The sequence below is a fragment of the Pistacia vera genome, unplaced genomic scaffold (genome assembly GCF_008641045.1).
Source record: "Pistacia vera cultivar Batoury unplaced genomic scaffold, PisVer_v2 Contig459, whole genome shotgun sequence".
NCBI classification, from domain to species: domain Eukaryota; kingdom Viridiplantae; phylum Streptophyta; class Magnoliopsida; order Sapindales; family Anacardiaceae; genus Pistacia; species Pistacia vera.
This window is the reverse complement of record NW_022196289.1, coordinates 690,554-762,642: the sequence shown is the minus strand read 5'-3', so window position 1 is coordinate 762,642 and position 72,089 is coordinate 690,554. Positions and strand designations below refer to the sequence as shown.

General features: G+C 35.4%; 4 protein-coding genes and 2 pseudogenes across 6 annotated transcripts in view; 1 reads left to right on the top strand and 5 right to left on the bottom strand.

Annotated features, from left to right (window-relative positions):
* LOC116144841 (inactive protein kinase SELMODRAFT_444075) overlaps window positions 1-1,360 on the top strand; it is a 5,542-nt gene extending 4,182 nt beyond the window's left edge. For both annotated transcript variants that reach the window (XM_031430267.1, XM_031430266.1), the window contains exons 7-10: window positions 52-128; window positions 214-361; window positions 595-744; window positions 858-1,360. In XM_031430267.1, coding sequence (XP_031286127.1) covers window positions 52-128; window positions 214-361; window positions 595-744; window positions 858-1,106 — 624 coding nt within the window. In that variant the 3' untranslated portion in view covers window positions 1,107-1,360. The remainder of the gene's footprint in view (window positions 1-51; window positions 129-213; window positions 362-594; window positions 745-857) is intronic.
* A 12,396-nt stretch (window positions 1,361-13,756) lies between these two features.
* Window positions 13,757-18,160, bottom strand: LOC116144856 (annotated as a pseudogene).
* Window positions 18,161-39,969: 21,809 nt separating this feature from the next.
* LOC116144855 (exopolygalacturonase-like) lies at window positions 39,970-41,459 on the bottom strand. The gene is made up of 4 exons (XM_031430279.1): window positions 41,331-41,459; window positions 40,941-41,243; window positions 40,328-40,843; window positions 39,970-40,227 (listed from the first exon to the last, which is right to left on the bottom strand). The coding sequence occupies exons 1-4, from the start codon at window positions 41,457-41,459 to the stop codon at window positions 39,970-39,972; spliced, it is 1,206 nt and encodes a 401-aa protein (XP_031286139.1).
* A 10,123-nt stretch (window positions 41,460-51,582) lies between these two features.
* LOC116144854 lies at window positions 51,583-52,875 on the bottom strand (annotated as a pseudogene).
* A 1,904-nt stretch (window positions 52,876-54,779) lies between these two features.
* LOC116144890 (protein WHI4-like) lies at window positions 54,780-58,309 on the bottom strand. 2 transcript variants are annotated; one of them, XM_031430306.1, is made up of 10 exons: window positions 57,851-58,309; window positions 57,293-57,355; window positions 56,731-56,812; window positions 56,558-56,632; window positions 56,392-56,470; window positions 56,200-56,242; window positions 55,671-55,780; window positions 55,423-55,492; window positions 55,131-55,213; window positions 54,780-54,999 (listed from the first exon to the last, which is right to left on the bottom strand). In XM_031430306.1, exons 1-10 carry the CDS (start codon window positions 58,100-58,102, stop codon window positions 54,969-54,971), a joined length of 888 nt encoding a protein of 295 aa, XP_031286166.1. In that variant the 5' UTR covers window positions 58,103-58,309; the 3' UTR covers window positions 54,780-54,968. The 2 variants fall into 2 exon arrangements, with proteins under 2 accessions (XP_031286166.1, XP_031286167.1); XM_031430307.1 differs by having other exon boundaries at window positions 55,671-55,774.
* Window positions 58,310-60,893: 2,584 nt separating this feature from the next.
* LOC116144886 (PRA1 family protein F3-like) lies at window positions 60,894-61,953 on the bottom strand. Its single transcript, XM_031430303.1, has one exon. It carries the CDS (start codon window positions 61,800-61,802, stop codon window positions 61,227-61,229), a length of 576 nt encoding a protein of 191 aa, XP_031286163.1. The 5' UTR covers window positions 61,803-61,953; the 3' UTR covers window positions 60,894-61,226.
* Between the last annotated feature and the right edge of the window lie 10,136 nt (window positions 61,954-72,089).

Here is a 72,089-nt window from a genome sequence, read left to right as displayed (position 1 = left end):
CGAAATTTAGGTGTTGTGGGCTTAATTTAGCATTTGCATTTGTTTTTCTAGGTTGGGGATTTTGGCCTGGCAAGGTGGCAGCCTGATGGGGACACGGGTGTGGAAACAAGAGTAATCGGAACATTTGGGTAAATCTTGAACATCAGCTTTTGCTTTTAACTTCTACCTTCTCCATGCAATTACATAATTCAATAAGGTTCTTGTGTACTGTAGGTATTTGGCACCAGAATATGCTCAAAGTGGCCAAATCACAGAAAAAGCTGATGTCTATTCCTTTGGGGTGGTGTTAGTTGAGCTTGTTACTGGACGTAAAGCAGTGGACCTTAACCGACCTAAGGGCCAGCAATGTCTCACTGAATGGGTATGTTTTGAAGCATTCTTTTTCTCATCTGTTTACCAATTATTAGCTTTAGCCTGTTCAAATACTGTAATTTATGGTATCTGTGAGGTACATGGTGTCGTTTAATATATGACAAACACTTGCTAGAACTAATAGATGGTAAAATCGTCTACATTCTTTTATTATTTTGTCAGGATTTTAGTTCTTTGGTTTGTTACCCTTAATTCGTTGCTTATGAATTTTGATTGGAACAGGCACGTCCACTGTTGGAAGTATATGCTATAGACGAACTGGTTGACCCTCAGCTAGGGAATTGCTATTCGGAACAAGAAGTCTATTGTATGCTTCATGCAGCATCTTTATGCATAAGACGGGATCCACATTCCAGGCCCCGCATGTCACAGGTAATAAGAAATTTCAATTGAAAGCAGTCAAATTTGTTTTACATATCATGTCTTATTACTTATCAACAAAATTCAGTCCCTTTGCTTACTGTTTCATATTCATTTGGTAAAAGGTGCTTCGCATATTAGAAGGAGACATGGTCATGGATGCAAATTATATGTCAACACCTGGATTCGATGTTGGCAGCCGAAGTGGTCGAATATGGACAGATCAGCAGCAGCAACAACAACTACCTTATAGTGGTCCCTTGTTAAATGAGGCTCTGGAAAGCTTCAGTGGGAAGCTCTCTCTTGATTCACTGAAGCCATCTTTCTGGGAAAGGGAAAAGACCAGAAGGACTTCATGTGGAGTTGATTTGTAAAGAGCTTTACTCCCCTCATCAACATGCATCTTACTTAATATGTCATTTTGTATTCCTTTCTTCCTTTTTTTCTCTTTATTTTTGTCCAACGCCCATTTAAGATTTTGCTTGTGAATAACAGTAGTAGCAGGGAAATTAGGAATAGTAAGGTTTTGTAATTCTTTGGTAAATGGAGGAAAAACTCATTGTATGATGTTCTAACTCTATGCCTTTTGTCCAAATCAATGAAAAGCCTTCTCAGAATTTCGCCCTAACTCGCGCTCTCTTGTATGTTTTAAGTATCATATACTACCAACAATAACTCTACATATTTCGAGTTTACATGGCTTGATTTACGACACAATTCTGTAAAACATCATTATATGTCATTAAAAATGTCATACTGTAATGTAATCATGGCGATTCCTATGTTTTGAATGGTGGGGGACCAAAAGACGGTTCATGGGTGTATAGATAGTTACAGGCAGACAGTTATTTTGAATCTTTTTAGAGAGGGGGCAAGAAGCAGCAAAAGATAATCTGAGAATTGTCTTACCTGGAGAAGAATACAAAGTAAGAGATGGAACTCTGCAACTAATTTAATGAGAGAGTTGGGGAGGGCAGGCCTGTTATCCTGGCTGTCACCTTTTTGAATTTCAAATTGTTAGGACATGTCAAGACAGACTTATCTTAACCAGGGACTGTGAGTCTCCCATTGATGACACACAGCCTGAGATTTTCAGAAACACAGGTGATCATCAAGAAACGTGGTCATTTATTGCAGTATTTCTTGGCAATTTGACATTAATTCATTTCTTATTCACATCAGGCAACAACTTTTTCTGTTGCCTTAATTGTCCATCCTGATCCCGATCCTGAAGGGTCAGAGCTTTTGGAGATTTTTGCTAAATATTTACCATCTTCTAATCATTCATATATATATAGTATTCCTTTTTTAAAGAATTACATCTGCGTTTGTTTTATTTTTTAGAATAATATTCTATAATAGAATACTATTTAATCAAATAAGATGTGATTATGAGAATGTGTTGTGGAAAATATTTAAATTGTTTTAACCCTTATATTTGTTAATTTAACTAAACACCTCTCATAATAAAAGTTTATAAATTAACAAAAACACCGTCACCCACCTAACTATTATTGGTAGACAAACACCATCGTCGAACGGAAGTCGTCGGAATGATACACAATTGACTAGATCTAGCTGGAAACAGCCAAATCTATAGCCAATGATCTAGCTGTTGACAATTGTCATGTCTTGACAATCTAGCTGACGGCCAAGATATGGCTATCAACAACTGTCAAGATCCACCATAGCTGTTGTCAACGACTAGATCCATACACAATCGATCAGATCTAATCGATTGTGCACTATTCTGACGACTTTCTACCGCCGTTCGACGATAGTGACCAACAATAGTTGGATGACTAAGGATATTTTTGTTAATTTATAAACTTTTATTGAGAAAAATAATTGTTAAATGTTTTAAATTGAATAAATTATGATGAAATTTTGAGTTGAATAAAAAAATAATTATTTCATTGAATTGGATAGGATATCGTTTAAAAAGTAAAACGAATGCAGCCAATTGTTATTAAAAAACAAAAAAATTATCTTGAGATGAGACAAACATACTTCATCAGTTTCATTTCAATGTAAATCGTAATACATGAGATGTAAAATACATCAAAATCTAACGACAAGAAGAAAATTACTTTTAATTTAAAAATATAATTCTTTACAATTTGAAGATTTTCATCTCATTCTTCAAATTTGAAGAAGACATAATCACAGGGCTCATGTAGTCATGTGCATTAAACATTCGAACATCAATCCGGTTAAATAAGAACTCCACAGGATAAAGAAAATTGTCTGCTTCACTCTCGTAGAATCCCTGCATTTTGGACCTTGCACATCTATAGAGACAGTATAGATTATAGAATACATAATGAAAAATAAGTCTAAATCTAGTGGCAACAGTGAAAAGAACACGATGAAGTCCAACTATGTAAAGAAAGACTTTAAACTAGTACTGGAAGTTGTACAATAATAATTGTCGAGTTTGAAATATTTAGTTACCGAGATCTGATTATGAGTTATTAAATAGTAAAATGAATAAAATTGGCCATACCATTCACATGTTTCTAGCGATTCACATGGCATCATCAAATGATACAAGTATAAATGAATCATATATAAGAAACTCTTCCATCCTTTCGCAATCTTGTTGTAGTGGTAACCAAACCTCTAATCAAGTCTACCAATGGTCATAGATAAGAAATTCTGTTCACAAGCGCAAAAGATATTTTGGAGCTTGCTATAAACACAAATAAAATGAACATAAACAAGCTTTTATCAGAATTTGTTTGGAGCTGTTCATTAACAGTTCAGTTTACAGCTACTCAAACTACTCGGGATTGGACACAGAAGTCTATTCCTTCATTCTGTTATGTTAGTGGTCATCCTGGAAACATTGATAATATATGGTCCTACTTATTAAGCATCTATTATAATATCAAAATCGATGTGTATAACTTCCAGAATATGTAAACAATACCTCAAAATCAGCAAATGCAACAGGCATTCCACCATTAACACACATTTTGAGCAACTGAATCCAGTATATCTGGAAAAAATATAAAATTAGTAAAGCCATTAGGTTTCCAGCCAAACAATTCGTTAGACTGTTGACAAAGACAACATGAATACAGATGTCATTAGAGAACAAAGCAGGAACACTCTATTTGATCATGGAAAAAATTCAACCAAACAGACACATAAGGATACAAATGACAACCTTCAAAAGTATGGTTGATCACCACCTTCAAAAGTATTTTCAAACGGCTCCTGGCACAACCAATAGAAAAGATAGCAGATTAAGAAACACCTCTGTTCTGAGTTGATTCAATAGCACTCTCCACAATGATGATATAACCTTTCTGAGTGATCACTCAAACAATTTGCATTACAGAAAAAATAATCTGAAGTAAAGAAATTTAAAGAACTTATTCACTCTCTCAATAGCTTTATGATAAACTATGAGTTAATACTGCCACCGTACTGGCTAGAGAACTATCAGTTATACCAATTAGATTCTTATTCGAGTTGAAAACAATATACGCAAGGAGCTATCCTATATTAACATTCAAAGCAACATAGATTTTTAGCCTCATTTTTACAACAATACTGTTGTTAGTTTCTGTGCTTTTAACAAATACATAGAGCATTCCCAGATGAAATAAACGTTTTTCCACATACTGATAAATGTAACAAATGCTCTACTTCAAAACCTGTCTTGCCTTTCTGATAAGTGAAATGAAGAGTTATCAGGAACAACTGTTGTCTCACTGCACATTACAAGACACGAACACAAACTTAGCAATGCACGAAAAGAGTCACCGGAAACTTAACGAAAGTTTCAATTTTTCTCACGAAACAAGCAGAAAGCTGAAATTTTTGCGGTCTAAATAAAGCAGGAAAAAGGATCGGAGTTACCTGGTTGACCCGGCTCCTGTACTTGAGGTGGTAAGAATTGAAGCCACGTTAACGGCGAATGAGGATGTGAGCATTGACGCCGTCCGGATTCCCGACCTGAAAAGCGTGTCGTCCCGTCTTCTTGCTGTTGCCGGAGATGATAATAAACATGGAGTAAGGATCGTACGGCGGATGTGCCATTTTGATCAACAACCAGCTCGATTGCTTCTAGAGATTTCGAGATGATCGGCAAAGACGAGAATCTTGACAACAGAGTAACGCCCCCATTATTACTAAGGGAACGCCTTCCTGTTAAAGGATTCGTTTTTTTTTTTATGGTTGATGATGGTAACGGAAACGTCTTCAGTATAACGGCGACACTAAGGCCCCGTTTGGTTTGGTATTTTACACTTTTGAGAATAGTTTTATGAAAAAAGTTGGTTGAGTTGAATTGAGTTGTATTTAATAGTTTTCTGAAAAAAGTGTTTGCATTTAAAAATGTTGTTTATTTATTATAATTTCTTGTGGGGTCAGTAGGTCACTTTGGTTTCACTTTGGCATCTGTGCGCCTGCGCCTAGTGTTGTGTATTACCTTTATGAACTCTCACGTCACTCATGCCATCAGTAAGTTAGCTGAATGCAGGGGTATTTTTGGTTGTATCTGGATCTGAAAGAAACTAGAAACGTAGCAACGATTGTTGACGGCAGGATGGAGAAAGTGTTCTATGGGTTTGGGCTGAATCTGAAACTTTGTTGTATGATGTGAAATTTTCAGTGAAGAAGGAGAAGAAGAAAAATGGGTGCTTTGTGCTTGGTTGATGGACTGAGAGAGGGGAAGGGATTCACGGCTTTGCTTTGGTGGAGAATAGTGGAGTAGATGAAGAGAAGAAGGAAATGAAAAGCTCAGTAGCAATTAGGCGAGAAGGAGGAAAAGTTATTTCAGTGTGTTTTGTGCTTGGTTGATGGACTGAGCGAGAGGAAGTCACGGGTGTGTGCAGTAAATAAAAAGAAGAAGATGCATTAAAGATGTCAGTTGTTGTTGGGCGAAATAATAGCGAAAAATTCATAAACGGTTAAAAAAATGCTGAGTAATATTGAGAATCTTTTGATGGATATGTGAATAAAACGTAACTTTTACTGTCATCTTTATTGAGAAAAGCATTGATAGTTTTTAAAAAACTGAATCAAACGGAGCCTAAATTTTGTTAAACCAACGTCTGTTAACTTACGGTAGAATTAAACGTTCGTTAATAACTGTAGAGTTAAAATGCCGTTAATTAACTGTAGAATTAAATGTTAATCAACTTATGTTACTTAACGGTAGAACCAAATGTCCGTTTAACTGTAGAATTAATTTCTTTTAAGTAACGGCACCAAAAACGTCCGTTTTTAACAGCAAATAAACGTAATGTTATTTGAGGCGAGACTAACGTCCATTATTTGACAGCAAAATTAACGACTATTCATTAATGCTAACAGTAGAATTTTGGGAGCTGCAAAGTTAAAATAAATTTTGACAAACATACCAAGTAACAGATGAATTCTGCAACTATTAATCGAACGAGTTAGGGCAGACCCCTATCTTGGCTGAAACTTGCTTTAGTTTCAAATTATTAGACATAACGAGACATACTTAAGCAAGATCGACAATGAATCTCCCATCCATGACATAGCCTGAGATATTACGAACATGTTGATCATCAAGAAATATGGTAATTTATGTAGTTGTGACTCACTCCCTTCTTTCCTAGAATCTCCACATTTTGGACCTTGCATATCTAGAAATACAGTATAGAATATATAATTAAAATCAGTCTAAATTCGGTGACAACACTGGAAAAATACATGATGAAGTCTAACTATGTAAAGAGCAACTCTAGAACTAGTAATTAATAAATACTAATTAACCAATCTATAAATGGTTTATCCACTAAGCCAGTAACAGGATCATATAATACACAATTCCACTCTTTAACACAAAGCTGTATGTTGATCAGAGAAGGAGTTGCTCCCATTTGATAGTAGGAATCTTTCAATCCATCTACAATCTTAGTCTAATGGTAACCAAAACTTTTAATCAAGTTGTCAAATGGTCATAGATCACAAACTTTTTTTACAAGCCCAAAAATTACGTTGGAACCCGTTCTAAACATAAAGAAATGAGCATAATCAGGGCTTTTGTTAAAACATAGCACTCTTGATGTATGGAAACCTCAAAATCAGCAACATAGCAGACGAAAAACACCTCTGTTCCGAGTTGATTAAAAGCAGTCTCCACATTGATGATATGGAAACCTTCATGTTACTCATTAAAACAATTTCCTCATACTATAAGTTCGAAATTTAAAGGACTTCTGGCTTAGTATTTTACTCTCTCAATAATTTATTATCTGTTAATATGCCACCACCACACTGACGAGAACTGTAAGTTGATAGAGATCTCAAAGTGAAAAATACAAACAAGAGTTATCCTATATTACATGAAAGCAACAAGATAGATTTTTTGCCTCACTCTATAGCATATTATTGTTAGTTTTTGTGCTCTCAACAAATACATAGAACATTCCCAGTGAAACAAACGTTTCTCCACAGATTGATAAGTGATTTCCCTTACATTACAAATGCAACAGAGTTGTTGTGAACAACTGCTGTCACATTGCACATTACCAGACACGAATGCAAAGTTGGTATGCATGAAAAGATCACTGTAACCTAATTAACTACTTGGTGCGCTAGTACCCGACATTGCAAAGTTCAAAAACTCAACTCGTAAATTTATAACCGTGCTTTCTAAAAGCTTCAAACCAGGCCTGGTTACCAAGTCACCTCTTGTGCAGATCAGTGTCACTCTGGAGATGCTTCATCTGTGTCACTGTCTCCTGCACTGAGAAATGTGCCAATGACACGACCCGTCCTGACCCCCGTTATCCCATAGTCCTCAGGTGCACCATGAGACTCAGGTAGCGAGACTGCCATGTGGGAAAACTATGAATCTGTTTTTGAATTGAAACACATAAAACTCTCCCAACTATACATTATAAACATTCCTTTTTTGTTTATCACAAACCAATATAACATCCTTTGCAAATAAACAAAACATAAAAAAAATACAACTACGTCTTTTACAAAATAAAACATATGGTATCAGATTTTTCCACATCTTTTTCAAATCCAAACATGAAATATATGCATAATGAAGAAACATAACTTGCAGTGGAAAATAAAACACAACTGTGGCTCACTGAAGAAATGAAGTCGTGTAGCTCAACCTTGAGTGGGATACACTCCTCTACACATCTCCTTTTTGACTTGGTTGGGGGAAGAAAACATTTAAAACGGGGGTGAACTAGAAATACTCAGTGAGTGGGGAATTGAGAAAACATTTTAGTAAGCATAAAAACATTCATACATATAGAATCTTGTTTCTACGAATATGTAATGAATTTAAATTATCTCTCTTGTAAAACTTCTCCCTAAAAATTTTATGGTTAACAAATTAATACTCATGTTTCTCCTAAAATATCATTTCTAAAAACATTTCATATACGGATAACATTAGCATTTATAAATTCCCAATACATGATATATATCCAAACATCTCTCATCACATGTGAAACTCTCATCCAACTAGTACCCAAGGGTAAAACCATCCAACTTGACAAGATCTAATATCACATGGGTTGACCACTAAATCCATCCTGCTAGGCGGAATCAAACACGCTCAAGCCTTTGACCCAGGAAACATGCATTCTTGCTAGCACAATCAAATCTGCTAGGTGAATCATACATAGCTTGACCTTTGACCCACTCGAGCCAGCCCAATCAAATCTTGCTAGGCAAAACATGCACTACTTGAGCCTTCGACCCACTCGGGCAGCAAATCAAATCCTGCTAGGGAATCATACACCGCTTAAGCCTTACCCACGCGGTTGGCACAATCAAATCTTGCCTGGCGGAATCTTACCACGCTTAGGCCTTTGACCCATTGAGGTCGACAATATAACAAATCATACGCATTACAAAGTCAATAAATATCGTGAGGGGGATAGTACTATATATGGTGGTTTGAAAACTACTATCTCATATCATACTTTCAACTCACCATTTTTCATAATCTCATGCTTTTATTCTAATGAAAACGTATACCATCCATTAAATCATAATGCATATAAAGCTAGTTATATATAAGTTTTCAATGATTTCATATAACAGATTACCCAGTTTTCGTATTATCAACAATAAATTTTGTATTAAACACGTTGCTATAATGAAAATCAAAGGATTAACCAAATAAACATTAATCATGCTTATTAAGTAACTTTTACTAAATAAAAGTTAGGGTTTTTGGATTTTCGACTCACAACACGTGAAGCTTGCCCCAAATGATGAAAGCCCTCAAAACAATTGATTCTCCTTCTCCTAATGGAGCCATTTCAAAAAATTAGCTGAAACCCCAAAATAGAGAAATAGTGCAAAGATGAAGATTTACCACAATTAATAATTTACCGCGAAAGAATAGATGCCAATATCCATTTCCTAACGATTTTCCGCCAATCCACATTTTTTCCTTCCTTTCCTTTTTTTTTTTTTTTTTTTTTCTCTTCATTCTCCCTTACACATAGCATTTCTATTACATTTTAACCCCAATTTAGTCCATTAATAGTCCCAAGGATTGAATCTTTGCAGTGACACCCCAAAAAACTTTTAAACTTCATTAACCCTCTTTTTCTTCCATTCCAAGCAAAACTCAACTCTACTCAAACTACCAACATAAAAATCTCCCTTCCATCCAACCATAAAATCATACAGAACACCACATCAACTTCATAACCCTAGTGATTGAATTTTCTACACTTCCACAATTGCAAAAACAACTCAAAGGTACATATTAGGGGTGATAGGTCCAGGTTTCCTGGAATTTTTGGTGGAACCAGAATTAGAACCGATCGGTTCTTGAAATTAGGAACCAGAACCTGAACTAACCATTTTCGGTTTCTCAATAGCTGAATCAGAACCTGTTTGGGTATGGGTACCTTGGATAATTTATTGGTCCCTATTACTTTACAAAATGACAAAACACCTGTAAAATTTACAATACACCCCCATCTGTTTGATATTCTATGACAGTATAGCTTCTTCCTTATTAATTAATTTCATATTCAAACATTTTAATAATAGTCTAAGACTATATATAAAAATTATTCATGGCTTCTTCATATCCAAAATCTAAAAGTTTCAATATATATAGTCTATGACAACAATCAATTATTCCGCTTCTTCATACCAAAATCCAAATGTTCCAATTCCAAGTTCCAAATTCTAAGTTCTAACATTACAAAGTAACAAACTAAACTAACATAAAATTGAAATCCATCTATGATTTGAGAAATTCTTCTTGGTTTACGTTTTGAAAAATTTCTTTTATCAGTAATTTTCTAAATTTTTTAGAATTGTAAAAGCTTAAATGTCAATCCAAAGTGTTTCAGAATTGTTTTCATTATCTTTTTTTGTTTTTTTTTGTTTTTTTTTTTGGTTTTTTGTTCTACATTTCTACAATCTACAATTCAATGAAGCAAATTACATATATAAGGAGAAAACTTAACACATAGCATGCCTTACTTTATATTAAATTGGAAATATCAATTGTACGTCCGTCCCAAGGGAAAAAATGCATGTCATGTCCACGAGAAAATTTGTTTTCAGTTCAAACTTCCACAGAGCCACCATGGAGCAAACTGATAGGAACAATAATAAAATAAAACCCATTCCTGTGTGAGGTTTTCTTACTTAAACGGTATGGATATAAAACAGAATTTCCGTAGTTGGTCACTTTTAATGTTCAAACTAACTAAATATAGAAGTATTTCCCTATTTTTCTTTTTTATACATTATGAAGAAAAAAACTCATCACAAGAAAAAAGAAGGCCCGTAGTAGGGGTGAGCGGTTCCGGGTACCCTGCACTTTCCGGAGAACCGGAACCGCACAGCGCAGGTTCCCCAAAAAAGAAACTGGAACCAAACTGCACAATGCAGGTTCTTCAATTCAAGGAACCGGAACCTAAATGCAGGTTCCAGTTCCTTTCCCCGGTATCCTGTAAAAAATCAATTACCCCCCTATTAGTTTAAAAAATGATAAAAATACTTTAAAAGTTTACAAATACACCCCTAAAAAATTTTGATTATTCATTCATTTGTGTCCAATGTAACTCACAACCTGTGATCTCTAGGCAACACTTGAATCAATCAATTCACATAAATTTGTCAATCAAAACCAAACACAAACAATTATTCATTACAATTCGCATCAAATAACTTCACTAAAATCATTCAAGCATTACATTATATTATTAATTATAATGTAAGTTTAATTAATTAAGTGATCGTACTATATTAATGTTTATAAATACTTATAATTATTTAAGTAGTTATTTAACATAATGTAATGTTATAATCATTAAATTTCAATAATTCAATTAATTACTTATGTTTAATGTTTATAAATAATGTCATAATTAATTAAGTATCATTTATTTGTGTAATGTTATAATGATAAAGTGATCTTCATAATGTAAATTGTAATGTTTAATTAATTAAATAATATACTATTTAATTATAATGTAATATTATAATTAATTATTGTTAATCATTTAATTAGTATGTAATTTTTTTATAATAGAATGTTATAATTAATTAATAATTACTAAATTTATAATGTATGTTTATATTAATAAATTCTAATCATTTGTTTAAGTATTGTGTAATTTTAGTAAATTACTAAGGTTTAATAATAGTCATAATCAATTAAGTAATCATTTAATATTTTAATTATGTATGTTATATTAATTATATGATCATACTAAATGTATAATGTATATTAATATATTATAGGGATTAAAGAATCATACTATAAATCTATAATTTAATATTATAATTAATTAAATTTCTATCATTTAATTATTTAATGTTTATAATGGAATGTTATAATTGATTAAGTATCATATTATAAATATATAGGTAATGTTATGATTAATTAAATTTCTAATCATTTAATTAGATTTGTGCTAATGTTTAGTATAATTAGTATACTAATGTTTAATATAATTCATAACTCATAATCATTAAATAATTATTTAATTATGTAACGTTATAATTAATTATTGATCATACTATAATGTAATATATAGTGTGAATTAAGTATAGATTATAGTTATTAATGTATTATAATTAATTATTTTTAATCATTTAATTAAGTAATATAATATAAAATGTAGTAAATTACTAATGTTTATATGTAATGTTATAATTTAACTAATTAGTAATCATTAATTATGTAATACTATAATTATTAAGTGATATTATATATGTATGTAATAATGTTATAATTTAATAAGTAATTATTAACTAAATGTAATATTTATTAATAAATTTCTAAATATTTAATTAGTAATCTTTTTTATAATGTAATGTTATATTATGTTTATAATATAATGTCATATCAATTAATAATCATCTAATTATGTTATTATAATTAATTATGTAATCAACTAATCAATATAAATGAATATTAATGTTACAATAAATTAAGTAATCATACTAAAATCTTTAATATTAATTTATAAATTTTTTTATAATAGAATATTATATTAATTAAGTATCATTTAATTATAATGAATGTTCAATTAATTACGTATCGTACATAATTTATAATGTAATGTGTAATTAATTAAATTTCTATAATTTAATTAAGTATTATGCAAATTGCTAATGTTTAATAGTAAATTAGTAATTATTAATATTATAATAAATGTCATAATCATTAAGTAACCATTAATTTGTAATGCACTAATGAGTAATATTTAATTAATTATGTAATCAATTTAATGTAATGTTATAGTGAATTAAGTAATCATATTATAATCTTTAATGTATATTATAATAATTAAATTTTTAATCTTTAATTAAGTTTGTACTAATGTTTATAATGAAATGTTATAATTGATTAAGTAATTATACTAATCTATAATGTAATGCTATAATTAATTAAATTTCTAATTATTTAATTAAGTAATACACTAAATATATAACTTATAAGTCAATAATTAAGTAGAATCAATTAATGTATTCTATAATTATTATACTATAAATCATTAAGTAATGTTATAAAATTATAATTATTAGTAATCATTTAACTATAATGTAATGTTATAAACTTATAATTGATAGTAATAAATTTATTATGTTTATTAATCTATCAATTAATTAATTAATTGCTAATTTACTATAGATATACTTAGAACTTGATAATTGAAGTAATAACTAAATAATTATTATTCATCAAATATACTATTTCATTCAAAATATTTCTTTTATAACATTAAAAATTTAAAACACTTTTAATTGGATCATAATTCAAATTATTCACTTAATTAATGAAGTTTAATTATAATATATTAAAGTTTTTAATATGGTGTAATTTATATGTATAAATAAATTGTATTAGTATTTTTTAATTAGGTTATTCTAAAAATTTAATTTTTTTATATTTAAATTTTCTATATGTAAAAATAATAGAACCCCTCCATTATTCACATTTCACAAATATTTCATTGCAGTCCAGGTTCCAAAACAGTTTCAAACATTCCAAAACAGGTTCCAAACAGGTTTCAAACAGATTCCAAACAGGCGCCTTTTTAGTTCTTTTGCAGGTTCCGGTTTCCTCCACACATAAGATCAGAACCAGAACCGCCTGATGTTGGTTCCAAAAATTGGAACCGAACCCTACCCGTATAGTGCCGGTTCCGTTCCGATTTTAGTTCTGGTTCTATCTCCAAGTTCCGGTTCTACCCGCTACCCGTGCTCACCCCTAGCCCGTAGGTTTCTCATGCATTGTTAGATGTAATATGATTTCACAGGTTTGTTACCATTAAGGTTAAATTTAATAGGCTAGTTCACACAAATACACAAAAAAAAAAAAAAAAAAATAAAAAAAAAAAATAAAAAATATTCGGTGACCTGACAAGTTCACCAAGAGATAATTTTATTTAATTTAATTGCACATTGAAACTCGCAACAGTCATTTAGAGTAACAAGTACAATAATTCTAATTTCATAAATGAAGGAATACATGTTTGTAACTGTCTGATTCATGCATTGACATGAAAATGTTTAAGAGTGGCTATGCATTGTCTCCACATAGTTTCGAAATTAAATTAACTTTGCCTGTATGGGCCGCGTGGGGCTGCCACATGCTACGCGCTTTGTACGCCGATCGTCTTAGTCTAACATTACTACATTCTGATGTAATAGATCCTTCCTTTCCAATGTATTAAGGTCAATATTGTCAAGCTCCACACCTTGGCATGGTGAACCACACTACAGTCAAGCTTTACAGCAACTGGAGTTGCAGAAGTGCCTCGAATGTTCTTGAAGCTACGTTGTTGATCTTTACGCGCGATGGAAGCTGAAAAAACAGAACAAGCATTATGGAACTGATATGGTCAATGTCATGAGACTTGATAAACACAAAAGAAAGAAACAAGATTTTTTTTTTCTTATACCTTTGCATTGCAATCATTGTGTGGGCAGTAGGATTGATCAATGTTATAGGATTGCTGACATAACCATAGTAACATCCTCGAAATGCATGTTGGATGCAGAGCCTGCATAAGAAGCTGGCCAAGTTTTGATTCTCATACCATTGTCGGTATTAGTGAGAGTACAACCCTTGACGTGATTCCGACTACAGGTTCTTCTTTTTCATACTGTCCTAGACTTCCGACGCTGATGCCATGGCCAGGTCCGCATGTAACTGGTAATTGATACATTTTGAGCTCCACCACCGATGAAATGCAATCATCACCTGTTCCAATTTTTGAATCTATAATTTCAATTCCACTAGATCTTCCGATGTGGATGCCATCGGTGTTTTTGCTATCTCCGGGCGCGGTGACGGTAAAGCGACGAAAACTGAAGTTCTTGCAACCTAGGACGTTAACATGAAATTGTTTGCTATTTAGGGAAGTTACATCTTGGACCAACCCGTTAGTAATGAAGTCGAACCTCATATTTATGCACAGAATTGAAACAAGTTTTGTCAGTGCCACACTTATAACACACCTCTTTAATATGTTAGCAGATATATAAATTGGATAATAAACTTACAATGGGAAGCTGCTTGCAATAATCATTGCCACAGGCTCCCCAAGACGAGCCTCCTTGGCCATCGAAAATTCCACCACCCGACAATGTGAAGCCTTCAATTGTTGGAAAGTAACCCAACCGCCATCCTCTGTTTTTGCTAGCGCCCGATAGGGCCTTGAGGGTGCCTTGAACTTGAACCTCAATAGGAGCCTTGCAGGGACCTTCTAAGGTCACTGGACTTAATGAGAATATCCCCTTTGGAATCAACACTTTGCTTGGCGTAGCAGATGCACATGCTTTTTTCCATGTACTCATTAAAGCCTGAGACAAGAAACGTTATGTTATCAAGGAGATAACGAATAGAAATGTTATGCATCGTATTTTTTATTGCATTGGTGTATTACCGCATTGATATCTGGTCCATTGGCTTTTGCGCCATCTTTCGTCACATCGAAAATTGACTGAGCTCTAGTTGTTGATACAAATATACCAATAAAAAGGCAACTTTCGCTATGTCAATCGATTTCACCATGTTATCCTTTCTTCTTTTATTGTTGTTACTTCTTGCTATAGTCTTCTTCAATGAGTAATTATGAATCCCAGTTCTTAAGACCATATTTAAATGCATGAAGAAAGCTAATGCCACAAATTTATAACAAGTCATTAGCCAATTTTGTCCTCAGTTTGAAGAATGTTGTAACTTAATACGTTTATCTATTTTTAAGTTATTGGTTTCTTTATATGTTTCATATATGTTTGAGTAAGGATGTTGTTAATTATTGTAAGTTAATGACGTAACGTCTACGAATTATTCGTTTTTTAGCAAAATGAACAAATTAGTGGTCTTGCGTGTGGAACTACTTTTAGAAATAATTTTGGTCAAATGTATGTATTAGCTTCATGTCAACCGGTGTTACCAATATGAAATCTCCGAGTCGAGGCAGAAGTAGTGGTGGTGCTACTATAGACCAAGATAAGCATTACCATCTTTGATTTTTGAGAAATTCTTCTTGTTTACGTTTTGGAAAATTTCTTTATTCAACAAGATTTTGCAAATGCTTTAGAATTGTCAAGCTTAAATGTCAATCCAATGCTTCAGAGTTGTCTTCATCATCTTTATTTATTATTTATTTTTTGGTCTCTTCACAATTTTTACCAAATTTATAAAGCAAATTTCGGATATAAGGAGAAACTTAACGCTATAGCTGTCTTATTTCATATTAATATGGAAATATTAATTGTACGTTCGTCCCAAGGAAAAAAATGCATGTCATTTCATCGAAAAAATTTGTTTTCAGTTCAAAACTTCCACATAGTCACCCATGGAGGAAACTGACAGGAAAAACAATGAAAAAAAAAAAAAAACCGTATTCTTGCGTGAATTTTCTTGCTTAAACAGGGCATGGATAAAACAAATTTTCCCTGATGCTCATCTTTTAATGTTCAAATTAACTAATCATGGAAGTATGCCCATTATTTTCTTTCTATACATTACGATGGTACTGGAACTACAAAACAACGATATATTAGTTACAATGAATTCTCACATTCAATGTGGCAACACCGATTGATTATTAAAGAATAGGGCAAATGCAACAGCTGATCGTTAAAATCCCCACTCCAGCTTGTCTGCAAATAGCTGAACAACTCTTTTCAGCTGAAGACATTCTTCGCTTCAGCTTTTAAGTAGAGTGTTATCACTTCACATTATTTCTAACTAGTTCACTTTTACTTTCAGAATACACCCCCGAAATTATCGGTTTTCCCAAAACAACAGAAGTAAAAATTTTGTTGAGAAAAAATAACAATAATAATAAGAAAAAGAAGCAAATGAAGCAAACTGTTTCTAATCAAAATTCAGTTTCTTGGAAAACAACGTAAACTCAAAATTTTCTCGGGCAGAAAAAACAAAAAAAACAGAGCTTCATATGTTTCAATGAAATTGCTGACTTCTTGATGAATGTTTCAATTTTCTTGCTAAACAAGCATAAATTTGAAATGTTTTCATCTTACGGCAAAATAAAAATTATCATTCAAAACGACCTCTAGATACGCACATATGAAAAAGCATAATAAGATCAACACATATTCAATCTGATGGTAATGGAACACTAAAACGAACGATATATTGTAAACAATGAATTCACACATTCTATGCCTCCAATGTGGCAACAGCCGATTGATTATTGAAGAATATGGCAAATGCAACGCCGATTGTTAAAATCCCCACCCAGCTTGTCGGCAAATAGCTGAACAACTCGTTTTAGCTAAAGACATTCTTCGCCTCAGCTTTAAGTAGAGGGTTATCACTTCACAATTTTCAACCAGTTCACTTTTACCTTCAGAATACAACCCTAAAAATTTATCGGTTTCCCGAAAAAACCAAAAAGTGAAAATTTTGTTGAAAAAAAATAATAATAATAATAATAATAATAGATAATGTTGTAAATTCGTTTACCTAAGCCTAACCAAAATCAACATAATCAATCACTATCTTAAACAGAAACAAATCAACCACACAGTATTTACCATGGTTCACTTGTTCAAGATTGAACAAGCTACGTCCATGTTGAGCTCTAGAATAGGGAGGCTTTGTTGCACTAATATTGTTCACCAAAGATTACATACACCATCGATCTCCCCTTACACACTCTCACTGACAAAATTACACACTTCAACGTAGTGCCCGTAAATCACAACTCAAACTGAGAACTCTAAGCCTGATTCTCTACACCACAAAGAAACACACTCTGATGGATGATTAACCACTGATTTACACAAACACACAGAGAACCCTATGCTTGAACCCTAAAAGAAATATTTGGGGGAAGCTTCCAATTGAGAGAGACTGTCCCGAGAAGAGAGAGAGTGCAGCTTTTATAGGTTTGACCAACCTTCAGTTTTCAGCCGTTAGATTACTTGGAATCAATGATCAGAAATGCTGTAATTTATGACCAAACAGACAGCATATAGGCTTCACTTATACAATTTCCACCTTGAAGCCTTATTCTTTATCCAGACAACAATATACTTGTGCAGCAAGCTTCTCACACATTCCTTCTTAGCTCTATGAGATCAGTTGATGTGAAGGAGGTTCAAGTAGTGCTTGAACTTTGCAGGAGTTACAACTTTTGTTCCCATATCAGTTGGGTTCTCTTCAGTTGGTATTTTTAGCAGATTCACATTCCCTTTTGTGATTTGGTCTCGAAAGTGATACTTCACATCCACATCTTTGTCCTTTCATGTATACAGGGTTTTACTTAGATGAATGACACTTTGACTGTCAGAATACATAGTCACAAGTCCATCCATCAAACTTTCCTCTTTCAAGATTCCTTGTAACCATATTGCCTCTTTGAAGCTCAGTCACTGCCACATAGTCAACTTTTGTTGTGGATGTGCAACCAATGGTTGGAGTTGCGATTTCCACCTGATGCATTTTCCTCCTAAGGTAAGTAGTAGGTTGTAGTGGATTCCTTGAGTCTCGATCACCTGCAAAATCGAGTCCACATCCCCAACAAGATCAAGTGTTGACTTTCTTTTGCAAAAGTCTAATCCAACAAGCTTGTGCTGTAATGTTCTAAACCATTTTAATGCAACCCAGTGTTCTATTCCTGGATTTGACATAAACCTACTCAGTAATGATTGCAAAAGAAGATAAGGCCTTGTGCTTATCATGGAGTACACCAGTCCTGTGCACTTGAGTAGTGGATATTTTCCACTTTTATCCTTTCAACATCAGTTTTGGGGCACTGTAACTTACTCAACGCAAGTGTCTTGCTAAGGTTATGTTGACAGGTTTAACATCATTCATTCCAAACCAGGGTTAGTTTTTGCAGGTATGGTAGTTGGTGAAGTTTCAGTCTATTTGATTTTCTATTCCTATCATTCATCATCCCCAAAATCTTTTTTTGCAAACCCTAGATCTTTCATATCAAACTCGCACTCAGTTTGCTTTTAGTTCATCTGTGTGACTTAGATTGGCATATTAACAACATGTCTCTATGTGCAACAGTAAGTATATAGGCATGTTTTTATACAGGCAAAGTAAAAACATGTATCATACACTCTAAAAACCCAACTCCTACTATGAAGGAGTCAAACCCCTTGTACCACGGCCTAGGGGATTGTTTAAGTCCATAAATGGACTTTGCGTAGGCAAACATGTTTAGGCAGGTTCCTATCTTTAAACCCAATTGGTTGACACATATATATCTTTTCTTCCATTCACCCACAAAAAGTTGTTTTAACATCCAATTGTTCCAATTCTAAATCATAATGGGTCATATATGCTACATTAGCTTAATAGTCTTAAACTTAACTACAGGTGAGAATATTTTAGTAAAGTCAATACTTGCCCTTTGTGTGAAGCCCTTTGCCACTAGTCTGGCTTTAAATCTTGGAGATTTGAGCTTGTTTACCTTCCTTTAATTTGTAGAGTCATTTACAGTCTACAGTATCTGGTCAGTTGGTTTTGGGACCAAGGACCAGGCTTTGTTATTTTTAAGGACTTCATTTCCTCCTTCACGGCTTCCAGCCATTTGTCTCTGTCTTTGGAGCTGATGGCTTCTGGAAGGTTTCAGGTTCAGACCTTAGTACTCTACCCCAACAACAAGAGCAGTGTAGATTAAGTCAGCATAGCTATATCTGTTAGGGGCCTTATCTCCCTCCTAACTCTATCTCTTGCTAACTAATATTCTGCCAGGGTTTCATTCGGGGCTTCATCAATGTTTTTAGTCTGTTCCTTTTCTTTATCTTGGTTCCCATTGTTTGGCAGTGTGGGACTTGGTGGTTCAAAGGCTTCTGGTTTTTTTAGGATTTTCTGTCAGGCTTGCTAGCTCTACCTCAACCTGAGACTCTCAGTTTGATCAAGCTTTCATGATCAGTCCTTGGCTTACTTGTATGTCTAGAAAGCTTGCAAGGACACATGGTCTCATTAAAGACTACATCCCGACTGATTATAACCCTAACCCCTGGGGCATCTCTTTCCCCAACCTGTAGCCTTTGGTCCCTTCTTGATACCCTAAAAAAACACATTTAAGGGACCTAGGCTCTAACTTACCATCTCGTGTGTGTGCTATGCTGCACACCCAAACACCCTTGGTGGTTGAGATTTGGTCCCTTCCTGACCATTTCTCTTCTGGACACTTAAAGCCTATTGAACTTGGAGGCTTCTATTGATCAGTGGGCTAGAGTTAGGGCTTCTCCCAAGAACTTTTGGACAAACTAGCTAAATAGAAGGCACCTAACCCTTTCTAAGAGAGTTGTGTTCATCCTCTCTGCAACCCCATTCTGTTGTGGGTAGCCCTAATAGTCATGTGCCTTATGCCCCCTGATTGGTACAGTAAATATCGAATTCTAGGTTATAAACTCCAACCCATTATCTATCCTAAGTGCTTTGACTCTTTTGTCTAACTGGGTTTTACCAGGGTTTTCTAGCTTTGAACTTAGTCAGGCTTCGTCCTTAATCTTGAGAAGGAATACCCATACCTTCATACTGTAATCGTCAACAATGGAGGGGAAGTACATGTTCCCTCCATGTGCCTTGACCTTTTCTAGACCCCAAAGATTAGCATGCACATAGTTTGAGCAATTTGCGGCAAGGTCGTTCCTTTGTGGAAACCCTCCTATGTTTTTTTCCCAAGGACACATGTTTCACAAAATTTAAAGCAGACATAGGATCATTACCAAATAACCCTGTTGTTTCATTGCATTCATGCCATTTTGGCCTATGTGGCCCAATCTCAATGCCATTTCTCTGCAGCAGATACATTAGTGGAAAGTAAACATAATTAAGCACATCAGGATAGTATTGCCCACATAAGATATAAAACCATTCTTCTTACCACCCTTAATCAACACATTTCCATTTTTGTATACTCTAGGCAGCCATTTTGTGCTTTATAGACAAAAGATTCATCTAAGGTTCCAAGTGAAATTAGGTTACATTTAAGTTCGGGTAATACAACCCTATGGCAGAACCAACTCACCATTATTCAGCCTAATGGTTATGTCACCTATGCCTTAAACCTCACATGAGTGATTATTGCCCATGAATACTGTTTCTTGTTCCCCAATTTTAAGTCTTTGGAACCAATTTCTATTTGGACTAGTGGAAGGTACAGCCTAAGTCTAGCACCCACTCATTACTCCTAGATGTATTGGAAAGGTAAGTGCTTCAGATATCTCTATGTTACTACTTGTGCTCGCTAGATTGGTTTCAGTACTGGCCTGTTTGTTTTTTTAATCCATTCGTAACAATTTTTCTTAAGGTGCCCTGCTTTGTTACAAAAAAAAAAAAAAAAAAAAAAAAAAGACTTCCTAAATTCACCGTTAGGTATCCCATTCCCCTTACTAGTCTTTCTATTTTTAAGAGCCTACGTGTTTCTGGAGTTCTTTCCAGTTTCTTTTCCAGATTGTCCAGTATTGAATTTCCCTTTTACAACAGATTACTACCATTTTTTTTTGAATCTTTATTCTAATTCCCTAGATTTTAACTTAGAAACATCAAATCCACACTAGGTACGTTCCGCTATACTGTAGGCCATTCTTACAACTAGGTACTCTTCTGGTAGGGAATTTAACAGGATCATGGCTAGGCTCAAATCTCCTAGTTCTTGGTCTATCTTTTAGGATTGGGTCATTTTAGGAATTCATCCAAGTTTTCATCTAAAGTTTTGCTAGGTCCATTTTATAAGAAAACAGTGCACCTTTTAGGAAAGCTAAATTAGAGTAGACTTTGTTAGGAAACGACCGGTTGCGCACGGAAAACAAAAATTTACAACCATGGATCGTTCCTTAGACCCAAAATCAGGGCATAGAAAATTACAGTTTATATTTTTATAAGAATCTGCTGAAAAATAAATCCAAAGGTTTAGATTCATACCCACGTTTGGAGGCTCCACCAATGTTTGTCTCTGAACGTGTTTGCTACCGATCCAGTATAGGATCGAACCAAGAAGTCCACACGAAACAACCACCAAGAACCAAGGAGGGATTTGCTAGATCCTCCTTGGCCTTAAAAATCAAGAAGAACAAAAGAAAAGTTTGATTTTCAATCAAACAGTGAAAGTGGCGTGGGAGAGTGTATAGGGCTGCTGTGTTTCTTTTCTTTTCAAAAGGCAAATCAATTTTTTTTTTTTAATAAAACACACAACACTATTCTTTTTATAGGCAAACCAAGTTGCCCTATTCCCACATGGAATGGGCTTGGGCTCCAACCCAACACCCCATGTTGCCAAACACTCCGAAATTGGATATTTTATTTATTTCATCATTATTTCAATTAAAATCAATTAATATATATTAATATATATATTAACATTTAACATAATGAATTTATTTGAATATGTGCGAACACACATTCAACCGTAATTTCACTTATTTAATTTTAACAAATTAAATAAAAGCTACGACCTCAGCAATTTAATTGCACTGTGAATTACCAAAATACCCCTTCGCCCAAAAGACAAAAAAGCCCTTCTTTCTTCTTGTCTCTTAAATTATCTTCTATGTGTGTGACCCATAGGCTCCTCATCATACCGGTAGTGTATAGTATCGCGATTAACACCAATTAATCGTCTCACTAATACACAGACCAGATTGGCCCCTAGCAAGGCATCATGGCCACCCGATAGATTCGGATTCAGCAAAGTAGCTACCTTTCAACGATATGGTTCCTACAATATGACCTTCCATCATACGTTATCTCGACGAGACGAAGGCATAGAAATAGTGTCAACCTTCGGTTACTCTCGATATATATATTCAGTTTCTTGACCAATGACCCGTATTATAATCTGGATAGAGCAACAACTCAATCCCACTGTGGCCACAGTTTATGTGTCATTGCCATATACTGAATTGCGCCGTGAGATAACTTCTCCCTACCCGAGTGAGGAATCCTCTCATCACCATAGTCTTGAACACTCCTTAATACAGCCAATCACCACCGTACTGACAGCTCTGAATAGAACTGCGTTAGGCTGTGTCAATTGTACAATCGGTGTACAAGGCGCTCCGTGTCTCAAGTCTAAGGATCACATGCACCACCATTCATTAGAGGATTTGTTCATAGACACTGGGGTTACCATCCATATGGAATCCTCTGGTGGTTCAGTCCAGTGAACTTGTTGCGGTATATCCGCCTACACAGCACCCATGTGTTGCCCCAGTTGTCACCAACAACCTTGACAAGTGAATCAGTCACTGCCTTTCGCCAGGGTCGTTCAACACTATGATGCCTTACCGTATTATCTGTGCCCTTACTTCAGAATAATACTGGGCTACGGACGTTTCTAGAATGGCCACCATATGTGCTCATAGGGTTCTCACTATCAATTTGAAACACTTGATACCCTGTCCCGGTTCTACCATTCTAAGGACATATATCAATACATTTGCAATAATAATGATTTACGCGATATAGAATAAAATGCCTTTTATTATTGATTAATGAACATTATTACAAAGAGTCAATTCTACAATAATTGATTGGCTCTAGGGCATCTACTCAACAATCTCCCACTTGCACTATAGCCAATCATTCATGTATTTAATACCAAATGATTTCAAGTGCCTTTCATGCTTTTGTTGCACAGAGGCTTTGTCAGTGGATCTGCGAGATTGTCGTCAGTATGCACTTTACTAATCTGCACGTCTTTCCTCTCAACTATCTCTCAATGAGATGGAATCGTCTGAGTATGTGTTGAACTTCTGATGAGACCGTGGTTCCCTAACTTGAGCAATTGCTCCATGTTTTCACAACAGATGTCTATAGGATAACAATCGTAGAACCACACCAAGTTCAGTGACGAACTTCTTAATCAGACTGCCTCCTTGGCCGCATCTGATAATGCAATATACTCACGCCTCCATTGTAGAGTCTGCTACAGTGCTTTGCTTGGAGCTCTTCAGCTCACTGCACCCCATTGAACAAAACAAACCCTGATTGCAATCGATAATCATCTTTGTCCATTTGGAAACTAGCATCACTGTATCCTCTTAAGTGAGCTCATCTTCCCCTCCAAAACCAAGAACATATCCTTAGTCCTCTTCAAGTACTTAAGAATATTCTTGACAGCCATCCAGTGACGCTCACCTGGATCCGATTGATATCTACTACAAGTGCTCAAAGCACATGAGACATCAATCCGGTACATAGCATGGCATACATGATGGATCCAATTGCTGATGCATATGGGATCCCTTCATCCTATCTACTCATCTTGTGTTTTAGGACACAATTCCTTAGAGAGATAACCACTATGTGACATCGGAAGAAATCCTTTCTTGGATTCTTCCATACTGAATCGTTTAGTACTTTGTCAATATTGCACTCTGACTTAGGCCAGCAACCTACGCGATCTATCACGATAGATCTTTACCAAGGAGTAGGCTGCTTCCCCTAAGTCTTTCATGGAGAGCACTTGGATAACCAAGTCTTTACCGACTGCAAGTTCGGTATATCATTCCCGATCAGAAGTATGTCATCGACATACAACACTAGGAATACTACGGCGCTCCCACTCACTTTCTTGTAAACACAGGGCTCATCGTCGTTTTTGATAAAACCGAATTCTTTTACGCGCCTATCAAAATGAATGTTCCAGCTCCTTGAAGCTTCCTTGAGTCCATAGATGGATCTCTGCACCTTGATACCTTATTAGCTTGACTATCAAGAATGAAACCATCGGTTTGTCTATACACATCCTCTCAAGGTTTCCGTTCAGGAAAGCAGTTTTGACATCCATTTGCCAAATCTCATAGTCATGATATGCAGCAATTGCAAGCATAATCCGGATGGATTTAATCTGGCAACCGGCGAAAGGTTTCTTCATAGTCAATGCCATGAATTTGTTTGAAACCTTTGGCAACCAGCCGTGCTTTATAAGTATGCACATTGCCATCATGTCAGTCTTCTTCTTGAAGACCCATTTACACCCTATGGTTTTATCCCTTCAGGGGTTCCACCAGAGACCACACTTGATCCTGGTCTGGAGTCCATCTCAGATTTCATGGCTTCAAGCCATTTAACGGAATCTGGATCCGATATAGCGTCTTCGTAGGTTCTGGGTTCATCGTCTTGATAGACTAGTACGTCACCATGTTGAGTCATGAGATAACCGTATTCTCGGGCTCATGCGTACTCTCCCAGATCTACGGAGCTCCTGTGCACCTGAGGTGGTTCACTTTGATCCACAATTTGGGGAGTAACCTCCTCATGATGCTCAACCACTTCCTGTGGTACATTATCTGTCCTTCGTCTAGTATATCTTGTGGTTCTAGAACTTCATCGAGTTCTACTTTTCTCCCACTAGTACTTCTTAGAAAATGTTCCTTTTCTAGGAAGACACCGATTGAGCAACAAAGATTTTGCGCTCTTCTGGGTGGTAGAAATGGATCTTTGGTCTCCTTTGGATACCCCACAAATATACATTACAGGATTTTGGGCCCAGCTTGTTCGAAGTCAATTTCTTAACATAAGCTTCGCAACCCCAAATCCTTAATAAGACAGTTGGGTTTTCGCCCACTCCATAGCTCATATGAGTCTTATCTACACTTTGACGGCACATGGTTTAAAACGTGAGTCGCAGTCTCTAGGGCATAACCCCAAGAACGATGCAGGTAAATCACTAAAACTCATCATGGACCTAACCATGTCAAGTAAGGTCCTATTCCTCTTTCTGACACTCCATTGTGTTGTGGTGATAAGGAGGGGTGAGTTGTGATACTATCCCACATTCCTTCAGGTACTCAAAAAACCCCGAGCTTAAGTATTCACCTCCTCGATCCGACCGAAGAGCTTTAATACTTTTGCCCAACATATTCTATACTTCATTCCTGAATCCTTGAATTTATCAAGGCTTCAGATTTATGTCTCATAAGGTAGACATAACCATATCACTAAATCATCAGTAAATGTGTGAAGTATGAATATCCACCTCTGGCTTAACTGTTAGTGGACCACATACATCACTATGGATGACCTAACAGTTCAGTAGCCCTTCCACTTTGTCCTGTGAAAGGAGACTTGGTCATCTTGCCTAAAAGGCGACTCGCATACCTCAAATGACTGGAAGTCAAAAGGGGCCAAAACTCCATCCCTTTGAAGTTTTGCAATGCGAGTCTTATTAACATGACACAATCTACAATGCCAGAGATATGTTTGGTTTTGATCGCTATGTTTAGCTTTCTTGGTTTCAATATGAGAATATCTTTATTGTTTAAATCAAGAACATATTCCATTATATAACCTTGCAATTCCAAATAGAATCCATTCAACTAGGACAACAATCCATTATTATCTCAAAATGATACCCCATATTATCCAAACGGATACTGAAATAATATTTCTAGAAATAGAAGGTACGTGATAACAGTTATGTGTTCCAACATAAACCCGTAGGCAAAGATAAACAATATCCCTACACTATGCAAGCCACATTGCTCCATTTCCAACTCGTAGGTCCACCTCTCCCTTGGCGAGCACTCTACTCTGCCTTAGTCCCTGCACATCAGTACAATGTGAGTACCACATCCTGTGTCCATGACCAAGATGTTGAGGGAGAGAAGTTAATCTCAATCATGAAAGTACCTGAAGTCGTAGCCTCTGACTTCTTCTTGCTTGCGAGGAAAGCCTTGCAGTGTTTCCTCCAGTGGCCAGGCTTGCCACAAAAGAAGCAGACTACCTTGCCCTTTCCTATGCCATTCTCAGGACCAAGAGCAACCTGTCATTTAGGCTTGGGCTTGGGTTTGGCCTTAGCCTTACCCTTGCCGTTACCCTTTGCTTTACTGGCAGCAACCAATAAACAGCGTTGGACTTTTTCAAGTCCTGCTTGGCAGTCCTCAGCATGTTCAGAAGTTCTGACAAGGTTTCCTCCCGTTTTCATATGAATTCATTATGAACGAGCATAAGAGTCAGGCAAGGATTGCAAATAAATCCATTTGTAATTCTGCATCCAAGCCACTTCCCAAAGTCTCAAGCCTCTCTATGTGCTCGATCATCTTGAGCACATGAGGAAACCTTGGGCACCCTCACCAGACGACTCCCAAACAGTGCTTTCGACACCTTGTACCTCTCATGTCGAGCATTTGTTTCGTAAAGCTCTTTGAGGTGTAGATTATGGAAGAAGCATCCATATTCTCATGCTGCTTTTGAGCATAGTTGTCATCGATGCTAACATCAAGCATTGTACGCTATCAGCATCATCAAGGAACTTTTGATAAGTTTCCTTAACTTCCTGAGTGGCATCAGGATCAGGCTTAGCCATGTATGGCTTTTCAAGGATACCAATTTCTTTTCTGACTTAAGTATAATCCGAAGATTACGATACGTCTGAGAAATTGGATCCATCCAACCTGTTTCTTTTTCGATTATCGGTCGCAGTTCATAATGCCATTTTCGGTGAATCTACAATTGCAGAAAAGATAAAGTTATTATAAAGTTCGTTATTATTAATATGGTCTTTTATTAAACGATGCTCCCACTATTTTACTCATTCAATACCCTCACTATTAACTCGGGAAAGCCCGTTGGCTTTCCTAGTGGACCAGAGATCCCATCTTGCCCATTTCAAACCTTCACTTTGGCGAACAAGCCAAATAGTTTGATTAGGTAGACCAACAAACTTAATCCACACCATGATAGCTCCCAATCAACCTCAAATGTGAAAAAGCCAACAAGCCATCACACATTCAATGGCTCCAACCATTGTCCTCAAGTGTGATTCTCATTATCAGTAGAGTGACACTACATGTCACCACGTACACATAATATGTGTACTGCTCTACTTTGCCTATGCGCGTTTATCAACCTTCGCTTTGGCGAACAAGCAAAACCGTCATTTTAAGTCACCCTCCCCAGTAAGGAAAACTCCAATGAATTTTAACCTCCCACTGGTAAAGTGTACCCTTCGCTTTGGCAAACAAGGTTTCGACGAACATGTTTTGATTAAAACCATGGTGAGGGAAGGCATTCGTGACTTAATATACTTAATTGAGGGGTTTGTTATTTAATGTCTCATCAATTATTATCTTTGTTAAATGACATTGTTTGGCATGTTATTCAACATTCAACCTTAGCATGCTTCTTAACAAGAATTAAACGTGCCGGTACATGGCCTAACTAAAACCATCTCCTCGACCTAGAGGGATCGGTGGGTCACCTACGATCTTGTAACAAATATCTTAGTCTTCAAGTATGGTTGCCTCGTCCTTCGCTCCGTCTCCAGGTACATTACAAAACATCATTCTAATTTACAATAAATTAATATTAAACTAATTTTACATAACAATTTAGAAACCTCGATTTACATTCGGGGGGAATGAGATGAAAAGAATGTACATTAAGAGAAGAGAGAAGGCAGGACACGTAGGCCCTATTTAAATATTACAGCCATACATACCCAAATAATTTAAAACATTCACCCTTAGGTCTAAGGCTCTGTACCGCGCACCATGCATATATACAAACAAGTACAAAGCATACATTTAAAAATAATCAATTTTGAATTGGGTGGGTTTTATTAATTACCCTCTTAAATGTGCAGAATGTACATGGCTTTATAGGTTTTAAAAACTGCAGATTAGTCCCTTTGCAAAAAATACAGAATTGGAAAAGCTATAGCCTTCGCCCGCGGTGAGGTTTATCTTCGCTGCGCGAGGATTTACAGTATGCACTTCCCCGCTGCATACTTCGCCGCGGCGAAGTTTTTATCTTCGCCGCGGCGAAACTGTCTAGAGTCTCCTCGCCGCGGCGAAGCTAAAGCTTCGCTGCACGAAACATGGAAATCCCCAATTCGTACAGTTCGCGTTTTTGCAGTTTTTGTGTATAACACGAATCCAAACAAATCAAACGTGCATACGTTCAACCAGGATATTAACCACCAATATACTTCATCAACACATTATTAACCAGTTTATCATTTGAATCACTCATTCACATGGATTTACAGATTTTTCAGTTTTAACAAAATCTGGGTTTTTCATGCAGATTCATCAAGGCAGCATGTTATAACAAATACATGTAATAACCATTAATACCTGTAAATCTAGTACCCTAGGCTCTGATACCACTGTTAGGAAACGACCCAGTTGCGCAGCGGAAAACAAAATTTACAACCATGGATCGTTCCTTAGAACCCAAAATAGGGCATAGAAAATTACAGTTTATATTTTTATAAGAATCTGCAGAAATATAAATCCAAAGGTTTAGATTCATACCCACGTTTGGAGGCTCCACCAATGTTGTCTCTGAATGTGTTTGCTACCGATCCAAGTATAGGATTGAACCAAGAAGTCCACACGAAGACAACCACCAAGAACCAAAGAGGGATTTGCTAGATCCTCCTTGGCCTTAAGAAATCAAGAAAAACAAAGAAAAGTTTGATTTTCAATCAAACAGTGAAGTGGCGTGGGAGAGTGTATAAGGGGCTGCTGTGTTTTCTTTTTCTTTTCAAAAGGCAAAATCATTTTTTTTTTTTTTTTAATAAAAACCACAAACACTATTCTTTTTATAGGCAAACCAAGTTGCCCTATTCCCACATGGAATGGGCTTGGGCTCCAACCCAACACCCCATGTTGCCAAACACTCCCAATTGGATATTTTATTTATTTATATTATTTCAATTAAAAATCATATTATAATATTTAATATATATATTAACATTTAACAATAATGATAATTTATTTGAATATGTGCAACACACATTCAACCGTAATTTCACTTATTTATTTTAAAATTAAATAAAGGCTACGACCTCAGCAAATTTAATTGCACTGTGAAATTACCAAAATACCCCTTCGCCAAAAGACGAAAAAGCCCTTCTTTTCTGTTGGCTCTTAAATTATCTTCTATGTGTGTGCCCCCTAGGCTCCTCATCATACGGTAGTGTATAGTATCGCGATTAACACCAATTAATCGTCTCACTAATACACAGACCAAGATTGGCCCCTAGCAAGGCATCATGGCCACCCGATAATTCGGATTCAGCAAAGTAGCTACCTTTCAACGATATGGTTACCGTACAATATGATCTTTCCATCATACGTTATCTCGACAGACGAAGGCATAGAAATAGTGTCAACTTTCGGTTACTCTCGATATTATATATTCAGTTTCTTGACCAATGACCTGTATTATAATCTGGATGAGCAACAACTCAATCCCACTGTGGCCACAGTTTTAGTGTCATTGCCATATACTGAATTGCGCCGTGAGATAACTTCTCCCGTACCCGGGAGTGATGAATCCTCTATATCCACCATAGTCTGATACACTCCTTCATACAGCCAATCACCACCGTACTACCCTCTGAATAGAACTGCGTTAGGCTAGTGTCAAATTGTACCAATCGGTGTACAAGGCGCTCCGGTGATCTCAAGTCTAAGGATCACATGCACCACCATTCATTAGAGGATTTGTTCCATAACACTGGGGTTACCATCCATATGGAATCCTCGGTGGGTCAGTCCAGTGAACTTGCTACGTTATATCCGCCTACAACAAGCACCCAGGTGTTGCACCAGGTTGTCACCAACACACCTTGACAAGTGAGATCAGTCCCGGCTTTCGACAGGGTCGTTCAACACTATGATAGCCTTACCGTATTATCTGTGCCCTTACTTCGAATAATACTAGGGCTACGACGTTTCTAGAATGGCCACCATATGTGCTCATAGGGTTCTCACTATCAAGATTTGAAACACTTGATACCCTCGTCACGGTTCTACACCATTCTAAGGACATATATCAACATATTGCAATAATAATGATTTACGCGATATAGAATAAAATGCCTTTTATTATTGATTAATGAACATTATTACAAAGAGTCAATTCTACAATAATTGATTGGCTCTAGGGCATCTACTCAACACTTAAGAGCATATAAGATTCGAGTTTATCCCAGAGAGGAATTGGAGATTCCATGCCATCCACCTTCCGCACACGGTGTCAAACAGATTCATGATGCCAGATTATACGCTTCTTCGTCCACCTCTGCCTTTTTCTTTAGCTTTTCTTTAGGCCATTTGGTGTCATCCTTCTCTAGTGCAATTCCCACCTTGTTGTGGATAAGAGGCCTTATCTTCTTTTTCCAGGTGTTGAAATCAATCTTCCAATCATATTGGGAGATTTCAATGCGTGTGATACTCATAATTTGAGTTCAGAGGCACCCTAGGAAATCAAGATTGTGTTCTATGGACTTGATTTACTGAGATTTTGGAAATTCTAGTTGTATTTGGCCTCTAGGAGTCTTGGACTGATTATTGGAAAACCCCAAAATTTCGAAACCCCAAAAAAAAATTCCCAAATCAAGAACCCTTAGAGTTTCAATTTCGAGGGACCCTAAACTCAGCTTTGATACCACTGTTGTAATTCAAGTTTACCCAAGCCTACCAAAATCCAACACAATCAATCACTATCACAAACAGAACAAATCAACACACAGTATTTACCGTGGTTCACTGTTCAAGATTGAACAAGCTAGGTCCACGTTGAGCTCTAAATATAGAGGCTCACTGCACTAATATTAGTATCACCAAAGTTACAATACACAAATCGATCTCCCCTTACAACCACTACAACAATTACACATATAGCTTGAAAATTAGCTACTAAAGGAAAACTGTACAAATACATAGTTACAGCTACAAAGTCAATATTATAGTTAATTGAAATAATTTAGTGATAAGATTTTCTCCCTCGAAGCTAATATTCATCTTTTGCTTTAACTATTAAAATTGTGGCATAACTAGTCATTTAGCTACAATGTATTACTATGGTAAAACATTGTAGCTAATGAATGTATTTAGCTAAAATATTTCATTACATGGCATATAGTATTATATTAGCTACGAGTTTAACTATATACTATTATTTGTGCATTGCTATAAATATTGAAATTTATAGCTATTAATGTATTAACTATAAACATTTTATGTACTGGGCATATAGTATCTATTAGCTGACGAGTTTAACTATATAACTATTTTTGTGTAGTAGCTATAAAATATTGAAATTTTAGCTAATTAATGTATCAGCTATACAATTTTATTTTCATGGTAGTAACATATTTTAGTATCATTATTAGCTACAGTTTAAATATAGAGCATATGTATGTATTAGCTATAATTTTTGAATGGTAGCAAATAAAGAATGCGAACATTAATTTGCTATAATCCTTATAGTATGTAGTTATGGCTATTCTAATTTATCCCTAAGTATTATATTTTATTACTTATGAATTAAATAGTTTAGAGTCAAACAAAGTATTAATCACACCGCTAAGTCAATAGTAAATTGAACCTTTACCAATAGCTAATTTAAAAGAATCTTTCCAACTTATCAAACTTAGTTTTAATACAATTTAATATCTCAAACAAAATATTAGACTTTTTTCCACAATATACTTCTACAATAGACCTTTGGCCGACTTTTATTATGAATATAACGCTTCAATTTCCTAAGAACCTATACAAATGTTTCTTCAACTACTTTAATAACTTATTTAACCATACATTGATTTAAAAAAAATAGATATATGAATAATGACAACAATATGTTTATCCGTTTGAACGTCGATGTCAGCCCACTCATATATACATTTGCTACACATTCCACATCAGTAATCAATAAGTTGGAGATTAATTTGCAAGTTCATTCTAAGAATTCATTATAAAGCTTAGCAATGATAGGATTTAAGTGGCTTCGTCTCCTGGTGATCAATAATTGTTCTCAAGGTATCAATTGCAATTGATTCATACCACCGTGATTTAATTCCAATATAAATTACTTATAAAAAATTGAACTTAGTGAATCACAGGAGACTATGGTTAGTCTGTGTAACAACCGCACTATTGAATAAGCTTGTGTAACAACCGCACTATGTAATATTATTCAAATTATTTTTCTTAAATATAGAATTTAATTTTCTTCATTATAATTTATCTTTTAAATGTGAATAATTTAATAAATAATTTATATACATTACTAATTATAAGATTAATTAATAGATATTTGTTTATCTAATTATGCTGGATCTTATTATTATTTAATTATGTCAAGTCATCATTGCTGTTTCAATTAAAAATCATGTTTAACTTCAAATAGGATAAAGACTATATTTTTCTAAAATATAAAAGTGGCGGTAGAGTGGGCGTTTTACTCCCCTGCCCCGACATGTCTAATTTTTTTAATATTTAAAGTGATTGATTGCACGTTTATTTTATTGAAATAGATTATATAAACGTACAAATACATATATTAAAATCACCATTCATATTGCCTTTAATATCTGATCAAATATTTTTACTCAAATAAATGGTCTCGACTCATAAAAATGACAATATCTCTTATGACTATGATTGGTGGTATTTTTGTTTACTAGTACAATATATCTTCTTTTTAAAAAAAAAAAAAATATATTGATATGACTTATATAGATGATAAAATACTAATAAAAGAGACAATTGACAAACAGTTATATAAATCAGCAATATTATATATATGAATAAAAGCATTCTCAATTTTATATATATATCTGCCTCTAACCATTAATTCCTATAGGTTTATTTAGAAATTTATTATATAATTTGTTTTTAAAAAAAGATATTAATAAATCTGAATTGTTAACAAACTGCCCTGAAATATTGAAATATTTACAACTTTGCCTAACAAAACCTTATACCCACAAATTGCGCACAACCCAATTCAAAATCCAAATCGAAGCAGCCAAACGCCCAAGCTTGAAACCTAAATTCCTATTGCCTGTCTGCCGCCACAGCGCCACTAAATTCCCCTCTTCTGCGTTCAACTCCGGACTCCTTGGAAATTAACGATCTCCAGACCCGGCCAGATTTATCTCGTTTTCCCAGCGGTGACTCTGTGAGTACACCCTTTTTCTCCTGTAATTGTTATATTTCAGTAGAGCATGTAGTCGTGTGTTTGTGTGATTGTGTCTGTAGTTTTGATTGTGTCTGTAGTTTTTACTTGTTATGAGATTTGTGTTTATGTGATTGTGTCTGTAATTTAATGAACCCAATGGTCTTATTAGATTAATTGCAGTTGGGAGTTTTAACCATTAAATCTCCAACCTCCAATTTCACACATTTTAAAGCAAGTAGTTCTCTTAAATGAGATTTTAAGTTGTTTATGGGATGCAAAAATTCGGTGTTAATAAATTTGTCCCACAACTGTGAAAAGTCAAACAAGGTTTAGGTAGATAGTGCGCGTGCAGTCGTTGAAGAAATGGTTGATGGCATATGATGTCTTGATGAAGCATTGGAAAATTGTATTGAAACAAATATGTCAACTCTTTAAGTCTCTTTCATTACTTTTAATTTATATAAACACAGCCTACACAGAACATGAAATTGCTTGCACTCTTCTCTCTTCCATGACACTGGAACGAATTGCATCTAAAATTTTGTCGCAAGTTACTAGATCAATTGCCTTGTTTACAGATGCATTTATATAAATGTTTCTGTTCTTTGTCTTTCATATAATAATATTCAATAACTATATATAATATAAATTCCACATGGGTTAAAATAATATTATCACATGATTTAAGTGAGCTTGTGGTTTGGATTTTGGTCCCACTCAAAATCTCTTATCATCATATTCAATAACTATATAGTTCGAGTTGAAAGTGTATATATTATGTGAACCATGTTTAATTAATTTTAAGCGAAACAAGTGTCCGTGGCCCATGTTTTTGCCTCTTTCTTTTAAAATTCAATGACAAGTTTAATTAGTATGACTTGACTTTTATTATAAGTTTTAATTCCACACATGGAAGTCATTGATATAAACCTGAACAAAACCGTCAAATATAATAAGAAACCTGCTGTTTCAATTTCCCCTCTCTTTCTTTTTTAAAATAAAAAAAAAAATCAGTTTTATATACTCCTTCTCTGTTAAAGTTTGGATTGAATCTCACAAAAGAAAGAAGGAAAGCAAGCTTACTAAAGACATTATTGTAATAGCTTTGTATTCTCTTAATCTTACTATTTCGTGTTTTTTATTATGCTCACACATCCAAGCTATTTATAAATTTATTTTGTAGTTATAGTTGAATTGATTAAAAACAAGTTAGAGGACAAATTTATGGAATGATGAGAAATATTTGAAGAGGTCCTTGGTCCAGAGAAAAATGACTATTTGCGTGCTATGGTCCAAGAAAAAGTATCACTGAATATTTTGGAATGTAGACCAATTAAAGCACAACTTATGAACAAGTACAACACAACAAGGAAGGAATCTAATGAAAGGCTGAAGGAGGCAAAGAGGAAGCAATGAGAAATTTAAGAGTAAAAGGCAAATGGAGGAGATGAATAGACGATGGGAAGAGAAGTTCAAGATGAGCTTCAACTTAAGGTCAACAATCTTCACAAATAACCAATCTCTTTGGATGAAATTGTAGTTTTTTGAAAATTGCTATATACTACGAAACCTATTTTCTTTTACATTAATCTAAAGTAATATGCAATAATGACATTAGTCTATATGATTAATTATATTTTTTTTTTTTTTCAAATTTGATATTGCGGTTGGTGGAAATTCTTAAATGGTCAAGAAAGGTTCATATAACATTGAAGCATTCATATTTTGTAAAAAATTAGTTGATAACTTTTTATTACTAAGATGAAAGATTTACGAGTAGACAATTATTTGGTTAAAAATTTTATAATGTTTTATTTTTTATATTAGATTTTCTCATGACGTTATTATCTATTTAATATAAAATATTGTTATATATTTGTAATTATATATATTTGTTAATTATAGCAATATTTTACAATTAATTTAATCGGAGCAATAAATTATAAATTCTGATATAAATTATTTGTTTCATACAAAAATTATAATATTAGCTACAAATCACAAGTATCCATAATAAGTAATTTCAATATTTAGCCATTACAAACTATGTCCATAGCATATCTTTTCGTATATGGATATGACTTTTATATGTCCGTAGCAAATATTTAATATTTAGCAACGAATTCACTATATATGTGGCAAATGATCTTTTTTATTTAGTTATGAATTTAGTGTTTTACTAGCCAAAATGTTTAATTATGCCATAGATATTATTTTTGTAGCAGAAATTTTCAGTTTTAGTTATAAGTTTATATTTGTGTAGCTAAAACGCAAACAAGCTTATGGACTATTTTCCATGGCTATAAAGACAAAGCTTTTGCTTCAAGTTTATTATTGTTTGGCAAAACAATCTAAGCTTTTAGTCCCATATTATCTCATTCATAGCAAAAAATATAAACTGTTAGCTACGTAAGCAAAAGTTTCATGGCTAACTTTTAGCTACGCCACTCTAGCTACGATACTACAAAACATTGCATTTGTGAGCTAAAACTATTTACTATGCAAAATCATATTTTAGCTACATGAATGTCTGCACTAAAATACATAATGTTGTAGTGAACCTCGCTGACAAGAATTACACAGACTCCAACGCAGTACCTGTAAATCTACAACCCAAACTGAGAACTCTAAGTCTGATTCTCTACACCACAAAGAAACACAACTTTGATGGATGGATTAACCACTGATTTACACACACATACACATAAGCCCTGTGCTTGAACCTTAAAGAAGAAATATTTTGGGGAAGCTTTTCGATTGAGAGAGACTGTCCCGAGAGAGAGAGAGAGAGTGCAGCTTTTATAGGTTTGACCAGCCTTCAGTTTTCAGTCATTAGATTACTTGGAAATCAACGATCAGAAATATAGAATAAGTTTAAGCCAAAACGACAGCATATAAGGCTTTACTTATAACAAAAAAGAAAAAGAATTAAGCAATCTGTTTCTAATCGAAAGTTTAGTTTCTTGGAAAACAAACGTAAACTCAAAATTTTCTTGGGAAGAAAAAATAAAAGAAAATGAAGCTTCATATGTTTCAATGAAATTGCTGACTTCTTGATGAATGTTTCAATTTTCTTGCTAAACAAGCATAAATTTGAAATGTTTTCATATTATCAGCAAAATATTTGTACTAGTAAACGTGTAATAACTCTTTCTAGCTAGTATATTTCAAGAAATATATAATAGGAAACATATATGTATACAAGAATAAGATAGTGGGCCCAGAAACTAAATTTACTTTCTAAATAAATTCTCTACATCAAGTAGGAAAATCATATACATAAACTCAAAATACAGCTAGACAGTGGTGCCGTTCTCTCCCGCTTCTCAACGTTCCCTTTAACCGCTTCTCACCTTCTACCTGTAAAAATAGTGAAATCAACAGAGTGAGAACTAATTGCTCAGTAAGTAAATCTGCTATACCATTCTTCTTCCTCCGTTACTCGTATCCTGAATTTCTTTCCTTACATCAACTTCTCTATTCTTCTTTGTTCTTTCTAGAATTCTTGCTTCTCACTTACTAACATGTAAGCACAAACAGGAAAACTAATTTTGAATAATAGATATGGCATAATGCATATGCACAAATGCATAAGAGATGCATTTTCTTTCTGTTTTCTCTCTCTTTTTCTATGTTTCTTTCTTTCTTTCTTCTGTTCTATTCTTTCTTTCTTTCTTTTCTATTCTTTCTTTTCTTTTCTTTTCTTTTCTTGTTTGCCAATTAGACTCGGTTGAGGCATGGATTCGAAACCCTAGTCGTGTGAGTGAGTACAGTCCTCATCTTCATGCATTTCTTATGGACTGTACAAATTATTCTTCTTATTCTTAGGCCGCTCACTAAAGGCGACGTGCATGTAGGTATGTTCATCTAGGTACAATCCTCATCCACATGCACTTCTTACGGACTATTCAAATTCTTCTTTCTTATTCTTAGGCCGCTCACTAAAGACGGCGTGCATGTGGGAATATTCTTCTTCTTGTCACTCACGGGTTCCCCATCGTAACAACCTTCTTTTCTCTTATCTTTCTTTGAGAATTTTGTATTTAATTTCTTTTCTTTTCTTTAGTAATTTTCTTTTCTTGCTCTTTGTTCTTTAGTGTTCTTATATGCATGTATGCATGTAGATGGGCTTTTTCTTGTTATTCTTTCTAAATTCAAATGTTTAAATGCAAGAATGCAATATGACATGTAAACATGTCATTCTCTACTTTCTCTATCATCTACAAACTCATATCAAAATAATGAACTAACATACTCATACATGCACTTCTCTTTGAAATTTCATCAAACACTTTCTATGCACAATCAAAGTACTAAGGTGATTACATGTCCATATCTACTTCAACCACCAAAAATTTGGAGCAAAACTCCCTAAAATCAACACTAAACTTGGCCAGGAAATTCACACTTCAAGATTCTATTCTACCTCTTTCATAACTTCTTCAAACTTCCACCAATTCATCTCATACGAAACACTACTTCTCATGGTGGAATTCTAACCATCATTCAACATCAATTCCATCAATAATACTTAACATTCAAGCACATAAATACATAAAAATTTCTCTACACAATTATTGCTCAAATCATGGCTAAGGTTGGATTTACTTACCTTGAACTTGGGTAGTTCCACACTAGAATCTCTGTCTTTGGTAGACTTCCTCTTCCTCTTAAACCCTAAGCATATATACTATAAGAATTCAACACTTTAAAGACTTTAATCTCACATCTTAGTGTATAAATCTTACCTTTGGATGCCTGGGATTGAAATTCTACCAAAATCCTATAAATTTCCTTGGAAATTTGTTGAAGAAATCGAGAGAATTGGGGATGAAGGTGGCGTGTAAGGGAGTAGAGAATGGTAGGGTTTCAATTCTTGAACCCTTAATATCTCACACTATTATTTGTACTTTCCCATTTTACCCTTACACTTTTTAAGAAATTCCATCTTTGCCCTTTAGTCAATTACAATAATACCTTTATTTCCATTGCATTCTACTACTTTTCACTCCCCACACTTTCAACTAATTAGGGTGAAATGACCATTTTTCCCTTGAGCAAGGTTTCCAGAATTTTCTCAAAAATTCCAACAAGTTCTTTGCCTTGGCGAAAATGTTTCTTCGCCTCGGCGAAGCATTCCAGAGTGTACGTTGCCGTGGCGAACTTCCTTCCTTGCCGGGCGAAGCCTGCAAATTCTAAANTAAGTCAATTAATTAAGTAGTAATCAATTAATGTAATGCTATAATTAATTATACTATAAATCAATTAAGTAATGTTATAAAATTATAATTAATTAAGTAATCATTTAACTATAATGTAATGTTATAAACTTATAATTGATTAAGTAATTAAATTTATTAATGTTTATTAATCTATCATATATAATTAATTAATTGCTAATTTACTATAGATATACTTAGAACTTGATAATTGAAGTAAATAACTAAATATATTATTATTCAATCAAATATACTATTTCATTCAAAAATAGTTCTTTTAATAACATTAAAAATTTAAAACACTTTTAATTGGATCATAATTCAAATTATTCACTTAATTAATGAAAAGTTTAATATTAATATATTAAAGTTTTTAATATGGTGTAATTTATATGTAATAAATATAATTGTATTAGTATATTTATTTAATTAGGTTATTCTAAAAATTTAATTTTTTATATTTTAAATTTTCTTATATGTAAAATAATAGAAACCCTCCATTATTCACATTTCACAAATATTTCATTGCAGTCCAGGTTCCAAAACAGGTTCCAAACAGATTCCAAAACAGGTTCCAAACAGGTTTCAAACAGATTCCAAACAGGGCGCCCTTTTTAGGTTCTTTTTGCAGGTTCCGGTTCCTCCACACATAAGAATCAGAACCAGAACCGCATGATGTTGGTTCCAAAAAATTGGAACCGGAACCTACCCGTATAGTGCCGGTTCCGTTCCGATTTTAGTTCTGGTTCTATCTCCAAGTTCCGGTTCTACCCGCTACCCGTGCTCACCCCTAGCCCGTAGGTTTCTCTATGCAGTGTTAGATGTAATATGAGTTCACAGGTTTGTTACCATTAAGGTTAAATTTAATAGGCTAGTTCACACAAATACACAAAAAAAAAAAAAAAAAATAAAAAAAAAAATAAAAATATTCGGTGACAACTGACAAGTTCAACCAAGAAGATAAATTTTATTTAAATTTAATTGCACATTGAAACTCGCACAACAGTCATTTAGAGTAACAAGTACAATAATTCTAATTTCATAAATGAAGGAATACATGTTTGTAACTGTCTGATTCATGCATTTGACATGAAAATGTTTAAGAGTGGCTATGTATTGTCTCCACATAGTTTCGAAATTAAATTAAGCTTTGCCTGTATGGGCCGCGGTGGGGCTGCCACATGCTAGCGCGCTTTGTACGCCGATCGTCTTAGGTCTAACATTACTACATTCTGATGTAATAGATCCTTCCTTTCCAATGTATTTAAGGTCAATATTGGCAAGCTCCACACCCTGGCATGGTGAACCACTACTACAGTCAAGCTTTACAGCAACTGGAGTTGCAGAAGTGCCTCGAATGTTCTTGAAGCTAACGTTGTTGATCTTTACGCGCGATGGAAGCTGAAAAAAACAGAACAAAGCATTATGGAACTGATATGGTCAATGTCATGAGACTTGATAAACACAAAAGAAAGAAACAAAGATTTTTTTTTTCTTATACCTTTGCATTGCAATCATTGTGTGGGCAGTAGGATTGATCAATGATGATAGGATTGCTGACATTAACCATAGTAACATCCTCGAAATGCATGTTGGATGCAGAGCCTGCATAAGAAGCTGGCCAAGTTTTGATTCTCATACCATTGTCGGTATTAGTGAGAGTACAACCCTTGACAGTGATTCCGACTACAGGTTCTTCTTTTTCATACTGTCCTAGACTTCCGACGCTGATGCCATGGCCAGGTCCGCATGTAACTTTGGTAATTGATACATTTTGAGCTCCACCACCGATGGAAATGCAATCATCACCTGTTCCAATTTTTGAATCTATAATTTCAATTCCACTAGATCTTCCGATGTGGATGCCATCGGTGTTTTTGCTATCTCCGGGCGCGGTGACGGTAAAGCGACGAAAACTGAAGTTCTTGCAACCTAGGACGTTAACATGAAATTGTTTGCTATTTAGGGAAGTTACATCTTGGACCAACCCGTTAGTAATGAAGTCGAACCTCATATTCTGTGCACAGAATTGAAACAAGTTTTGTCAGTGCCACACGTATAACACACTCTTTAAATAGGTTAGCAGGATATATACAATTGGATAATAAACTTACAATGGGAAGCTGCTTGCAATAATCATTGCCACAGGCTCCCCAAGACGAGCCTCCTTGGCCATCGAAAATTCCACCACCCGACAATGTGAAGCCTTCAATGTGTTGGAAAGTAACCCAACCGCCATCCTCTGTCGTTTTGCTAGCGCCCGATAGGGCCTTGAGGGTGCCTTGAACTTGAACCTCAATAGGAGCCTTGCAGGGACCTTCTAAGGTCACTGGACTTAATGAGAATATCCCTTTTGGAATCAACACTTTGCTTGGCGTAGCAGATGCACATGCTTTTTTCCATGTACTCATTAAAGCCTGAGACAAGAAACGTTATGTTATCAAGGAGATTAACGAAATAGAAATCGTTATGCATACGTATTTTTTATTGCATTGGTGTATTACCGCATTGATATCTGGTCCATTGGCTTTTGCGCCATCTTTCGTCACATCGAAAATTGACTGAGCTCTAGTTGTTGATACAAATAATACCAATAAAAAGGCAACTTTCGCTATGTCAATCGATTTCACCATGTTATCCTTTCTTCTTTTATTGTTGTTACTTTCTTGCTATAGTCTTCTTCAATGAGTAATTATGAAATCCCAGTTCTGTAAGACCATATTTATAATGCATTGAAGAAAGCTAATGCCACAAATTTATAACAAGTCATTAGCCAATTTTGTCCTCAGTTTGAGGAATGTTGTAACTTAATACAGTTTATCTATTTTTAAGTTATTGGTTTCTTTTATATGTTTCATATATGTTTGAGTAAGGATGTTGTTAATTATTGTAAGTTAATGACGTAACGTCTACGAATTATTCGTTTTAAATAAGGCATGGATATCAGAAACAAAATTTTCCCTAGTTGCTTATCTTTTAATGTTCAAAATTAACTAATCTATGGAAGTATTTCCCATTATTTTCCTTTCTATACATTACGATGGTAAAAAAAGCTCATCACAAGAAAGAGAATAGGCTAACTAAAGATCTAATTCTAGCCAATAAAAAATATCATTCAAAACGACCTCTAGATATGCACATATGAAAAAGCATAATAAGATCAACCCATATTCAATCTGACGGTAATGGAACTACTAAAACGAACGATATATTAGTAAACAATGAATTCACACATTCAATTTATGCCTCCAATGTGGCAACAGCCGATTGATTATTGAAGAATATGGCAAATGCAACATCCGATTGTTAAAATCCCCACCCCAGCTTGTCTGCAAATAGCTGAACAACTCGTCTTAGTTAAAGACATTCTTTGCCTCAGCTTTCAAGTAGAGGGTTATCACTTCACAATATTTCTAACCAGTTCACTTTTACCTTCAGAATACAACCCCGAAATTTATCGGTTTCCCGAAAAAACAAAAAGTGAAAATTTTGTTGAGAAAAATAATAATAATAAGAAAAATGTTGTAAATTCGAGTTCACCTAAGCCTAACCAAAATCCAACATAATCAATCACATATCTTAAACAGAAACAAATCAACACACAGTATTTACCGTGGTTCACTTGTTCAAGATTGAACAAGCTATGTCTATGTTGAGCTCCAAAATATGGAGGCTTGTTGCATTAATATTAGTATCACCAAAGATTACAATACAACAAACGATCTCCCCTTACAACTCTCGCTAACAAGAATTACACAGACTTCAACGTAGTGCCCATAAATCTACAACGCAAACTGAGAACTCTAAGCCTGATTCTCTACACCACAAAGAAACACAACTTTGATGGATGGATTAACCACTGATTTACACAAACACACAGAGAAGCCCTATGCTTGAACCCTAAAGAAGAAATATTTTGGGGAAGCTTCCAATTGAGAGAGACTGTCCCGAGAGAGAGAGAGACTGCAGCTTTTATAGGTTTGACCAACCTTCAGTTTTTGGTTGTTAGATTACTTAGAAATCAACGATAAAAAATGCAGAATAAATTTAAGCCAAAATGACAGCATATAAGGCTTCACTTATAACAATTTCCACCTTGAAGCCTTATTCTTTATCCAGACAACAATATACTTGTGCAGCAAGCTTCTCACACATTCCTTCTTAGCTCTATGAGATCAGTTGATGTGAAGGAGGTTCAAGTAGTGCTTGAACTTTGCAGGAGTTACAACTTTTGTTCCCATATCAGTTGGGTTCTCTTTAGTTGGTATTTTTAGCAGATTCACATTCCCTTTTGTGATTTGGTCTCGAACAAAGTGATACTTCACATCCACATGCTTTGTCCTCTCATGATATACGGGGTTTTTACTTAGATGAATGGCACTTTGACTGTCAGAATACACAGTCACAAGTCCATCCATCAAACTTGCCTCTTTCAAGATTCCTTGTAACCATATTGCCTTCTTAAATGCATCAGTCACTGCTACATACTCAGCTTCTGTTGTGGATAGTGCAACCAATGGTTGGAGTTGCAATTTCCAACTGATGCAGTTTCCTCCTAAGGTGAAGTAGTAGGCTGTAGTGGATTTCCTTGAGTCTTGATCACCTGCAAAATCAGAGTCCACATACCCAACAAGATCAAGTGTTGAGTTTCTTTTGCAAAAGTATAATCCAACAAGCATTGTGTTGTTATTCTATCTAAGTAACCATTTTAATGCAACCTAGTGTTCTATTCATGGATTTGACATAAACCTACTCAGTAGTGACATTGCAAAAGAGAGATCAAGCCTTGTGCTTATCATGGAGTACACGACAGATCCTGTGGCACTTGAGTAGTGGATAATTTCCATTTTTATCCTTTCAACATCAGTTTTGGGGCACTGTAACTTACTCAACGCAAAGTGTCTTGCTAAGGGTATGTTGACAGGTTTAACATCATTCATTCCAAACCTAGAGGTTAGTTTTTGCAGGTATGGTAGTTGGTGAAGTTTCAGTCTATTTGATTTTCTATTCCTATCATTCATCATCCCCAAAATCTTTTTTTGCAAACCCTAGATCTTTCATATCAAACTCAGCACTCAGTTTTGCTTTTAGTTCATCTATGTGTGACTTAGATTTGCATATTAACAACATGTCATCTATGTGCAACAGTAAGTATATAGGCATGTTATTTATACAGGCAAAGTAAAAACAGTTATCATATGCACTTCTAAGAAACCCAACTCCTACTATGAAGGAGTCAAACCCCTTGTACCACTGCCTAGGGGATTGTTTAAGTCCATAAAGGGACTTATGCAGTAGGCAAACATGTTCAGGCGGGTTCTCATCTTTAAACCCAATTGGTTGACACATATATATATCTTTTCTTCTAATTCACCATGCAAAAAAGTTATTTTAACATCCAGTTGCTCCAATTCTAAATCATAATGGGTCACAATTGCTAGTAGTAGCTTAATAGTCTTAAACTTGACTACAGGTGAAAATATTTCAGTAAAGCCAATACTTGCCCCTTATGTGAAGCCATTTGCCACCAGTCCGGCTTTAAATCTTGGAGGATCTGAGCTTGTTATGCCTTCCTTTAATTTGTAGAGTCATTTATAGTCTATCAGTTTCTGGTCAGTTGGTTTTGGGACCAAGGACCAGGTTTTGTTCTGTTTTAAGGACTTCATTTCCTCCTTCATGGCTTCCAACCATTTGTCTCTGTCTTTGGAGCTGATGGCTTCTTGGTAGGTTTCAGGTTCAAACCTTAGTATCTCCACCCCAACAACAAGAGTAGTGTAGATTAAGTCAGCATAGCTATATCTGTTAGGGGCCTTATCTCCCTCCTAACTCTGTCTCTTGCTAACTGATATTCTGCCAGGTTTTCATTCTGGGCTTAATCAATGTTTTCAGGCTGTTCCAATTCTTCATCTTGGTTCCCATTGTTTGGCGGTGTAGGACTTGGTGGTTCAAAGGCTTCTGGTTGTTCAGGATGCTCTGTCAGGCTTGCTGGCTCTACCTCAAACTGAGATCTCTTAGTTTGATCAAGCATTTCAGGATCAGTCCTAGGCTTACTTGTATTGTCATTAGAAAGCTTGCAAGGACACATGGTCTCATTAAAGACTACATCCCGACTGATTATAACCCTAACCCCTGGGGCATCTCTTTCCCACAACCTGTAGCCTTTGGTCCCTTCTTGATACCCTAAAAAAACACATTTAAGGGACCTAGGCTCTAACTTACCATCTCGTGTGTGTGCATATGTTGCACACCCAAACACCCTTAGGTGGTTGAGATTTGGTCTCCTTCCTGACCATTTCTCTTCTGGACACTTAAAGCCTATTGAACTTGAGGGGCTCCTATTGATCAGGTAGGCTATAGTGGTTAGGGCTTCTCCCTAGAAAGTTTTAGACAGACTAATAGTAAATAGAAGGCACCTAACCCTTTCTAGGAGAGTTATGTTCATCCTTTCTACAACCCCATTCTGTTGTGGGGTAGCCTTAATAGTCCTATGCCTTAATACCCCCTAATTGGTACAGTAGGTATCGAATTCTAGGTTACGGAACTCTAACCCATTATCTGTCCTAAGTGTTTTGACTCTTTTGTCTAACTGGGTTTCTACCAGGGTTTTCCAGCCTTTGAACTTAGTCAAGGCTTCGTCCTTAGTCTTGAGAAGGTATACCCATACCTTCATACTGTAATCGTCAACAATGGAGAGGAAGTACATGTTCCCTCCATGTGACTTGACCTTTTCTAGACCCCAAAGATTAGCATGCACATAGTTTAAGCAATTTGCGGCAAGGTGAATTCCTTTGTGGAAACCCATCCTATGTTGTTTCACAAGGACACATGTTTCACAAAAATTTAAAGCAGACACAGGATCATTACCAAAATAACCCTGTTGTTTCATTGCATTCATGCCATTTTGGCCTATGTGGCCCAATCTCAAATGCCATTTCTCTGCAGCAGATACATTAGTGGAAAGTAAAGTAGAATTAAGCACATCAGAATCGTATTGCCCACATAAGATATAAAGATCATTCTTCTTAACACCCTTAATCAACACGTTTCCATTTTTGTATACTTCTAGGAAGCCATTTTGTGCTTTATAGAAACAGTCAGATTCATCTAAGGTTCCAAGTGAAATTAGGTTACGTTTAAGTTTGGGTATATATCTAACCCTAGTGAGCAGAACCAACTTACCATTATTCAGCCTAATGGTTATGTCACCTATGCCTTGAACCTCACATGCGTGATTATTGCCTATGAATACTATTTCTTGTTCCCCAATTTTAAGTCTTTGGAACCAGTTTCTGTTTGGACTATGTGGAAGGTGCAACCTGAGTCTAGCACCCACTCATTACTCATAGATGTATTGAAAACGGTAAGTGATTCAGATATCTCTATGTTACTGCTTATGCTCGCTAGATTGGTTTTAGTACTGGCCTGTTTGTTCTTCTTAATCCATTCGTAACAATTTTTCTTAAGGTGCCCTGCTTTGTTACAAAAAAAAAAAAAAAAAAAAAAATTCCTAGATTCACCCTTAGGTTTCCCATTCCCGTTACTAGTCTTTCTATTTTTAGAGCCTACATGTCTCTGAGAGTTCTTTCCAGTTTCTTTACCAGATTGTCCAGTATCGAATTTCCCTTTTACAAACAGATTACTACCATTTTGTTTTCGAATGTTTAGTTCCAAGTCCCTAGATTTTAGCTTAGAAACTATCAAATCCACACTAGGTATAGTTCCGCTATACTGTAGGGCATTCTTTACAACTAGGTACTCTTCTGGTAGGGAATCTAACAGGATCATGGCTAGGCTCGAATCTCCTAGTTCTTGGTCAGTACCTTTTAGGATTAGGGTCATTTTTAGGAATTCATCCGAGTTTTCATCTAAAGATTTTGCTAGGTCCATTTTACTAGAAAACAGTGTACCTTTTAGGAAAGCTAAATTAGGAGCAGACTTAAAAGCATATAAAGATTCAAATTTACCCTAGAGAGCAAATTGGAGATTCCATGCCATCCACCTTCCGCAGCACGGTGTCGGACAGGTTCATGATGATTAGATTATATGCTTCTTTGTCCATCTCTGCCTTCTTCTTTAGTTTTTATTTAGGCCATTTAGTGTCATCCTTCTCTAGTGCAATTCCCACCTTGTTGTGGGATAAGAGAGCCTTCATCTTCTTTTTCCAGGTGTTGAAATCAATCTTCCCATCATATTGCAAGATTTCCATGCGTGTGATACTCATAATTTGAGTTCAGTGGCACCCTAAGAAATCAAGATTGTGTTCTATGGACTTGATTTACTGAGGATTTTGGAAATTCTAGTTGTATTTGGGACTCTATGACTCTTGGAGCTCATTAACTGAAAAAAACCCCAAAAATTTCAAAACCCAAAAAAAAAAAAAAATTCCTAAATCAAGAAACCCTAGAATTTCAATTTCGAGGAACCCTAAACTCAGCTCTGATACCACTGTTGTAAATTCAAGTTTACCCAAGCCTAACCAAAATCCAACACAATCAATCACATATCACAAACAGAAACAAATCAACACACAGTATTTACCGTGGTTCACTTGTTCAAGATTGAACAAGCTAGGTCCACGTTGAGCTCTAGAATATAGAGGCTCACTGCACTAATATTAGTATCACCAAAGATTACAATACACCAATCGATCCCCCTTACAACTCTCACTGACAAGAATTACAAAGACTCCAACGTAGTTCCTGTAAATCTATAACCCAAACTGAGAACTCAAAACCTGATTCTCTACACCACAAAGAAACACAACTTTGATGGATGGATTAACCACTGATTTACACACACATACACAGAAGCCCTATTCTTGAACCTTAAAGAAGAAATATTTTGGGGAAGCTTTTCGATTGAGAGAGACTGTCCCAAGAGAGAGAGAGACTACAGCTTTTATAGGTTTGACCAGCCTTCAGTTTTCAGCCATTACATTACTTGGAAATCAACGATCAGAAATGCAGAATAAATTTAAGCCAAAATGACAACATATAAGGCTTTACTTATAACAAAAAAGAAGCAGAATTAACCAAACTGTTTCTAATCAAAAGTTCAGTTTCTTGGAAAACAAACATAAACTCAAAATTTTCCCGGGAAGAAAAAATAAAAGAAAACGGAGCTTCATATGTTTCAATGAAATTGCTGACTTCTTGATGAATGTTTCAATTTTCTTGCTAAACAAGCAGAAATTTGAAATGTTTTCATATTATTAGCAAAATAGCTGTACTAATAAACGTGTAATAACTCTTTCTAGCTAGTATATTTCGAGAAATATATAATAAGAAACCCATAAATATGATATAGGAAACATATATGTATACAAGTATAAGATAGTGGGCCCAAAAAATAAATTTACTCTCTAAATAAATTCTCTACATCAATTAGGAAAATCATATACATAAACTCAAAATACAGCTGGACAGTGGTGCCATTCTCTTCCGCTTCTCACCTTCTACTTGCAAAAATAGTGAAATCAACAGAGTGAGAACTAATTGCTCAGTAAGTAAATCTGTTATACCATTCTTCTTCCTCCGTTACTCGTATCCTGAATTTCTTTCCTTACATCAACTTCTCTATTCTTTTCTGTTCTTTCTAGAATTCTTGCTTCTCACTTACTAACATGTAAGCATAAACAGGGAAACTAATTCTGAATAATAGATATGGCATAATGCATATGCACAAATGCATAAAAGATGCATTTTCTTTCTGTTTTCTCTCTCTTTTTATGTGTTTCTTTCTGTTCTTTCTTTTCTTTCTATTCTCTCTTTTCTTTCTATTCTTTTCTTTCTTTCTTCTGTTATATTCTTTCTTTCTTTTCTTTCTTCTTTTCTATTCTTTCTTTCTTTTCTTTTCTTGTTTGCCGATCGGACTCGGTAGAGGCATGGATTCGAAACCCTGGCCGTGTGAGTGAGTACTGTCCTCATCTACATGCACTTCTTATGGACTGTACAAATTCTTCTTCTTATTCTTAGGCTGCTCATTAAAGGCGTTGTGCATGTAGGTATGTTCTTCTGGGTATAGTCCTCATCCACATGCACTTCTTACGGACTGTATAAATTCTTCTTTCTTGTTCTTAGGCCGCTCACTAAAGGCAGCGTGCATGTGGGAATATTCTTCTTCTTATCACTCACGGGTTCCTTATCGTAACAACCTTCTTTTCTCTTATCTTTCTTTTAAAAATTTTGTATTTAATTTCTTTTCTTTTCTTTCCCTTTGTTCTTTAGTGTTCTTATATGCATGTATGCATGTAGATGGACTCTTTCTTGTTATTCTTTCTAAATTCAAATGCTTAAATGCAAGAATGCAATATGGCATTTAAACATGTCATTATCTACTTTCTCTATCATCTACAAACTCATATCAAAATAATGAACTAACATACTCATACATGCACGTCTCTTTGAAATTTCATCAAACACTTTGTATGCAAAATCAAAGTACTAAGGTGATTACATGGCCATATCTACTTCAACCACCAAAAATTTGGAGCAAAGCTCCCTAAAATCAACACTAAACCTGGCGAGGAAATTCACACTTCAAGATTCTATTCTAACTCTTTCATAACTTCTTCAAACTTCCACCAATTCATCTCATACTAAACACTACTTCTCATGGTGGAATTCTAACCATCATTCAACATCAATTCCATCAATAATACTCAACATTCAAGCACATAAATACATAAAACTTTCTCTACACAATTATTGCTCAAATCATGGCTAAGGTTGGATTTACTTACCTTGAACTTGGGTAGTTCCACACTAGATCTTGTCTTTGGTAGACTTCCTCTTCCTCTAAACCCTAGGCATATAAACTATAAGAATTCAACACTTTAAAGACTTTAATTCACATCTTAGTGGATAAATCTTACTCTGGAAGATTAGGATTGAAATTCTATCAAAATCAACCAAAATCCTATAATTCCTTGGAAATTTGGTGAAGAAATTGAGAGAATTGGGGAGAATGGTAGGGTTTCAATTCTTGAACCTAATATCTCATACTATTATTTGTACTTTCCCATTTTACCCTTACACTTTCTAAGAAATTTCATCTTTGCCCTTAGTCAATTACAAAAACCCTTATTTCCATTGCATTCTACTACTTTTCACTCCCCAACTTTCAACTAATTAGGGTGAAATGCCATTTTGCCCTTGAGCAAGATTTCCAGAATTTTCTCAAAAATTCTAGCAAGTTCTTTGCCTCAGCAAAAATGTTTCTTTGCCTCGGCGAAGCATTCCAGAGTGTACTTTGCCGCGGAGAACTTCCTCTTGCCACGGTGAAGCCTGCAAATTCTAAAACATGAATTGGGCAGGTGTACAGTGTCACGACCACAAAACTCCTTGTCCGGCGAAGTCTGCAAATTCTAATTTTAATCTTTCACCTTGTAATAAGTAAAACTGAGGGAATTACAACATAAATAGCAACCTCAATGTGGGTGTTAAAAACGTTAGTTATTTATTAGTGCAAAACTTGATACATAACTGCACTAACTTCTTTCCATGACCTTAAACTGTATAGGAAGGAGATATATAGTTACATCCAAGTGAATAACAGAAGAATAATAAATAACTTCTACTTATAAATATAATTCTTTACAACTCTGCAACATCTAAAGATTTTCATCTCGTTTTTCAAAAGTGAGGGAGAAATAATCGGGATCATGTGGATCAAAAATCTCAACAGCATCCAGCTGAATAAGAACTCCACCGGACCAAGTAAAATTTCTGCCTTACTCCTTTTCCCCTAGAACCTTACATTTTGGACCTTGCATACTAGAGATACAGTAAAAATACATAATGAAAATCAGTCTAAATAGGAGGAACAGTGAAAAAACACAGATGAAATCTATCTATGAATTTGAGAAATCTCTTGGTTTACGTTTTGAAAATTTCCTTATTTAGTAAGATTTTCTAAATTTTTTAGAATTTTAAGGGTTAAATGTCAATCCAAATACTCAGAATTGTTTCCATTATCCTTTTTTTTTTTTTTTTTTTTTTGGTCTCTTTACAATGTCTACCAAATTCAATGAAGCAGATTATGGACATGAGGAGAAAACTTAACGCTATAGACTGTCTTACTTTAAATTAATAATAGAATATCAATTGTAGTCCGACCCAGATGTAAAAAATGCACGTCATTTCTGTGTGAGGCAAACTGATAGGAAAAATAATCATAAAATAAAACCCCTTTCCTGTGTGAGGTTTCTTACTTAAATAAGGCATCGATATCAGAAACAGAATTTTTCCTAGTTGTCATCTTTTAATGTTCAAACTTAACTAAAATACGGAAGTATTCCCCATTATTTTCTTTCTATACATTACGATGGTAAAAAACTCATCACAAGAAAAAAAAGAAGGCCCATAGGTTTCTCTGTTCAATGTTAGATGTAATATGAGTTCACAGGTTTATTAACATTAGGTTAAATTTATAGGCTAGCGCGCGCGCGCACACAAAAAAAAAAAAAAAAAAAAAAATCTGTGACAATCAACAAAGAAGATAAATTTTATTTAAATTTAATTGCAATTGAAACTCGCACAACGTCATTTAGAGTAACAAGTACATAATTCTAATTTCATAATGAAGGATACATGTTTGTAACTGTCTGATTCGTGCATTCGACATGAAAAGTTTAAGAGTGGCTATGTATTGTCCCCACATAGTTTCGAAATTAAATTAAGCTTTGCCTGTATGGGCCGCGGTGGGGCTGCCACATGCTAGCGCGCTTTGTACGGCGATCGTCTTAGGTCTACATTACTACATTCGATGTAATAGATCCTTCCTTTCCAATGTATTTAAGGTCATATTGTCAAGCTCCACACCCTGGCATGGTGAACCACTACTACAGTCAAGCTTTACAGCAACTGGAGTTGCAGAAGTGCCTCGAATGTTCTTGAAGCTAACGTTGTTGATCTTTACGCGCGATGGAAGCTGAAAAAAAACGAACAAGCATTATGGAACTGATATGGTCAATGTCATGAGACTTGATAAACACAAAAGAAAGAAACAAAGATTTTTTTTTTTTTTTTTTATACCTTTGCATTGCAATCATGTGTGGGCAGTAGGATGATCAATGATGATAGGATTGCTGACATAACCATAGTAAAATCCTCGAAATGCATGTTGGATGCAGAGCCTGCATAAGAAGCTGGCCAAGTTTTGATTCTCATACATTGTCGGTATTAGTGAGAGTACAACCCTTGACAGTGATTCCGACTAAAGGTTCTTCTTTTTCATAATGTCCTAGACTTCGACGCTGATGCCATGGCCAGGTCGCATGTAACTTTGGTAATGTACAATTTTGAGCTCCACCACCGATGGAAATGCAATATCACCTGTTCCAATTTTTGAATCTATAATTTCAATTCCACTAGATCTTCCGATGTGGATGCCATCGGTGTTTTTGCTATCTCGGGCGCGGTGACGGTAAAGCGACGAAAACTGAAGTTCTTGCAACCTAGGACGTTAACATGAATTGTTGCTGTTTAGGGAAGTTACATCTTGGACCAACCCGTTAGTAATGAAGTCGACCTCTATTTATATGCACAGAATTGAAACAAGTTTTGTCAGGTGCCACACGTATACACACATCTTTAAATAGGTTAGCAGGATATATACAATGGATAATAAATACAATGGGAAGCTGCTGGCAATAATCATTGCCACAGGTCCCCAGGACGAGCCTCCTGGCCATCGAAAATTCCACCACCCGACAATGTGAAGCCTTCAATGTGTTGGAAAGTAACCCAACCGCCATCCTCTGTCGTTTGCTAGCGCCCGATAGGGCCTTGAGGGTGCCTTGAACTTGAACCTCATAGGAGCCTTGCAGGGACCTTCTAAGGTCACTGGACTTAATGAGAATATCCTTTGGAATCAACACTTTGCTTGGCGTAGCAGATGCACAGCTTTTTTCCATGTACTCATTAAAGCCTGAGACAAGAAACGTTATGTTATCAGGAGATTAACGAAATAGAAATCGTTATGCATAGCGATTTTTTATTGCATTGGTGTATTACCGCATTGATATCTGGTCCATTGGCTTTTGCGCATCTTTCGTCACATCGAAATTGACTGAGCTCTAGTGTTGATACAATAATATCAATAAAAGGCAACTTTCGCTATGTCAATCGATTTCACCATGTTATCCTTTCTTTTTTATGTTGTTACTTTCTGGTATAGTCTTCTTCAATGAGTAATTATGAAATCCCAGTTCTGTAAGACCTATTTATAAGCATTGAAGAAAGCTAATGCCACAAAATTATAACAAGTCATTAGCCAATTTGTCCTCAGTTTGAGGAACGTTGTAACTTAATACGGTTTATCTATTTTAAGTCTATTGGTTTCTTTTATATGTTTCATATATGTTTGAGTAAGGATGTTGTTAATTATTGTAAGTTAATGACGTAACGTCTACGAATTATTCGTTTTTTAGCAAAATGAACAAATTAGTGGTCTTGTGTGTGGAACATTACTTTTAGAAATTAGATTTTGGTCAAATGTATGTATTAGCTTCATGTCAACCAGTGTTACCAATATGCAATCTCCGAGTCGAGGCAGAAGTAGTGGCGGTGCTACTATAGGACCAAGATAAGCAATTACACATCTTTGAATTTGAGAAATTCTTCTTGGTTTACGTTTTGGTACGTTTTGGAAAATTTCTTTATTCAACAAGATTTTCTCAATGTCAATCCAAAGTGCTTCAGAATTGTTTTCATCATCCTTTTTTTTTTTTTTTTTTTTTTTTTTTTTTTTTTTTTGGTCTCTTTGCAATTTCTACCAAATTTAACAAGGCAAATTTCGGATATAAGGAGAAAACTTAACGCTATGGCGTGTCTTATTTCATATTAATAATATATCAATTGTACATCCATCCCAGAGGAAAAAAAATACATATCATTTCATCGGAGAAAATTTGTTTTCAGTTCAAAACTTCCATATAGTCACCCATGGAGGCAAACTAACAGGAAAAACAGTTAAAAGAAAAAAAAAAAAAAAAACTCATTCTTGTGTGAGTTTTTCTTACTTAAGCAAGACATGGATTTCAGAAACAAAATTTTCCCTAGTTGCTCGTCTTTTAATGTTCAAAATTAATCTATGGAAGTATTTCCCATTATTTTCTTTTCTACACATTACGATGGTAAAAAAACTCATCACAAGAAAGAGAATAGGCTAACTAAAGATCTAATTCTAGCCAATAAAAATTATCATTCAAAACGACCTCCAGATACGCACATATGAAAAAGCATAATAAGATCAATACATATTCAATTTGTCGGTACTGGAACTACTAAAACAAACGATATATTACTTAACAATGAATTCTCACATTCAATTTATGCCTCCAATGTGGCAACAGCCGATTGATTATTGAAGAATATGGCAAATGCAACAGCCGATTGTTAAAATCCCCACTCCAGCTTGTCTGCAAACAGCTGAACAACTCTTTCAGCTAAAGACATTCTTCACTTCAGGTTTTAAGTAAAGGGTTATCACTTCACATTATTTCTAACCATTTCACTTTTGCTTTCAGAATACAACCCGAAAAATATTGGTTTCCCGAAAACAACAGAAAGTTAAAATTTTGTTGAGAAAAAAAAATAATAATAATAATAAGAACAAGAAGCTGAATGAAGCAAACTGTTTCTAATCAAAAGTTCAGTTTCTTGGAAAACATACGTAAACTCAAAATTTTGTGGGGAAGAAAAACTAAAAGAAAACGGAGCTTCATATGTTTTAATTGAATTGCTGACTTCTTGATGAATGTTTCAATTTTCTTGCTAAACAAGCAGAAATTTGAAATGTTTTCATATTATCGGCAGAATAACTGTACTAGTAAACGTTAGTTATTTATTAGTGCGAAATCTGATCACGTAACTGTACTAACATCTTTCCATGACCTTAAACTGTAATAGGAAGGAGATATTTAGTACATCCCAAGTGAATAACAAGAAGAATAATAAATAACTTCTACCTTATAAATATAATTCTTTACAACTCTGCAACATCTAAAGATTTTCATCTCGTTTTTCAAAGGTGAATAAGAAATAATCGGGATCATGTGGATCAAAAAATCTCAACAGCAATCCAGCTGAATAAGAACTCCATCAAACAAAGTAAAATTTCTGCCTCTGCTCCCTTTTCCCCTAGAACCTCCGCATTTTGGACCTTGCATATCTAGAGATACAGTATAAAATACATAATGAAAATCAGTCGAAATCTAGAGGCAACAGTGAAAAAACACACGATGAACTCTGTCTATGTGAAGAGAAACTTTGTAACTAGTAAAGTGAGTTGAGAAGATGTACTCGATGTGCATGCCGCCTCGATCAGATGATGGTAACATAGTGCCTTGAAGCTCCTCCATGGCTTTACTAGCTTGTTCAATTTCCTGGGGAATGAAGAAAAAAAAAAGGTCTTCATGAGATCATACATTCAAATTATACTATCTGTTCATTAGCAGCTCAGTTCACTAACAGCTACTCGAACTACTTGGGATTGGCCATCATGGAACCATTAATAATATACAGTCCCCCTTATCGAACATCTATTATGATAGCAAAATGGATGCCTATAACATCCCGAACATGTAAGCAATACCTCAAAATCAGCGAATGCAACTGGCATTCCACCTTTGGCACGCAATTTGAGCAAACTGAATCCAGGATATCTGGAACCAACAAAAAATAAATAAAGCCATTAGGTTTCTAGCCAAACAATTCACTTGATGATTGACAAAGACAAGAATGTAGACATCATCAAAGAACAAATAAAAAAATCAAGCACCCCATCTGATCAAGGAAACAATTTCAACCAATGGATAAATAAGGATGCAAATTACAACTTACAAAGACAAAGCTTGCTTTAGCTCATCTTCGGTGCAATTTGGACCTAAGTTTGCGATAAATAAAGTTGAGCATGGTTGAACACCACCTTCAAAAGTCTTTTCAGACTGCTCCTACAACCATTAGAAAAGATAGCAGAGTCAGAAACACCTTTGTTCTGAGATGATTGAAAAGCACTCTGCACATTGATGATATGGTAACCTTTGTATGCTTATCACTGTTTGAATGACATCATAAATAATTTAAAGAACTTCCTGCTCGGTAATTTACTCTCTCAATAGTTTTATGATAAACTATGAGATAATACTGCCACCATACTGGCCACAGAACTATCAGTTATACCAAGAGATTTTCACTCAAGTTGAATATAATAGTAGGCGCTATCCTATATTAACATTCAAAGCAACAAACTATAGATTTTTTGCCTCATTCTTATGACAATGTTGTTAGTTTTTTATGCCTTTAACAAGTGCATGGAACGTTCACAGATGAAATGAACTTTTTTCCACAGATTGATGAGTGATTCACTTACATTTACAAATGTTGCAGAGTTGTCGGGAACAGCTGCTGTCTCACTGCACATTAACAGACATGAATACACAATTAGCAATGCACAAAATGAGTCACTGTAACCTAATTAGCCACTTGGCAGCCTATTAGCTAAACATTGCAAGAGTTCAAAAACTTCTATTCATAAATTTATAACCATTCTATCTCTTCAAACCTGGTCTCATTCACTGAATCACCCCTGTTGCCAGAATCAGTGTTGTCTCTTGGAGATGCTTCATCTGTGTCACTATCTCCTGAACATGAGAAATGTGCCAACATGAGCAAACATATTAAGGATAATGCCTATTTTGTTCACTGTTATCAGAGAATAAGCACATTACTATCAGCACTTGATGTTTCTTGGGCATTAGCTGCTACTTTAGTTCTTTTATCAATAACAACATAAGCACCGCCCCCTGTGAAAGAAGAAATCAGCCAACCACCTTAAAGAGCATTAACTGGAATTTCTTGCACCGATTTGCACTTATTTGGGGAAACTTCAAAACTTGTGTACCTGGTTTGCGTTTCTTCCTTGAGTTTGATCTGGCCAATTCAATATGCAGGACTGATCCATTTTGTGGATCAAATTTAACACCCTAAAGATAATAATGAAGGAAACAAAGTCACAAGCCAAACTAATTTCCAAAACCTTCAAACATCCTGTCACTAGAAAGATTTCACTTCTTTCAATTTAAAACTAGAGTATCACCCATGGAGGTGAATTGACAAGAAAAATAATCAGAACTGAAACCCATCCCTCTTTGAGTTTTTCCGACTTAACAAAACATGTATATCAGAAAAACACACTGAATTGCTCATCTCTTAACATTCACAACTAACCAGACTCTCTGAACGTTTCTCATTCTTTCTTCTCTATACTTTATGATGATAAACAAACTCACCATAATAAAATAGGTGGACAAACTAAAGATCTAGTTCTAGCTAACAAAATTTCGTCATGCAAAAAGATCTCTAAATACTCAGCTAAGAAAAATCATAATAAAATCATTATATCCAATCTGACAGCACCGAAACCACTAAAACAAACAATATATTACTAAACAAAAAATTCTCACATTCAACTCATGCATAGCTGCAATGGCAGATTGATGATTGAAGAACGTGGCAAATGCAACAACCTGCAAACAAGAAATTGAAGCCTCTATTGTGTTAGAATCCCCACTCTACTTATCTACAAACAATAAAGATGCTTGCAAACAAATAACTGAACTAGTTGTTTCAGCTGCAGGCATTCTTCACTTCAGCTTTTACATTTGAGTAAAGGGTTATCACTTCACATTATTTCTACCAATTTCAAATTTACTTCAAAAACCAACATGATAATAATTCGTTCTCCCCGGAAACAACAGATGGTGAACATTTTCTTCGAAAAAGGAAAAAAACGAAGAAGAATTAAGCTAACCGCTTTTTAATGAATAGTTCAGTTTTCCCGGGAGACAAACAAACCGACAAATTTCTTTGGAGAAAAGAGAAAAATAAAAGAAGAACGGAGCTACCTAGTTTTTAATGAAATTACAGACTTCTTCGCAAAAGTTACAATTTTTCTCGCGAAATAAGTTGAAAGTTTAAATTTTTTCTCGGGAAAATGAAGTAGAAAAAAGGAATGAAGCTACCTGGTTGCCCCGACCCGTGTACTTGAGCTGGCAAGAGTCGAAGCCAGGTTTCCGGCGAAAGAGGTTGTGAATCTCACGGACTTTAACGTCGTCTGGCAGTCCCGACACGAAGAGCGTGTTTATCCCGCTGTCTTGCTGTTGATGGAGGTGATGATAACGATGATTATGATGCGAAGGAGGCGGCGTCGCCGGAGAATGATGGTGATGGTGAAGAGAAGGCATGTAGTAAGGATCGTACGGCGGATGTGCCATTTTAATCAACGGACAGCTCCGGTTGATTCAACTGAGTCCTTGTGGGTCCCTCTTGTGGTTGTCGTGGTGGTGGTGACGGTGGCGTTTGGGAGGTTTTAGAGTTTCAGCTAGAAGTTTATTACATTACTACTAGCACCGGGTTGTACATTAGGGTACAATACTTTTTGGTTGGAATCTCCTTTCCCCACTTAGAGAGAAACGGTTATAAAAATCATATAGGTCGTTTGGTTGTCTATTATTATTACGATAATTTTTAGAATAATATTTTAAAAAAAGTTAAATTGGATGAGTATTACGACATAGAATTTAAAAATTATCAAAAATATCTTTTATATTTGCTTATTTACTAAACACTCCTAAAATATTAAAAGTTAACAAAAACACCTCTAACACACCCATTAAATATGGACAGCCGACCACCACCGTCGGAGGGTGGTTGGAGTTGCTGTATCGACGCATGACTGACTAAATCTTGCCGATATAGCCTTTTTCGATCAGATCTACAGTGGATCTCACTAGAAAATGCCAGATCTAGGGCCAAAGATCTGGCCATTAACGACCAAATCTGGTCGCATTTGGTCGTCAACTATGACCAAAGATACGACCGTAAAGACGGTCAGATTTTTGGCAGTAGATCTAATCAGAAAAGGCTAGATCGATGCACTGCCTGCCAGATTCAGCCGGTAGTGCGTCATTATACTAGATTTCGGCCAGCTTCCGACAATGGTGGTCGGAATCTGGTAAATATGGATTGTTGGGGTGTTTTTGTAATTTTAAAAAAAAATATTTAGGGGTGTTTATTAAATTAACAGATTTAAGGGGGTTTAAAAGAAATTAAAAAATATAGAATAATATTTTGAGAATAATGGTATTTTACTGTTTACTTTATTGGGAATAACGTAACAAATAAAGCCTTAAATTGCACAGTATTTTAATCCTCTCCTAAAATTCACTTAAAAAACAGTTTTTGAAAATTAATAAGAAATTTTAGAATTTTAATTAAGCTTTAGAGGATAAGAGGGTAAATTAATGTTTCATTAACGGATGTAATTTTTATAAATAAAACAAAATTTGGAAAGGAAATTAAACTTGTTTTAGAGCTTCCATTTTAATCTCTTGTCACCTTCATGCTAGGTTTATTAATTTGGACACAAATTATGAATGAATTGCCAATTGAAGGTTCCCACTCCTTCGTAATGAAGTTTTAGAGGATAGGTTGAGAAAAGTTCAATCATCATATAAAGTTACTGACTTTTTTCCACACAAATAATGGTTTAATGACACTTTTCTACTCATAGACTTTTAAAATACAATTTTATTATATAAATTTATATTCCGGAAGCGAATAAAAAACAAATTTAGTCCAGACTATTTAAGCTTTTGAAAAGGGGAGACTGACGAGTCTTTTGATGGTGGAAGATTGGATTTTGGTGGTTAGGATTGATCAGAATTTGACTTGAGAGAGACAGCTGCACAAATCCTAATTGCTCGATTGTTGACAATTGGTGGGTTCCACGGGAGTAGGGTTTGAAGAGTTTTGGTGAATGATAATCAAGAATGGTAGTAGTATGAGGTCGTAACGATGCTAGAATCAGAAACATATAAATTTGGGTAGTAAAATGATATTTTAAAAGTCTGTGGGCAAAAAAGTGTCATTAAACCATTATTTAGGTGGGAAAAAGTTGTATACTCCATCATATAATGTTGTTTTATCATCAAATGAACCGAATTATTTTCAACGATACATCGTTACATTATTTCATTTTCATAATTATATAAATTTATATATTTGGTATTAAAAATTGTTAAAAGGTTTTTTTTTTTTTATTATTTGACTGAGATTGTCCAAAACATTTTGTGTGGATTCTACTAATTTTCTGAGATCCTAAAGTTAACGATCGGATAAACCCTCTAGTAGTCACCCTTATTAACAATCAAGGGAAATTGAATTCAAGATCTCTTGAATAATATACCCAAACGTGTCTTTCGCCCTTTCGATCACTTAAGGGAGGTTAAAAAGGTTTTTAATGTTTACTATTGACTATTTAATAGTGGTTCAAATTTTAAAAGACAAGAAATAATATATATATATATATATTAATTTTTTAGTAAAGAGAATTATATATATATATTCAAATGTCTATATGTGGTTTCAAAATTCCCAAATTTAAATGAGCTTTCACTGGGTCAAATTATTAAGTTACAAAATGTCAATTTCATAGGGCTAATGTACCAGCTGGCATGAAATTCAATTGATTTTGAGTAAAATAAATTTTAAATTTTTTTGTTGGTATTTACACCTCTTAGATTTCTTGTTTCAACTAGATAGTGCGATTAATTGGGATTTGATTAAATAATATATATCTCCTCAATATTTTATAGAATCACAGTCATTCCACTTTTTTAATTTACTTAATTCAATTTTCATATGGATCTTCTTCATAAATGCTATCACTCGAGTCAACCTTCAATGTGTCAAAACTGTTCATCCATTTTTCTTGACTATGATCGTACTTTACCAATTAATTAACCCAACTACTTACATTTTGGTTCCCAAATAACTCATTTTTTTTGGGTGACTGGGGTTGTTATAAACTCTCTAATTGACTACTCCTATTAACCATCCAAATAAATCAAATTTAAAATCTCTTAAATAATATATTAAAAAATCATCCGTCCCATCTCTCTGGTTAACTTATAACCCAATTCAAAATGTCAAAACCATTATTCTATATTCCTTGTTAATCCAAATATTAAGTAAATCAATTTGCAAATTTGCAAATATTAATTTAAATTAAACCCTGTAATTTACTCTTCAACTTTATTTTTGAGAAACTGTCTACTCCCAAAAAGAAGGAAAAAGATGACGCAAAACAATAATTAACTAAAAATTAAAAAATAAATTAAAAGCAATTAACTCTACCAAGAATTTTGTTCATCATCATCCATCTACCCTTCAAACCAAATTGGTTCCCTGCTCCTCCAAGTTCACTTTCAAAACCAAACCCACAACAACTTTTTGAAAACAAAAACAAAAATTAAAAATCAAATTCCAATTGCTCACATCAATTAAAACCCAAAATTAAATTTAAAAAACCAAATAAAATTAAACAATGAACAAAGATTACGAAGGAGAAGATCCCGCTGAAGCCGCCGACGTCGTCGTCATCAACCCAGTAGCCTCTTCATCCAAGAACAAATCGTCCGTCTTCCTCAACGCCGCGTGCAAAACCACAAACACCACCCCTATAAGCAGCGCCACCAAGATATTCTCCGTTGCGCTAGTCAAGAACAGGAAGACGAGAGTGAGCACCGACATGACGATCAGCACCACACGATCATCAATCGTGCGGCCGAAAACCACCAGGGGCTCGTCGCGCAAGAAATAAAGAAATAACCATGCAGCCATCATGATGATGAACACAATCAACGAGATGGGGTGCCACAAGAGACTCAAAAACAATATCAACAAGACGATGATGGCGTAGTTCATGCGGAAATAAGAGACGTTAATTTTCATTCTGACGAGAGCTTCGTGGAAGTTTGACGGCAACTTGATGGCGTGGAAATCGAACATGAGTTTCCATGGATGGCGGGAGCCGAGGCCGGCTTTGATGCGTTCTTTGGCGCGGGTGATGTAGTCGAGGTTGGAGGAGGGGCCGGCGGAGGAAGAGGTGGGAATGGTGCCGTAGGTGGTCATTTCTCCGGCGGGGGTTTGGAGGGGGGTTTGACTTGTAGGTTTGTTGGTGTGGTTAGAAGAGGTGGAGAGTGAAGAAGGAAATGGAAGAATCTGAGAATAGAAAATGAGATGTGTGTATAAAAAAGGGGGACGTGGGAGGTGGTCAATAGAATAAAGTATGAATGTGTGGGTTTATAATGTGGTTGTGAGGTCCATTGCGTTTCATACACCTCACTTCGGTTTTTGATTGATGGGATATTTGAGTCGCATTCAATGTATCGTTACGAAAAATGCAACTTACAACCTTTTTTTCACAAATATTTTTTTATAATTTCGTTGTGATGGTTGGTTCTAAATTGATATACGAGATTTATATAAAGAGATGAAGTGTACTTGATGAATTATCAATAATGAATTGTTACGTTAAAGTTACGGGAAAAAATTTATAAAAATATATTGTGAATATATTTCATCTAAAAATGTGTTTAGAAATAATCTAGGAATTTAGATGTAATAAATGATATAGTTGGATCAATTAGGATTGTTAGATTTTCATACTGGAAAACAATCTAGCGGTACAAAATGGTGATGGTTCGGGCTTGTGATGGACTGTTGCATATCGGACTGAATAAAAGGAGTAATAAATTAACGTAGATCTGTCCATCCCGACACTTTCAACAACTCTTCAAACAGGGCATGGGTTGGACTATAGTGTGGAAAAGACCACACTAAAGCAATGTGGGGACGGCACCGATAAACGCGACGGCAGGTTAACACGGAGGCCGGCCAGCTTGGGCGACGTGGCTTGTCCCAACCTGCTAGAAACTTGTACAGACTTTTCTTTCCGTCAATACAGAAATGTGCCCACGTGCCACTATTTTAATGGGTTGCAAGAAGTACAAGCCAGTAAGGTGTTGCCACGTCAGTATAGAGAGTCATGATTGGGGGTTTTGATAGTAGATTCTAATTCTCCCTAAGTGAGGTCAAAATAGAAAGCGTTTTATCATATAAAGTTGTTTTTTAAAACAGAAAAAAAACCCCACAACATGTGTTATTACTTTAAAGTCTTGCAAGAAATATTTATTTTTGTTGTCTGTTTTTTCATGTACATTTGTTGGATGATTTTATCCATAACATGTTAGTAAAATTATCATACAGGTTTTTTTTTTTTTTTTTTTTTGTTAAAAGTTTAAATTTAATGTCAACGAGAGTATAAATATAATAATGCTAATCTAAATAAGTAGATATTGTTCGTTTTTAGATTTATAAATATTTTTTTCTATCCATAGGTAGTCCAGTTAGAGCAAATGAAAGAAAGTGTAGATAGACGTACTATTTCATATTCGATTTCCCATATGAATATTTGTGATTTAAATAAGGGGTCGTGACGATGTATTGTAAAGCTAATCTCTCTTGAAAATTAGTCGAAGTGCATATAAGTTGGTTCGAACATCTTGATTACAAATATATATAGTTAATTTTGGAACTTACACAATTGTTCTTTACTTTTACGAGTTTGTTTTTGAGCTTCAAGTGAACGTCATTCATTAAAACATGTATACTTAATGGAGGATCCAATGCTTACAAATTAACCCCGGTTCTCATATTTCGCATTGCATTCCTTTTTATAGGTTAATTTAACGATCTTAAGTTAATAGACTATCGTTTTCATTATGAACTTACGTTGAAGAAATTATGTACAAAAACCAAAAATCAGACAAGAAAAGATGGTGATGCACTAAAATTTCAAAGGTAGAAAAAATTAATTGGAAGTACATGGGTGTCCATTACAGCATAATTGGAGTTGTCTTAAATCAAATGTCTTATATTTATTGTCATGTTCTTTTTAATTTTATTGTTCTTGCACTCTTGCCTTATGGCATTTTCTTTATTGTTTGAGCATCCATTACATTATAGATTTGTCTTGAAAAAAAGGAAAAAAAAGATTTTTTTGAGAGTTTTTTGTTTAAATATTCAAAATTTTTTACATGTTTGATCGAAATTAATGAATAAATTTGAAATATGCATACAGGAAAGTATAATAATTTAGACTTTATTGTAAAACAGATGCATTATTGTACCTTTACTTTCATACTATTTGATTAATTTGGGCCTACAAATGCAATGAACATTTATTTGATGGGGCTCATTGATGGATGTTATAATTTTACTTGGAATCGTTAAGAAACTCTCCATCTGAGTATTCACAATTTAAGCGAGGAGTCATTAATGTGGGTTGTTATACTAGTATTTTCCAAATATTAGTTGAGGTATGCGTAAATTGATCTGAACACTTTAGTTTAAAAAAAAAAAAAAAAATGTTATAAAAACATACTTTTATATATCATGTTTTACTTGCATTGATGTGACGTACTCTTATTAATCGATTGTATTGTAACATGATGTACAAAAGACGTTCTTGATGTTATGTATATTTTTACGTCGTTGGACTTTTGGACGTATAATGTTATTAAGTAGAATGTAATGTTTAATTCAATTTGATAAGTTAGTGTAAAAGTACTTATTGTGATTATTTGTGTTTAACAACAAAGCAATTAAATAATTAATACATAGAATATTCTAAGATTCAATTAAGGAATGAGATTATAAGGCATAAAGTAAGACTAAATTAATTTGATTAAATTATCCAGTAATTAACCACGTGATTCAATGATGAAAGTTACCTATTAATCATGATTTAAGCCTCCTTAATCTTATTTATAGTAATATTAATATACAAGTCTCTATTTCCTTGGTCAGCCTTTTTTTGTTTAGGGTAATTTCATTTAATCCCCTGTAGTTTGGTAAAACATTAAAGCCCCTGATATGTTTTAAAAACATTCAAAGAACTACCTCTTGTATTGTTAGACCGTGTTAACAAAATCCGATACAGAAAAAAGGCAGACATGTGGCCTCTTTGGGAGGATTTCTTAATTTACTGATTTAAATAGCCCAAGACTATGGGCTAATGCAAGGACGACCAATAATTAACTTTAAAAGGGATAAATTATAATAATAATATTACGTTGACAAACCTTTCTCTTATAAACGCGATATAGTAGCTTGCAATGGATTATGCTTGACCAATTGTAAGTCATCACGTCGTGTTTGTGAGAAGGGTTTGTGTAACGCCCCGCTTGAGAGAGAAGACAAGACAACAAAGGAAAGGAGAAGTGCTAGAGAAGTCACTTTGTCACAAGGTAAGTAAATTCAACCAAGTTGAGATTTGAATAAGCTTTTGAGTAGAGATTGACTAGAGATGTATGCATGTATAAGTATGTAGTATGCTTGATGAGAAATTGAGTTGAGACGAGTAGCTATTTTGTGGTTGTTGGATACACTTCATGTATGAGAAGTGTTTTAATGTGTATTGAGAAATGGAAATTGAGATGAAGTTTGAGAGATGTTGTGTAAACCTATTTGGAAGTGCTTTTGTTGATAAGGATTATGGTTATATGAGGGAGTTTTCTCCCATTTTGGATGGCTAAGAATGAAGTATAGTAGTAATTATAGTGGAGTGTTTATATGCACATGAGTTGCTTGATGAAATGCCTAAGTGAAAACATGTTACTAAACTGCCTTGTCACAGTTGTGACTTTCTGGGTAATTTTTGAGCATCTTACGGATTGAACTGGGTTTAGACCAAAACATAAGAGTTATAGTCTTGTCTCTAAGCTTTAAAACGAGACAAAAATTGTAATAATCCGATGTGTATAACTCAAGTTATGCCCTTTTTAGTGTGACCTACGTAGAATGACTGTCTTTGATGCACCATTGCATTTATGCTTTTCATAAGTGCATTAGTGAGCATGAGCCGTCCATACGTGTTATTTATGCACTTAAGAAGTAGCTTGAGAAATAGTAGAGAATGTGAGTATAAGCTACGTTAAGAGTAGAGAGAGAATGAGCACTAGAGAACAAAGAGAAAGTAGTGCTAAACAAAAGAGAATAGAGTAGGTTGTGTGATGGGGAACCCGTGAGTGATGGGTAGAGTATTCCCGCATGTACGCCGCATTGAGAGAGCGGCATGAGTATGAGAGAGAGAAGTGGTGTAGCCCGTGAGAGTGCATGTGGATGAGGGCTATACCCGAGAGTACCCAAGAGAGAGAGAGTATACACTCACATGGCCAAGGGTTCCGAAACCATGCATAATCGAGTTTGATCGGCTAGAATGAGTAGAAGTCACGTAGAGTGGGAGTGAGTCTCGGCTCCGGTAAAATGAGGCCGTGACTACTAAAGAGAGTTAGTAGAAAAGAGTTATGAGAAAGAGAAAATAGAGAGAGGTATAAGAGAGAGAGTAAATGAGAATTGTAAGGAAAAAATTAGAGAGAGATAGTTACGGGGATAGATGCGTAGAGGATTTACTTACTGAGCATTAGTTGTGCTCACCCCATTGTTTTTCATGTTTTACAGGATCTAGGTGAGGACACGGTCAGATGGGCGTCGGCAAGCGAAGGGAAATGGCTGCACTGTCCACCTTGTTTTTTATGCTTTTGTACATGATATAACTTTTTGTATAAAGAATGTATATGTTTCAAAAAAACAAATCTGGGCCCAACTATTTATGTTATTTTACATGTATTTTCATTATGTATCTTTGATGAGTATTTGAGTAGAAAGCGGCTATTACATTTTTGGTATCAGAGCCGAGATTTTGAGAGTTGACAGTGTACCATTCTCGTCGCTACGATGTTCGAGAGCCGACTGTGTAAGTTAATTCTTCCCTTACGTTAAGTGTGTTCTTAAATTGATCAAGTATGATTGTTTTGTAGATGAGGCATAATACTTGGAGGAAGGGTAAGAGTGTGATGAACGAGGGAGAATCCTCTAACCCACCAGAACCAATTCCCCCTACCCTTGATGAAACGATGATTCGAAACATTGTACAACAGGTATTAGCGGAGAGTCAAGGGAGAGTTGTTCAGGAGAGAACCGAGACCCCCAGTAGAGTACCGCCCACAAGATAAGAGCGAGAAGGGCCGGTACCTCAGACAGTACAGACTCGGGTTGATCCGATTCAGAGGTTTGCAAACCAGCATCAGCCGCCAGCATTTAGGGGTACTAGGGATCCGCTAGAGGCAGAGGAGTGGTTTAAGTCCGTAGAGCCGACGGTGGCACTGTTTCCCATGAATGATAGAGAGAGGATTAGATATGCCAGTTTCTTATTTAAGGGAGATGCCCGAATTTGGTGGGAATTAATGGAGGAGACTCATAATATGGCCTCGATGACCTGGGAAGAATTCAGAAGATTGTTTGAGGTTGAGTATCAAACAAAAGATCGAGTACATGAGAAAGTCCAAGAGTTTATTCATCTGAAGCAAGGGACTAGTACTGTGAAAGAATATTCAGTCAGATTCAACTCCCTTGCTCGTTTTGCACTCGGAATAGTGTATACACAGGAGTTAAAGAGAGATAAGTTTGTGCAAGGGTTAAGATCAGATATTGCCCGAGATGTTATGACAGGAGCCAAGCCCCCTCATACCTACAGTGAAGCTCTAACAAGGGCTTTAAGGGCAGAGATCTATGTAAACAAATATCTGGTAGAAGGGTTATCTCCAGTGGTACCCAGTGAACCATCCACTACCTTACAGAGGGAGAGAGTAGATGTTACAAGGAACAGAGATGTAAGGGCCAAGAAGAAGTTTCAATCCAAGAGGAACAGGAGAGACTGGTAGAACAAGCGGCCCAGGACAGAAGGGTTTCCCCCTTGTGCTAAATGTGGGAGGAACCATTCAGGAGAGTGTTTGAGGGACAGAAATGTATGTTACAGGGGCCGACAGCCAGGGCACTTGATGAGGGATTGTAAAGTTCCCTTTCCACCAGCTCCTCTTCCACCTGTGGCTTAGATTTTTAGAGGTACCAATGCCAGAGTTTTTACAGTGGCACAGGGTGAAGCCGATGCCAGTCCATCAGATGTAACTGGTCAGTTGTTTTTTCATGCTGTTTCCTTATATGCTTTAATTGATTCTGGGGCTACCCATTCTTTTATTTCTCATGGAATGATTGAGAGATTAGGTTTGAAACCTATTAGAGTGAGTCAACCTATTAAGATAGAGTGAGTGTGTTGACTCAAGAAATGTTATTGGGAGAATCCGTAGTGATCCATGGACGAGAGTTAGTAGTTGATTTAATAGTTTTTGATATGCCTGACTTTGATGTGATATTAGGCATGGATTTCCTAGGGAGGTATGGAGTAGAGATTGATTGTCGGAGGAAGAAAGCGAGATTTAATCTCGATAGTGGAGATAAATTTAGTTTTGGAGAGGGCCATCAGTTGAGTATGTTGATTAGTAGAGTAAAAGCTAGAAAGATGTTGAGGAATGGGTGTTCTGGATATATTGCTCATGTAGTACAGAGTGGAGTCCACAACCAGATATTCAGAGGGTGCCGATAGTTTGAGAATTTTTAGATGGGTTTCCGGAAGACTTACTAGGTTTGCCACAAGAAAGAGAGGTTAAGTTTAGTATTGAACTAGCACCAGGAACAACACCTATATCTAAAGCCCTTTACCGAATGGCCCTAGCAGAGCTTCAGGAATTAAAGAAGCAACTCCAAGAGCTTTTAGATAAAGGTTTTATCTGACTAAGTCATTCTCCCTGGGAAGCTCCAATTCTATTTGTTAAGAAGAAGGATGGGACACTACGGATGTGTATTGATTACAGAAAGTTGAATAAGGTGACAGTAAAGAATAAGTACCCGCTACCTCGGATAGATGATTTGTTTGATCAATTGAAGGGAGCAACAGTATTCTCCAAGATTGATTTGAGGTCAGGATATCATCAAGTAAGAGTGGCTGAGCAGGATATAGCTAAGACTGCTTTCCGTACAAGGTATGGGCGCTATGAGTTTGTAGTGATGCCGTTTGGCTTGACGAATGCCCCAGCCGTTTTTATGGACTTGATGAATAGAGTATTCCATGACTGTCTAGATCAGTTCATTGTGGTGTTCATTGATGATATTCTGGTTTATTCCAAATTGAAAGAAGAGCATGAGGAACATTTGAGAATAGTGTTGCAACGGTTGCGAGAAAGGCAGTTGTACGCTAAATTTTCTAAGTGTGAGTTTTGGCTCGACCAAGTAATATTTATGGGCCATACTGTGTCTAAGGAGGGGATTTCAGTAGACCTGAGTAAGATAAAGGCAATCCTTGAATGGTAGAGACCAAATACAGTAAAAGAGGTCCGAAGTTTCTTAGGCCTGGCAGGTTACTACAGACGATTTGTTGAGGGGTTCGCCCAGTTGGCTAAACCATTGACAGCTCTTACCAAACAGAAGAATCCTTTTGTATGGTCAGAAGCTTGTGAGGGATGTTTCCAAGAGTTGAAGAAGAGGTTAACATCAGCTCCAGTGTTAGTGTTACCACAGAAGGATGTAGACTATGATATTTATACGGATGCCTTATTGCAAGGACTTGGGGCGATGTTAATGCAGTTAGGTAGGGTGATAGCATATGCCTCTCGGCAACTGAAAGAGTATGAGACAGAGAAGGTGGTTAGAGCTGGTTAAGGATTATGAATGTGAGATCAAGTATCAACCAGGGAAAGCCAACATAGTAGCCGATGCCTTGAGTAGAAAAGCTTATTTGTCCCGGCTCACTAGGCAGAAAGAGTTGATAGAAGAGTTTTGCAGAGAGCAGATCGAAGTGATTGCAGGAAGGATTGCCAGGTTAAAGATTCAGTCTACTTTATTGGAGGAAGTTAGAGAAAAACAAGTGGCTAATGAGTGGTGTCAGAAAGTAGTGCAGCAAGTGCTTGAGGGCAAGACAGTGGAGTTTCACGTAGTTGATGGTGTCCTTTTTTTCTGAAATCGGTTGTGCATTCCTCCAAATGATGAGTTTAAAAAGAGAATTCTTTTAGAGGCTCATGACACACCGTACACTGCTCATCCTGGAGCAACCAAGATGTACCAAGATGTAAAGAGAGGCTATTGGTGGCCAGGTATGAAGAAAGACATAGCAGAGTTTGTAGGTAAATATCTAATATGTCAACAGGTGAAAGCAGAACACCAAAGGCCATCAGGATTGCTTCAGCCACTTAGTATTCCGGAATGGAAATGGGAGAGTATTTCAATGGATTTCATCACAGGTCTCCCTAGGGTACAGAGAGGTTATAATGCTATATGGGTGATTGTGGATAGATTAACTAAGTCCGCTCATTTCTTTCCAGTAAAGGAGAGTACTACCTCGGATCAGTTGGCTCAAATTTATGTGAAAGAGATAGTCAGGTTACATGGTGTACCCAAGATCATAGTGTCATACAGGGATTCTAGATTTGTTTCAACTTTCTGAGTGAGTTTATAGAGGAATTTGGGTACCCGTTTGGCATTCAGTACTGCCTATCATCCTCAGACGGATAGCCAAACAGAGAGAACAAATCAGGTGCTTGAGGATATGCTGAGAGCTTGCTGTATGGATTATAGAATGTCATGGAATGAAATGTTACCTTTGGTGGAGTTTGCCTACAACAACAACTATCAGTCTACGATTAAGATGGCGCCTTACGAGGCTTTGTATGGTAGACGATGCAGGTCTCCATTACACTGAGATGAGATAGGTGAAAAAGATGAGTTGAGTACCGCTCTTGGGCTAGAGATGACTCAGAAGATGATAGAGGATGTAAGATTAATCAGGAAAAGAATGAAACAAGCCCAAGATCGACAGAAGAGTTATGCCGATTTAAAGAGGAAAGAAATGGAATTCCAAGTGGGTGATAAAGTATTTCTAAGAGTTTCCCCGTACAAGCGAGTGATGCACTTCAGGAACAAAGGGAAGTTAGCACCGAGATTCATAGGTCTATTTGAGATATTGCAACGAGTGGGTAAAGTTGCCTACAGATTGACACTTCCACCTAGTATGGACAAGGTGCATGATGTGTTCCATGTCTCACTGCTACGAAAGTATGTAAGTGATCCCTCCCATATCCTGAGTATAGAGGACGTTGAGTCAACCGAGAACCTTGTATATGAGGAACGTCCAGTACAGATTCTAGATCGAAGGATTAAAGAACTCCGAAACAAGAGTATTCCGCTGGTGAAGATCCTTTGGAGGAATCACAAGGTAGAAGAAGTGACATGGGAGGTAGAACGAGACGTGCAGATTCGCTTCCCGGAGTTATTCTTGTGAATTTCGGGGACGAAATTCTTTTAAGGGGGGAGAATTGTAACGCCCCGCTTGAGGTACGTACTTAAGATTTGTTGTATTACTTAAAAGTTCATTGATTCAGTTTCAATTGAGTTTGTATGTTATATTGGTTAAGTGTTTGCCTTGGTTTTGGTTGAGATTTGGTGAATTTTGGAAATCCAATCTTTGCCGGGGCGAAGGAGAATCTTCGTCGCGGTGATGAGGTGTTGCACCCACGGGTAGGTTCTACCGTGTTTCGCCGGGGCGACGAAATGTTCTTCGCCGTGGCGAATAGCCTAACAAAAAGTTTCTTGAGTTTTCTAGAGAATTTCTTCCTTTGGGGCATAATGACCATTCTACCCTTAATTAGTGGGAATAGTGGGGAGTAAAATGTAAGGAAATTAAGTAGAGAATGTGTTGGTAATAATGGTGTATTTGCAAAGAATCAAAGGATATGAATGGAATTTCCAAGGAAGAGCAAGGGCAAAATGGAAAATGCTGGATATTATATGAGCTAAAAAGGATTAAGTGTAGAGAAAATCTTCATTTCACCCATTTCCACCGCCATAACCATTCTCTAACTTCCCTCAATTCTCCATCCAATCTTCCAAGATTTCTAAGGAGCTTTTGTGTAATTTTTTTAGTAAAGATTTCATCTAAAGCATCCTAAGGTAAGGATTCTTGCTTTAGATATAGTTTTTGCTTATATTTGTATCTTGAAGCCTTATGGTTTTATGGGTTAAAGGTGTAGAGAAGGGACAAGGTATTAAGGAGAAGTATTAGTGGAACCTCTCCATTAAAGGTAAGTAAATCCAAACTAAATTGAGATTTAAGAATTTATTTGAGTAGAGATTGTGTATGTATATGTATGTATTATGCTTGTTGAGAAATTGAGATGTTATGAGTATTTATCTATGTTGATATGAATTTAATTGAGTTATGAGAAGTGTTGTGATTGCATGATGATGAGTTGAGTTTGATTGAAGTTGGAGGGAGTTTTGAGCAAACCCTATGGGAGTGTTTTTGCCTTGACAGGAAATTAGAGTGTATGAGGGAGTTTTCCTCCCATTTTGGATGATTAAAGAGAAGAGTTGAGTTATAGATAAGTAGAGCTTTGGTATGCACATGAGTTGTTTGAGGAAATGCCTAAGTGAAATCTGCCCTGTCACAGCCGTGACTTTCTAAATGAA

What these genes read in the sequence shown, in the direction of transcription:
- LOC116144890 (XM_031430306.1), bottom strand. Translation starts at nt 58,102, where the DNA reads ATGGCACATCCGCCGTACGATCCTTACTACATGCCTTCTCTTCACCAT. An exon ending in CAGCTATGCATGAGTTGAAT is followed by an intron (nt 56,813 to 57,292) that starts GTGAGAATTTTT and finishes TATTATCTTTAG; the next exon opens with GGTGTTAAATTTGATCCACA. An exon ending in CGAGGCGGCATGCACATCGA is followed by an intron (nt 55,000 to 55,130) that starts GTACATCTTCTC and finishes CTGTATCTCTAG; the next exon opens with ATATGCAAGGTCCAAAATGC.
- LOC116144855 (XM_031430279.1), bottom strand. Translation starts at nt 41,459, where the DNA reads ATGGTGAAATCGATTGACATAGCGAAAGTTGCCTTTTTATTGGTATTA. An exon ending in ATGGACCAGATATCAATGCG is followed by an intron (nt 41,244 to 41,330) that starts GTAATACACCAA and finishes TTCTTGTCTCAG; the next exon opens with GCTTTAATGAGTACATGGAA. An exon ending in ACAATGATTGCAATGCAAAG is followed by an intron (nt 40,228 to 40,327) that starts GTATAAGAAAAA and finishes TGTTTTTTTCAG; the next exon opens with CTTCCATCGCGCGTAAAGAT.
- LOC116144886 (XM_031430303.1), bottom strand. Translation starts at nt 61,802, where the DNA reads ATGACCACCTACGGCACCATTCCCACCTCTTCCTCCGCCGGCCCCTCC.